Source organism: Polychytrium aggregatum, assembly GCF_025602895.1.
Source record: "Polychytrium aggregatum strain JEL109 chromosome Unknown BJ171scaffold_39, whole genome shotgun sequence".
Classification (NCBI taxonomy): Eukaryota; Fungi; Chytridiomycota; class Chytridiomycetes; order Polychytriales; genus Polychytrium; species Polychytrium aggregatum.
The window spans coordinates 1-63,260 of NW_026516241.1; the positions used below are offsets into that span (position 1 = coordinate 1).

A 63,260-nucleotide genomic window follows, 5' to 3' on the forward strand; every position below is an offset into this window, starting at 1 on the left:
ATGTGGATGTGGATGTGGATGTGGATGTGGATGTGGATGTGGATGTGGATTGGATGTGGATGTGGATGTGGATGTGGATGTGGATGTGGATGTGGATGTGGATGTGGATGTGGATGTGGATGTGGATGTGGATGTGGATGTGGATGTGGATGTGGATGTGGATGTGGATGTGGATGTGGACATTAATGATAGGTGAGTAGATGTGTACATAATATTTGATATGGTCAATTCCTTGACCACAGAAACTGCCCATGATCGTAAATATGGGGTGGTAGTGGAGTCGGCGGCATCAATCCGCTCCGGCTCAGCGCCGGTCCGCTTTCAGTTCGCCCTAGTTTTCTGCCAACCAATCGTACCTCTTAAAGTCACCTTCGACATGGAGTGAGTACTTCAGTCCAGGGAATCCGCCATCTTTGCTTCCATCGCAATAATCTTCAATACTATCACATCCACAGTATGATAAATCCTCTGAACATCCTGGGGCGACTTTCGGAATGCGGCTATACGAGCTCTGAAGCTTGTAGCCAACCGAGTAGCCTTGATCATTGTTGTAGTCTCCTCCAATAGCCAAGCGACCTTCGCAATCTGTGGATTCAAATTTGAGGTGTTTCAGTTAGATTTACAGTAAGCCAGATCGAACGAGATTCAGTCAAATGATGTCTAATTAAAAGGTACCATGCACCTCATCAAAGTAATGAGAGGAGTATTGAATAATATAGCGAAAGCACCCAGGGACTATCTATAAATGCAAAGAAGAAAAAGAAAAAGAACAAGAAGAAGAAGAGGAAGAAGAAGAGGAAGAAGAAGAAGAGGAGGAGGAAGAAGAAAAAACGACAGCACAAAAATAAAAGCGAAAAAGAATGGTGACTATGGGTAGAGTCGAGAGGCTGTATGATGCGGATACATGGTCAACCAAGAATAAGCCATGCGTTAGGACCAAGAGAAAGGTAACGGTACGAAATCTCGGCATGATACCTGATGTAGAGTCAGTATACGAATTGGATGTAATGAGGTTGTATTCTTTGAGAGGTACGACCCAAGTTGACTGAGAAATGGTCTTGCAAGTGATAATAGGGCCCCATTGAGTTCCGCAGTTTGGAGGCGAAGTTGGGGTTGGGACTGAGGCTGAAGTAGATGATGACCTAGAGGCAGTGGTAGTAGTGGTAGTGGCTGGCTTGGAGGTCGTCGTGGTGGTGGTTGATTTGGAGGAGGAGGAGGAGGTAGTGGTAGTGGTGGTAGTGGTTGATTTGGTAGAGGTGGTAGAGGTGGTAGTGGTGGTAGTAGTGGTAGTAGTAGTGGTGCTTGGCTTTGTTGTAGTAGTAGTGGTGCTTGGCTTTGTTGTAGTAGTAGTGGTGCTTGGCTTTGTTGTAGTAGTAGTGGTGCTTGGCTTTGTTGTAGTAGTAGTGGTGCTTGGCTTTGTTGTAGTAGTAGTGGTGGTGGTGGTGCTTGGCTTTGTTGTAGTGGTGGTGGTAGTAGTGGTTGATTTAGAGGTAGTGGTGGTGGTAGTGGTTGTTGTTGAGGTGACTGGAACAGTGGTTGATCTAGTTGAAACAGTGGTCGATCTAGTCGAAAGAGTGGTCGAGCTCGAAGTGGACGGAGGTGGGCCCGGGGGCGGTATGCAGCCACAGTAGGCATTCACGTTGATTTGGATCGGTCCTCGGAAACTCTTGCAGTAAACGTTTCCATCAATTCGACCCGATCCACTGGCGCCATAGGTCGTGTATGGCTCGATGTCCGCACCAGGTGCCATAATCATTCCGACGAATTGCACTCCGGTCATCTGGATGTTTGTTGCCTTGTGGAAGTTGAAGATGATCTGACATCCAATATCAAGATCAAGAGCCACACTCAGGCTAGAGATCAATGCTTGAGTATCAGGAATGTTGATCACCAGAGTCTGAGAGTTGCTGAAGCATTTCTTGTAGTTTACGAACACGAAGCTTTGAATGTTTTTGATGTCTCCGGGTTTGATGTTCAAGACATGAACAGAACTAGAGACACACAAACTAGCATCAAAGGTAATTGTGATGGTGCCATACGCGAGAGTGTAGGAGACGTGCGAGCTTTGAGAGAGCGATCCAAGGTAAACCGATGTCGATGTAATGTAATCGATTGCCGAAGGGATATCGATTGTGCAAACCGTTTCGGATTTTTCCTGTATGATCGAGTTGGCAAGAGCGTTGGCAAGAGCGTTGGCAAGAGCGTTGGCAATAATGGCCGGGATTCATCAACCAAGTTAGAAATTGCTCAAGTACTAGGGCACCACCACAAGTCACTGGATCATAATAAAGCCATTCTCTCGCTATGTGATGGAAACACGAAAGTCCGGCCGAGTTGGCCAAGTCCAATGTGATACTGCTCCAGCTATGGGGATGTGATGGCCATCACCGAGGCTTTCCGATTCTATGGACTCATGGCCCAATGATCAGATGGCCTGATAGCTTGATGATCCAATGAATCGATGGCCGATGACATCACGGGTCTTCAGGCGCACCCACAGCTCGGCATTCACGTCCTCCCCACCCCTTGTTGACACCCATGCACACAAAATGCACAGCAAAATTCGTCGTCGGATACATACAATCATGGTGCATCCCTTTCCATAGAAGGAAAGCCCACTGTTCAAGACGTTGTAGTCCGAGTCATAGTCTCCAGGGCTACTTTCACAGTTGGTCCTTCCAGAGTTGCACAGGACATGACCGCTGTAGACTGCCGCCGGAACGCTGTCGAGTGGATGATGAAGCGTAGAGGTGTGGCACAGAGAAAAACGCATGGATGTGGATGTGGATGTGGATGTGGATGTGGATGTGGATGTGGATGTGGATGTGGATGTGGATGTGGATGTGGATGTGGATGTGGATGTGGATGTGGATGTGGATGTGGATGTGGATGTGGATGTGGATGTGGATGTGGATGTGGATGTGGATGTGGATGTGGATGTGGACATTAATGATAGGTGAGTAGATGTGTACATAATATTTGATATGGTCAATTCCTTGACCACAGAAACTGCCCATGATCGTAAAATATGGGGTGGTAGTGGAGTCGGCGGCATCAATCCGCTCCGGCTCAGCGCCGGTCCGCTTTCAGTTCGCCCTAGTTTTCTGCCAACCAATCGTACCTCTTAAAGTCACCTTCGACATGGAGTGAGTACTTCAGTCCAGGGAATCCGCCATCTTTGCTTCCATCGCAATAATCTTCAATACTATCACATCCACAGTATGATAAATCCTCTGAACATCCTGGGGCGACTTTCGGAATGCGGCTATACGAGCTCTGAAGCTTGTAGCCAACCGAGTAGCCTTGATCATTGTTGTAGTCTCCTCCAATAGCCAAGCGACCTTCGCAATCTGTGGATTCAAATTTGAGGTGTTTCAGTTAGATTTACAGTAAGCCAGATCGAACGAGATTCAGTCAAATGATGTCTAATTAAAAGGTACCATGCACCTCATCAAAGTAATGAGAGGAGTATTGAATAATATAGCGAAAGCACCCAGGGACTATCTATAAATGCAAAGAAGAAAAAGAAAAAGAACAAGAAGAAGAAGAGGAAGAAGAAGAGGAAGAAGAAGAAGAGGAGGAGGAAGAAGAAAAAACGACAGCACAAAAATAAAAGCGAAAAAGAATGGTGACTATGGGTAGAGTCGAGAGGCTGTATGATGCGGATACATGGTCAACCAAGAATAAGCCATGCGTTAGGACCAAGAGAAAGGTAACGGTACGAAATCTCGGCATGATACCTGATGTAGAGTCAGTATACGAATTGGATGTAATGAGGTTGTATTCTTTGAGAGGTACGACCCAAGTTGACTGAGAAATGGTCTTGCAAGTGATAATAGGGCCCCATTGAGTTCCGCAGTTTGGAGGCGAAGTTGGGGTTGGGACTGAGGCTGAAGTAGATGATGACCTAGAGGCAGTGGTAGTAGTGGTAGTGGCTGGCTTGGAGGTCGTCGTGGTGGTGGTTGATTTGGAGGAGGAGGAGGAGGTAGTGGTAGTGGTGGTAGTGGTTGATTTGGTAGAGGTGGTAGAGGTGGTAGTGGTGGTAGTAGTGGTAGTAGTAGTGGTGCTTGGCTTTGTTGTAGTAGTAGTGGTGCTTGGCTTTGTTGTAGTAGTAGTGGTGCTTGGCTTTGTTGTAGTAGTAGTGGTGCTTGGCTTTGTTGTAGTAGTAGTGGTGCTTGGCTTTGTTGTAGTAGTAGTGGTGGTGGTGGTGCTTGGCTTTGTTGTAGTGGTGGTGGTAGTAGTGGTTGATTTAGAGGTAGTGGTGGTGGTAGTGGTTGTTGTTGAGGTGACTGGAACAGTGGTTGATCTAGTTGAAACAGTGGTCGATCTAGTCGAAAGAGTGGTCGAGCTCGAAGTGGACGGAGGTGGGCCCGGGGGCGGTATGCAGCCACAGTAGGCATTCACGTTGATTTGGATCGGTCCTCGGAAACTCTTGCAGTAAACGTTTCCATCAATTCGACCCGATCCACTGGCGCCATAGGTCGTGTATGGCTCGATGTCCGCACCAGGTGCCATAATCATTCCGACGAATTGCACTCCGGTCATCTGGATGTTTGTTGCCTTGTGGAAGTTGAAGATGATCTGACATCCAATATCAAGATCAAGAGCCACACTCAGGCTAGAGATCAATGCTTGAGTATCAGGAATGTTGATCACCAGAGTCTGAGAGTTGCTGAAGCATTTCTTGTAGTTTACGAACACGAAGCTTTGAATGTTTTTGATGTCTCCGGGTTTGATGTTCAAGACATGAACAGAACTAGAGACACACAAACTAGCATCAAAGGTAATTGTGATGGTGCCATACGCGAGAGTGTAGGAGACGTGCGAGCTTTGAGAGAGCGATCCAAGGTAAACCGATGTCGATGTAATGTAATCGATTGCCGAAGGGATATCGATTGTGCAAACCGTTTCGGATTTTTCCTGTATGATCGAGTTGGCAAGAGCGTTGGCAAGAGCGTTGGCAAGAGCGTTGGCAATAATGGCCGGGATTCATCAACCAAGTTAGAAATTGCTCAAGTACTAGGGCACCACCACAAGTCACTGGATCATAATAAAGCCATTCTCTCGCTATGTGATGGAAACACGAAAGTCCGGCCGAGTTGGCCAAGTCCAATGTGATACTGCTCCAGCTATGGGGATGTGATGGCCATCACCGAGGCTTTCCGATTCTATGGACTCATGGCCCAATGATCAGATGGCCTGATAGCTTGATGATCCAATGAATCGATGGCCGATGACATCACGGGTCTTCAGGCGCACCCACAGCTCGGCATTCACGTCCTCCCCACCCCTTGTTGACACCCATGCACACAAAATGCACAGCAAAATTCGTCGTCGGATACATACAATCATGGTGCATCCCTTTCCATAGAAGGAAAGCCCACTGTTCAAGACGTTGTAGTCCGAGTCATAGTCTCCAGGGCTACTTTCACAGTTGGTCCTTCCAGAGTTGCACAGGACATGACCGCTGTAGACTGCCGCCGGAACGCTGTCGAGTGGATGATGAAGCGTAGAGGTGTGGCACAGAGAAAAACGCATGGATGTGGATGTGGATGTGGATGTGGATGTGGATGTGGATGTGGATGTGGATGTGGATGTGGATGTGGATGTGGATGTGGATGTGGATGTGGATGTGGATGTGGATGTGGATGTGGATGTGGATGTGGATGTGGATGTGGATGTGGATGTGGATGTGGATGTGGACATTAATGATAGGTGAGTAGATGTGTACATAATATTTGATATGGTCAATTCCTTGACCACAGAAACTGCCCATGATCGTAAAATATGGGGTGGTAGTGGAGTCGGCGGCATCAATCCGCTCCGGCTCAGCGCCGGTCCGCTTTCAGTTCGCCCTAGTTTTCTGCCAACCAATCGTACCTTTGGAGGTTTCCTTCCACATGAGCGCTATACATCAAACCCGGGAAGATGTTGTTCTCCCCGTTTGTGCAGTAATCTTCAACCGCATCGCAGTCACAATAGCTCTGTCCGGATGAACACCCGGGGGCGATTTGAGGTATATTTGAATATGACGTTTGCAACCTGCCTCCGATGGAATAGCCGTTCTTATTGTTGTAGTCTCCTCCAATAGCCAAGCGACCTTCACAATCTGTACCAAAGTTGGTATTAGTTCCAAGGTCTTGCCCTCTGTTCTCCGCATCGCAGATCTTCCCCTCTCTTGTCAGGTTCACCCAAAACCTTGCTGCCCGTATGGGTTTAGATTGATTCCCTCGCTTGGGCATCTTCCGTATATCCCTCCGTTGTGGCTCTATGATCGGGTACTTACCAGATGTACTCTCGGTGTAAGAATTTCTGGCGATCATGTTGTATTCGCGCAAGGGAACAGTCCATTTTTTGCTCACGGCTGATTGCGACAGGTACGAACTCGACAAGCTCGTGCAAGTCACCGTCGGGCCCCAGTCGCCTCGACATCTCGCTGCTGCACCGCTCTGACTGTCGTAATAGGGGTTCTGTGGGATGCCTTGGCCAGCCACATTCGACACGACTCCCGAAAGGATCAAAAATGCACCCCAAATGACGTTCGCCCTCTGGCTTCCCTTTCCCCTCTCTCTTCTCACATCCATGATTGCGGTTAGTGCCCTGTGTTTCGGACCCGCTGCAGGAGTAATATATCTACCAATTGCTCTACGAGCCGGGATTTCACGTTAGCGCGTGCTCCAATGTTCTTTTTCGTCGACCTTATCGATTGTGTGTTTGTAAGAAACGCGGCTCGCTTTCTGTGGTGTTGATGTCTTTTGATGAGCGCCAGGCTTGCCAGCAACCAGCATCAATTGGCGAGAAACGATTGTCCCCGAAACTGCCAAGTAGAGTCGTCCAAGCCCCCATCTGTCCCCGTCCGTTATATTGCTCGGCTCGTTCGCTTTGTCTACCGGATGTCGTCACCCGAAAGGAACCCACTCGCATATATGTTACTCTGATTGAGCTCCTGCATATGTGCTTGCAGCGTCATCCAACAATCAAATGGGGAGCCCCACGGCATGATGCAATCGTTTCGACTTCTCTCTCCTTCCCTCACATTCTAAATACCTTCTCTTGCACATTTGCTTTGCCTGGTCAGCTCTCACACTATCGTGTACTTGATCCAACGGGGCACACCCTCATCTCCAGTGCTATTTCCAGTGGCCACCTCTGTCTTTCGCAGCTCTCTGGCCCGGCAGGATAGATACCAATTACATCCAAACGCCAGCATCCAATCCCGATAGTGAGTGCCATTCCTCTTGAACGTCAGTCACATTGTGGTCAAGGATGACGGTGATGTGTTGAGAGTTCCCTGATTGTTTTAGAGCAAACATATTGCTCTCGAGATGCTCGGATAATCGACTGAACCACCCGAAAACTACGTGTTTCTCCTTCGTATATGCCTTCCGATAGTCTGCATTTCCCACAAGACCGACTTGTATTCAACCTGTCCCTTGTCTTGGAGCGAATCCAACACGACATCATCCTTCGGCTTGCCAGGCACATTGTTCATACTTGCTTTGTCCGGTGCGGTCCGGTCCCGGACCGCCTGATACCATCTGAGACTCTGACTGTTGGTTGAGCCCCGGCAGCAGTCCATGCAAGCCATGGCGTCTCGATGGGATTCCCACTGAGTCTGAATCTGTGCCAATGCAGCTTGGACTGGGAGGCTTAATCTGTGGCAGCCAACCCGCGAGCATCATCGACGACGGCTTCCGCGCATCCCACAGTCACAGCGGTTCGCGAGGGTCAATAGGGTCGATAACTCTGTGGCCAGCTTTACGCCAGCGGAGTGGTACCTCCAGCGCGGTGTTCTCCCCTTTCATGACTTCTCGGATTCACAACTGCACCGGGCACTTGTGAAGTCACCAGATCACATATTCTGTATGGGCATTCAATGACCACCGTCCAAACAAAGCAGGGCAGTGTCCAGTTGCGTTCCTTCACATCAGCTATCAACTGTTGTTGGTTTGGGTAGCACCCTCTTGAGATGCTACATACATTTGGCTCTCTGGACAGCTCTGTGGCTTCTCGACGCCAAGATCAAGTTTCCAAGTGCTCGATGGATGCCTCCCCCTTGTATGCATCAGGAATTCCGAATGGCGAGCACAATGCTGGTTCTCTTGGGCACACTGTTTGGTCACGGTCGGTGTGTATTCACACCCAGGTAAAAGTGGCACGCAGGATTCAAAATAGGGTGTCTCGCTTCGGTTAGAGGTAGACTTCAAAATCAAGGGGATCAAATACTCAAACTTGGCCGTGGAGCTGCTCAACGACGGCAAACACTAATGGCATAGCGAGCCCACTAACGAGGACGAGAGACTGGCATCTAGACAATCTCACGCTGTCGGATCCAGACGTTCAGACCAAACTTTTCACCCCACTCTGGCGGCATGCCGCCATGGAGGGTCATGGGGTCCTCCTCGCCCTTGCCGTTCATATCGAAGAACAGAACGGCGCTGCCCTTCTTGGGGTAGACGCTGAGCTTGAGCTCGGGGAAGAAGGTGTGGCCACCGGTGCCCTTTGCAATCAGCTCAGTGATGTTGGCGCCTTCCTTCTCCTTCTCGGCGATCCACTCCTCCGGCGGGTTCGACGAGATTTCGTTCAGGTATCCGAAGATGGTGATGACCCGTTGGCCGCCGTTGGCAGTGTATTTCTTGTATGCCTCCGGGTCGCTCTTTGCAAAGTAGTCGTAATGAGGGAGATAGCCTGAAAGAGGGATTACGTGAGATTGCCATACTGCTGCCGTTGCTGCCGTTGCTGCTAGACAATGGTGACTGTGTGTGCGGTATGTCGAGGCTCCACACTATCGCCAATTCGGCCGACTGACCGACACCAACAGCGCCAGTGGGAGGGGGAGGAACTCGAACTGGCATCTTCTCCTGGGATAACTGGGGCACTTACGTTGACCCTTGGCGTAGTGGACTACTTGGAGAGACTATCGGATGTTGCAAACGTCAAACGAGAGGTTAGCGTTTGTTCTACGGTTGAATCGTATCGAGCCATCGCCGAGATCAATTCGGCTCCTTCCTTAAACCTCGTCAGGGACCAGCATCGTTGCATCCACTGGCACACCCTGCGCGACCACTTCCTTCATGCAAGAGCCATGAGATAAGGCAAACGGCCACTCATTCCAGCTGCGAAGAAGGTCAGGGCTCAACCCACCTCGATGTGATTGACGGGGAACGAGGTTAGCATCGACGCACGCTCCTCGACGCAAGCGATGACATCGTCATGCGATTTGCCAAGGAAGGCAGTTGACGAGGTGCGGGCTTCGTGGACGCTGTCGCCGTTGGAGGAGGCTACGGGAGAGCGCTGGAATCGTGGGCGAGCCAGCTCGACAATGTGGTCGGCCTCGCGATAGGACAGGAAGTTGTCGATCCTCATGACCAGCGGCTCATGGACCAGAATTTTGGCGGTATAGTGATGTTCGCACACATAAGGGCCAGTCTCGGCGTACAGAGATTTCGGGGCCGTGACTTGGGCGGCCGAGGAGCCTGTGCTTGCTCCGGAAAGAGTGACTGGACAAGACATTGGGCCAGCAGCAACGGAACAAGAGGTAGGAGACAATGGAGAAGAGAGAGGGAGGAGACGAGCTCTGGTTAGAAACAGGGCGCTGGTGTCGAAGCGGCATGAAGTCAAGGCCGCCAGTGCCCTGGAGGCACCGGCAAACAGGAAGCATGAGACTTACAAACGGAAAAGAGAACCACAAAGATGACGACGCAGGCCAAGAGCAGGAGCGACTGGTAGTTCTTGGTCAGCCGGACCCGTCCGGAGAGCGAGGTGTACTTGGTTTCGGTCATGGGCGAGCGTATGGGGGGGGGCAGTCAGAGCGAGTGACAGACACAACCAGGGTGCTTGGCGGCGGCAGCAGCAACAGACAGGGAAGGCAGCGAGCAGAAGCCGGAGGCACACCAGCACGGAGGATGGGAGGAAAGGGCGGCGGGGCCACGGGAGCCGCCAGCCGGTCAGGCGGGGGCTCGGGGCGGGGGCCAATGGGGCGCGGCCTGTTGGTTGTGCTTGGTCGAGGGCAAAGACGCTTGTACAGGGTGACATTGAGCCAAAGGCGACATTGGCCCAGGCCAACATTCGTCCAGGCCAACGTAGGTCCGGGTCGGCGCTGGGCGATTGGGCTCTGTCAGGACCGCTGCGATGATCGAGGCGGTTTCGGGAAGACCCGCTCGCCCACTCGCTTCTCTGCAGAGCAACTTTGTCTTCGAGCGAGACGAATCCTTTGGCCCAACCTTGGCCCCTTTGCATGAACATTCCAGCCAGAAGCCGTACAGAGTTGGATTCAGCGTGCTCAGGCATCTGCTTTGGCATCCGCTCTGGCTTCTGTTCCGGCTTCTGTTCCGGCTTCTGTTCCGGCTTCTGTTCCGGCTTCTGTTCGGGCTTCTGTTCTGGCATCACCCCAGACTTCTGCTCTGGCATTCGCTCCAGCTTCTGCTCCCCTCTCCCGAACCGATGCTAGCGCTGGCCATGATGTCTCTGGCAGCCGGGCAGTGTTCGTCGCCGTCCTGCTCGCACTTGCATCTGGGCTTGCATCTGGGCTTGCACCAGCGTCCTCTCCCTCGAACGGCTGGCGTCCCAAGAAATAGCAAGTCGCATCGTCAGTCATCCAGCATCGGCTGCGCCGCCCAAAAAGGAAGGCACCGCGCCGTCGCGTGTCGCGCAGGACACTGGATTGGATCCGCCAAGGCCGGCTGACCACGACGGCTGCGCTTTGCTCCGCGACCTTGCCAGTGCGAGAGTGGTGGAGATCAGATCCATCAATCACTTCATAAACAGACTGAGGGGATGTAGACTCTGCAACCCATTTGTCAGCGTAGTATGCGATGGCATGCGTCTAATTATGCCATAAGAAATAGAACAGATCACTTTGGCAGCCTCCGAGTGAACACCACCGGCCGCAGTGCAGCGATGCGGAAATCGAGGGTGCTGTGTTTGGCCATGAATGCGATGAGTGGGTGGGTGTATTCGGGTTCCAGAAAAAAACCCTGGCATGGCTCAAAACGGGGTGTCCCGTTTCATTTTGGAAACGCTGTATTGACGAGCACCGCCGGAGCGCTTCCAAAGCGCGTCCTTGCCAAGTGCCGCTGAACACGTCTAGAATGCACCTTTGACGACCTCCTCCTGCTCTTTCTTGTGGCGAGAGGAAATACCCACGGCAGGGGCGGCGCATGCCTTGCGTCCATGGTACTTGAGCTATCGAGGGTGTGCCGTGATCACCAGAAAGGGCGTTAGCAAAGCCGTGCCCCATAAACGCTGCATTTCGATACCAGTCTCTGCCTTCATCCGGTGCCGACAAGGTCACTTCATTTTGTCGCTCGTGGGATCAATCTTCCCACCCATGTTCCTTCTCTTCCTCGATTTCGTCGCGCTCCTCGGCCAGTGCAGGCCTCCATCCCACATAACGTCACTTACGATGTGGTTCGGAAGCAGTTGGGCCAGACGGGGTCCAACAAACGGAAACGCGCCCTGATTCTCGGGCTCCTCTTGGACCCACAACCACTGAGTGGCAGTGCTGCGGTACTTGTCCACGATGCGTTTCAAATGCGCCGTTGGGAAAGGATTGAGCTCCTCGAGACGGACCAGACTGACGTTCTTATCGAGTCCACGGCTCGCCCGCTCCTTGACAAGATCGTAGTAAAGCTTGCCCGAGACAAACACAACCTTGTTCACCTCGCCGTGCTGGCCATCCGGGAGCGTGGGGTCATCGAGAACCGGCTGGAAGGTCGTTCCGGGCTCCATCTCATGGAGCTTGGAGACAGCAGCCGGGTGCCGCAGTAGAATCTTGGGGGCGGCCACGATCAGTGGCTTGCGGAAGTTGCGAGCCATCTACAAGCAATTCAGTTTAGCGAGTCATCCGTCAGCGACCAGGTTAAGACCATCGGCGCCAGCTCGTTGCCCTACCCGGAGCTACTCTGACCGCTCAGTCGCATCCATTCAATTCGGCACCTATCCAGTAGGCGCCTTTGGGGCCGGGAAGCAGCACTTGTGCATGTAGACCCATCCAAATCCTATCAACACTCATCAAGGAGCAGCCGCTTGACGATCATGTCTGGCTTTCGGGCATCAGCGTACCTGTCTGCGGAGGACGTGGAAATACTGTGCTGGAGTGGTCACATTGACGACATGCATGTTGGGATTGTCAGGCGTGCTGTCATCCAACACATTGTACTTGTGGTCGCAGAGCTGTTCAGATATGGATGGCACAGCGTCAGTGCCGGTCCCAAAGCACCCTCGGTAAGACCGGTATGCTCCAACAGTCGCCAGCTACGACACAATAATATGAAGCAGGAAACGGAGGGGAGGCCTTGATAGTCAAAGTCCCCATCCAACTGTCACCAAGCCACTCAATGCTTAGTGTCTCACATGCTACTTCTTGCCCATGCCCACTCGTCTGCAGCCCTTGGTTGACCAAAGTCGCCTGCTCGTTCGTCTCACAGCAGGGTCTACATACCTGCAGGAATCGCTCGATTCGGCAGCTCGAATGCTCGGGACCTGCTCCATCGTACCCGTGAGGAAGGAGCATCACAAGGCCACTTTGACGCAGCCACTTGGTTTCGCCGCTGGCAAGGCAGGTATCAATCACGATCTGGGCGCCGTTGAAAAAGTCGCCAAACTGGGCCTCCCAGATGCACAGGCGGTCGGGGGTCTCCCACGAAACGCCGTATTCAAAGCCTAGCACGGCGTACTCGGAGAGCGACGAGTTTGCAATTTCGATGTGCCCTTGGCTGTCGGAGAGCTTGTTGAGGGGAATGGCGGTTCGCTCCGTCTCTTGGTCCACCATCATGACGTGGCGCTGCGAGAAGGTTCCTCGGCCAACGTCTTGACCCGAGATACGCACGTGCTTGCCTTCCATCAGGAGACTACCAAAGGCAAGAGCCTCGGCCGTGGCCCAGTCCAGGCCCTGGCTCTGTTCAATGTTCTTGATTCTCGGGTCGATGTGGAACTTTTTGAGTCTTGAATGGGGGACCTTCAGTCGTGGAAATTCACACTTCTTAGTCTGCGACGTCACATTCACTGCCACTGGGATTTCGGCTCCGCTCTCCCGCCGATACTACCGGCAATAGAGAGACTCTTCCATCATCCAGAGGATGAACGATGACTCGTGCGGCAGAATTGCGTTGCTGCTCCTCATCCGAAGCCCACTCCTGCCGAATTAACCCAGCAGCACAGTGGAATGCGAGGCGTGAGTCAACTCACAAAGCCATCAGGCAGAGTCACTGAGCGTGTACCAATGTACTTGAGAGTATCGTGATCGACACCTGCAAAGAGGAGAGCCCGGGGGAGTTAGTCGTAGGGCCCATACGATCTTGGTGCTCGACGACTTCACGAATGATAGGAACACTATATGAGCGTATGCTTGCGGACCAACTGAACACTTATATGCCACATCAACGTCAAAGTACCGTGGCGGGGACTTGTGTGCGTCATAGCTGCCTGCCCCGCTCTGGCGATCAAATGCGGGGTGTATCATACACGGCACACACGAGAAAAGGGTACGTTATACGCTACCAGTGTCGATTTGCACAACGGCTTCCGTGGGCATGATCATACTGCTCCACTTTCCCTCTAGGGTATCAGCCTGGGTAAGTACGAAGGGCAACATCAATCAGTCGGTTATCCAAGACTTGGCCTATTCTTCAGAAGAGAGCGTCTGCAAGGCCGCTCGTGGCTACATTGGCCAAAGGCCGCCTACCTTTGGCTGGAAGTTATAGCTCTGGTTCAAATCGGCATCGAGCTCGTCAAAATATCTCTGTCGGAACTCATCCACCTCTGCACGGCTGCCAATGACGCCTTTGTCCTGTCATAGATACAGTTTGAGTCAGTATGCAACCCAGGAGATATCGGAGGAACGGCAAAGCAAAATAATAACGGCAGTCAGGGGCAAAACGAAATGCAGGCCCGACGAGAGTCGAGAACTCACAATCAGGCGCTCCTCATAGAGAATCGGCACGCTCTTTCTGGCGCGGATGTTCTTGTACATTATTGGCTGGGTAAACGCAGGCTCGTCAAGTTCGTTGTGGCCCATGCGTCGGTAGGCAATCAAGTCAATGATCACGTCCTTTTTGAACTTGTTTCTGTAGTCAAGTGCAATCGAGGTGGCATAGGCAACTTCCTGTTTGGTAGTGATGACGATGACGATGACGATGACGATGATGATGACGATGACGATGACGATGACGATGACGATGACGATGACGATGACGATGACGATGACGATGACGATGACGATGACGATGACGATGACGATGACGATGACGATGACGATGACGATGACGATGACGATGACGATGACGATGACGATGACGATGATGATGATGATGATGATGATGATGGTGGTGGTGGTGGTGGTGGTGGTGGTGGTGGTGGTGTCGAATCGAAAATTGGCAAATGATAAACTTAAAGGTCAGTCCGAGCCCGCTGTAGATACAGCTCATCTGTCTATTCAATACAGCCAAGCTTCCACGCTTCACCCACGCGGACTGCATCATCTCTATCTCACGTCCAGGGAATCTATCACGCACCTCGGGGAAGTCTGCATTGACATGGATGATGGGGCAGTTGATCATTTTGCCAATGTCGGACGTGTAGATGGTACTGCGGGCGTTCATGGCTGGGGTGGTGTATCCGATCTGGTTGTTGACAATCAGATGCACCGAGCCGCCAGCAGTAAAGTGAGGTAGATTCGATAGTCCCAGGGTCTCGGTGACGACACCCTGGCCCGTGAAAGCGCTGTCGCCGTGAAGTTGGACGCACAAGACTCGGTCGCCGATAGAGCACGTCTGTCCTTCGGTTCCAGAATCGTAGAGATGCATTTGGCGTGCTCGAGCCTTGCCAAGAGCAATAGGATTGGCGGTCTTGTTTGGAAAATACGAGCAGTGGTAGCCCATGCGGTGACCATGTGTTATTCAAGGGAATCAAAACCACAAGTAGATAGTGGGGGAGGGAGGAGGAGATTCAGCGACGAGGTCATTGGCTCAAAAGCAAAGAGACTGAGAGATCCTGGAATCCCCTCATGATGCGACGATCAACTAGTAGTATTTGTGTCAAGCCCAGCCAGAGCGCCAATAAGTGTTTGTGCTCTTACCTCAAGATGCGACGGGTTATGGACCAAGGAAACGTGGATAGGGTCTTCGCCCTGATAGTCCAGATCGACCGAGGTTCCTGCGGTGGTGCGGATTGATGACGTTTCGCCACGAGAATACAAAGCGAGTTTCATTGAATTCAGCGGCGATCCCACATTCGGCGATCCACAGACACAAGCGTCCCTGAGCTGGTGGAGCGAGGTACCTACCAATATGGGAAAGAACATCACCAATGGCGGGGAGGTTGTCAGGGATCTCAGAGTTGCCCTTGACCTTGTGGAACAGGGCCGCAGGAGGGAACCGGAGGATGTCGGTCAGCAGATTCAGACGACCGCGGTGGGGCATACAAATGATTGCATCCACGATGCCGGCTATAGAAATTTGGACAAAACAGAGCGGGTGCCGACGATATCGGCATTAGCAGCAGCATCGGCATAGTCATTCGGCGGTGCAATACATGAGCACACAGAGTAGCGAGCATGAGATGGCCTCGAATCGGCATGAAAACGAGGTAGCATAGAAATGCAGCAGTGAAGTAGTGTGGACGTAGCTTGTTCGCCTCGCTGCTGCCGAGTCTGCAGAGCCATGGAGCGCAGCACAAGGATGGACATACCCTTGGATGCGTCGCTCAGGAGTGTATCGAGAACAATCATCATGCTCTCTGCACCTTCCAGCCCGTAGCGCTTGACGTTGGGGAACTTTTTGGCCATGAACCGGTCAAACACCTGGCAGCCCATGAGAGCGTTGAAAGAGTGATTGGTTACCACTGTGCTGAGATTGAGTTGTGGGAAACCGGATCAATCAAGGCAGCTAGAGCATCTGCCGCCGGGCAGATATAGGAAGCGCACCTCTGATTTCGTGAGGAGTTGGTAGATGCGGAGCCTTTCTTGATCAGAGAACTGCTTTTTTTGGTACGATTCAATGTACTGGGCAAACCATCTCTGCTCGCTTGGGCACTGCGAGGATGAGTGAGAGGGGTATGGAGAGCAGAGTGAATATAGCGCATGCACCCAACAGCCACAGGCGCATGCACCCAACAGCCACAGGCGCATGCACCCAACAGCCACAGGCGCATGCACCCAACAGCCACAGGCGCATGTACCCAACAGCCACAGAGCGTCCATGAGGGCAGCGAGAGTCTGAGCAGATTGATGGCCTATAATAGCCAGCAAAGGCAGAACGTGGTTGTCACATATCTGCTGTTCAGGACACTTACTGGAATGTGGCAAAACTCAAAGCCGATGCGGCTGCTGTACGAGGCCTTCAGGTGAGCCAAGATACGCTCGATGCTTGCACTCTCGCGCGAGATATTGGGGTCGTTCGACTGCCCGACATGGAGGATGCCGTCGAGACAGAATCGGGTCCCCGTTTCGGGGATGCCGTAGCGAGCTGGATCGAGCTCGGGCACCGACCTGTCAACGAAGTGGGGGAGGGAATTGGCATCATTGCGAAACAAAGAGATCCAACAAAAAGCGGGTTCGCGACCACTTCGAGAGTGCCGTCGGCTCGCGCCCTGGCACTGCCGCTCTCCTTGCTGATCGAGGAGAGTACTCGGTGGTGAAATGTGCTTCGTGAGATGTCAAAGACAGCGCCTCAGCAATGAAGGTAGCAAGACAAATCAGGCGATCGCGGTGTCTTGCAGCGACGGCACATACTCTTCCGACAAGAGCCCCAGCGGATCGAGGTGCGCCTTGCGGTGACCATATTCTCGGAAAGCCTGAACGAGCTGCAGCAAATTTGCATTCTGGACACGATTGGCAAGCTCCGAGGGCGAGTCTGCGGGATGACGGACGAAAGGCAGTGCAAACGGTATCGGGAGGGCGTTAGTACTCTGAAATGGATCGGGTTGCTGTTGGCCATGCATGGCGCTTGGAGTGAGACCGCACAGATCTTGGACAGGCACGATCGCAGACAAAGTCGGGAGGCAATCTCGGAATCTCCGGTTGCGGAAGAGTCAACGAGAGGCCAGAGGAGGCACTTACAATCCGGAAGCGCAAACGGACGAGGGGTTCGATACCCGTAGACATCCTTATCGTAGTGATAGAGGCGCATACGCATCGTCACCGGCCGGGCCACCGAGCGAAGGCGGTTGGCTAGGCCCCGCGACGGGAAAGCCATCTTGGCGAGCTGAGAAAGCATGGGAGTTGTCAGAGACGAGAGAAAGAGCGTTTGCGGAGAGGGATGGAAGCGCGACGGTCCGGCGAGGCAACGGGAGGAGCTCGAGGGCTCGGCGACTGAGGATCGGGAGTGGGAATGGGCGGCTGGTCAGGGCCCGAGGCACTCTGGTGCTGCAGCGGGTCGGCGATCGGAGAGGCAGAGAGGGCAGGTATGCAGTCTCGGCTTTGGCGAGACCAGACGGGGCATCGGCGAGGCAAGATATACCCGCGGCGAGAGGGGGCGCACCGGCCGACGGGCGCCCACCCCCATCCCCGTCCCCGAGACGAACCACCCCCAAGCGAGCCCTCCCCCGGCGAACCACCCCCGGCCCGCTCCGCCCCACACGGACGCAGCCGCGGCACGCCACCGGGCACAAAGGCCGGCAGCCGCCCGGCATGCTGGCCGGCAACAAGGCGCTCTCCTGGCCGGATGCGCCCAGAAGACAGCCCCGCGGCCGTGGGAAGGCTCTCCAGCACTCCCAGCGGCGCCGCGTCCAGACCATGGGCGATCACAGGAGCGGGCGTTCCGGCCGTGCCGCGCCGGGGCTTCCGACTCCGACCGCTGCGCATCCCGTGTGCGCAGCACAGACACGTGTGTGTGCGTGCGCCACGCCAGCCCTGTCCTCCATGGCGCCGCGTCTCCATCCGCCAGCCAGAACCCGCTGCCATCCAGGTTTCGCTTCGCCAGCCACGCTTGCCCTGTCCAGCCATGCCCATCTCGGCAAGAGCCCTCCGGGCCGTCAACACGCCCAACCTGCTGGTCGCTGCCTTCGAGCGGGTCTCGCGCAACCCATTCCATGTCGAGCACAACCGCGGCGGTATCATCAACCTCGGCACCGCTGAGAACGAGGTCATGCACCCGACCCTGGTCAGCGAGGTACATCTTTTAGCATGCGCTGCGTCCCGGACATGCATCCCGTCCTCCTGCGCTGCACATCTGCTCGCCCCTCGCGCAGCTAATATTCATCCGGACCACCCATGTCTTCCATGAAAGCTCAACTCGCCACAGATCCAGGCTGGAGGCATCAACGCATCGCATCTCACCTGTGAGTCTCAGGGCCCATTTATCCGTGATCAGCTGCGCTGGGCGCATGTTCGCTTGGTCCGACTTTCCCGAGCTTGCTTTGGTCCCAATGCGCCCCCACCCATCTTCCAGCTCAACCCATTCTCAATTCATGCATCCTCACCCTCCGCGGCTGTACAGATGGGTCCTCGTTCAACGGATCCCGAGCCCTTCGGTCGGAAATCAGTCACCTGCTCAACCGCAAGCTCAATCTCCACCACAAGCTCAACGACAGCAACATGAAAATTGTAAACGGCGCCACGACCGCCATCAGCGTCTTCAGTATGATCCTCTGCGATGCCGGTGAAGGCGTGATGATCCCATGTAAGTCGGTGCAATGGCGGCTGTCCAGATTCTGCCTCGGTTCCCGCGGCGAGTGCTTGGCGAGGCGGCATTGCAACATCACCAGACAGACTGACTTCCAGCCCAACCCACCCGCTGTCTCCCCAGCACCGTACTACGGAGGGTTCCACCCCGACTGCAGTGTTGGGACAGACTCAGTCCCGATTCGCGTCCCCGCATACGCATCCAACGGCTTCCAGATCACCACCGCCGATCTCGAGCGAAGCTACGCCGAGTCCAAGGGCCGCGGCATCGTGCCCAAGGTCTTGCTGATCTGCAACCCAAACAACCCCCTCGGCCAAACCTATTCCCGAACGCAGCTGATGGAGATGCTTCTGTTTGCTCAGAGCCACGACATGGAGGTGATCTCGGATGAGGTCTACGCGCTCACCATCCGCGAAGGAGACGACAATCTTCCGCCCTTCACGAGCGTCTACGCGATGTCGGATCTGCCTGATCCCCAGCGCACGCATCTCATTTGGTCCATGTCGAAGGACTTTGGGGTCAGTGGCATGCGTCTGGCCACAGTCATGTAGGTTTCCGTGTGTCGTGCTGTGCCAAGAACGACCCGATCACTTCGTTTTGACCGTCTCAAACTCCTCGCTCGCGGATATGATCCACAAACATTTCTATGTCGAGCCAATCCATCCCCTATCCGTTGGCCAGCCACTGCCGAGTGCAATCACTCAATTCCCTCTATGCTCATGCTCACTCATTAAACCCGCCAAACCTTCGATGCAGCTCCTTGAATCCAGATGTCATTGCGGCCGCCGGCTGCTTTGGTACGTTTGCTTCGACGCCCAACTACATCCAGCACCTGTGGACCAATTTCCTTCGCGATCGTCCCCGGGTCGATCAATTCCTGGACGAAAGCAACTTGCGCATCAAGGACTCGTACGACAAAGTGGCCGGGTTTCTGCAGTCCCACCATATCCCATTCCTGCCCGCCAACGCTGGGTTCTTTGTATGGGTCAACCTCTCCAAGTGGCTCGGTCCGGAGTCCAGCGAGGCTGGGGCTGGCTCGAGGGTGGCGTGGACGCCGTCGAGTCCATTTGCTCGGTATGAGCCAAGCCCGCGAGAAACCCAGCTTTGGATGGAGCTGCTTGATGAGGGTGTCTATATCGCCTACGGTGCTGCCTTCTTTGCGGACGAGGAAGGATGGTTCCGGATCCTGTTCGCCAAGGACTGGAGCATCATGCAGTTGGCGCTGGAACGCATTGGGCGCGTTCTTTCTCGGCGCGAAGCTCAACATCAGTGAGCGGGGCTCCAGCTCGATGGCAGAGCAGCGTCGGGCCACCAAAGACCCCCACCGAGAGCACTGGACCCGCACGACCTGATTGTATCGAGCCCTGATTCTCACCGTCCCCCAGAATACGCTGCTATCGATCTCGACAATACACCACCATCGTGATTGATCCTCGTTCCAAAGGCCTCTCCAAATGCCACTACTTGCAGGGAGTGTGGTTTCTTTGATTCTCTTGGTGACTCGCACATCGACATAGCTCTCAGCATAAATAGCAGCGCCTCGCTGAACGACTGAGAATGTCTCCGTGAAGGACGGCCCAAGGAAAACATGTTTGCTTTGTACAAAATATGAGTGCCGAATCAAAAAAATAGAATGGCCATGCGACCCAGAATGGCGACGGGATTCCCCGCTCCTTTCGTCATGAAGCGGGCATTATCGGCGCGGGCTTGGATCGATCGTATCGCTGCTGGTCTCACTCGGCACGTCGTTTGCTGAAAGGCACAAGCCAAACATCGCCGTGTGGAGCGTCAGTATCGTTTGCCACTGACCCAGAGATTGCAGCCGCACACACGGACATGCACTGATATTGACTCTACTCCATCTGCCCTCGCAGTTTCCATCAGCCGTGCAATCCGCGGCTCACAGTCTGTGCGGGCTTACCCCAGCATTTTCTCGGATACCACCGGCGGACCCTCGAATTCTTCGACGAGGTCAAACTCCTCGGCAATCACCCGCTGGTCGCGCGTGTTCGGCGATGAACTGCTCCCCAAGCCGCTTGGGGTGCCCGTGGCCTGTTCCTTCGTGACCGAGACGTACGATGAGTCGAAAGGGCTGATCTGGCTGGAAGCCGAGCTACCGACAGCGTTTTCGCTTGCACTCGAAAAGCCGAGCGAGCCAGCCCCAAAGTCGATGCCGAGGCTTCCTAGACCCGAGCTTCCAACTCCTTGGCTGCCTTGGGCAGCGCTAGCATCTGGCGCGCAAGAATGACCCGCAGAATATACCGCAAATTAGCGCAGTGATATAGGCAAGTATCGAGTGCATGTCTGGCACAACGGCAAAATCAACGACACCATAAAATAGGCCCATCGCCCATCGTTGCAGGGTGAGCGACGGGCCAAAACGGGGAATGGCCGTTGCTGACACGGATGTGGTGTCCATTCACTCACCGAGCGCAAAGACTTGTTCCAGCTCTCTGCACATCAGAACAAGGTCCGAGCTCGTTAGCGGCAGTAACTGCAGTTCCAAACAAACGCACGCACGAGCAACAGGACAGCCGGCCGTCTGACTTACCGCATCTCATTCTGCTTCTGAATCGCCTGCCATTTGGACCACCCCCATACACAGCAGAGTTAGCACAGTTAGCACAGTATGGAGCACGTGTGTGCTCTTATCAAAGTCACTTGTCTGTTCAGCAGAGCCAACCGGCGGAAGCGTGCAACTGACAAAGGCAAGCAAGAGCCCACCTCGGCCTCGTATTCCCGCTCCGAGATCTTCTTCATTTTTTCCACGTTGCGCTGGTCCAGAGCATTCTGATACCGGTTGATGGCACCAGCGATCGCCTCATTGGCGCCGATAAGCTTGGCTTGATCAGTCAGGACCACCCCCCAAGTGTCGGGTATAGACAGATTTGTCAGTATTGAGTTGCCGGGTTGTCAACGAGGGCTGCCGACCCTGATTGCCATGCAGAGGGTCTCAACAGCGGCCCGTCGCCTGCATTTACTAACCGACAATCGTGTCATCCATGATTCTCGGAATCACGTTCGCAATATCATCGCGGGACTTGACCAATTGCGCGTAGAACTCCTGGTGTTGATTGTTTTGGAGAGGTTTGGGGCAGGCTAAATGAGCGCGCGCTGGCATGATGCAAAGCCAATCTGGGGAAATGGAGCATCCTCGTTCACCACAGATTGCACATCAACACCAGCGCCGGCGCCAGCACCAGTATCGGCAATGGGATCGTACACCGGGTTCATCAACAAACTGACCTGTATAACCTCGTTGGTTGAGAGATCTTGGTCGGGATCCGCAAAGTTGAGGGCCTCGTCAAAAACCTGGATTTGGCTCATGGTCGTTTCGACATCGTGGTCGACACGAGCCGGATCGACTTGGATCTATAGCGCGACAGGCCGCCCTGTCAGTTCCCTTTGTACATCTTTGGGCTGCCAAGTTAGGAACCCATGGAGCCAGTATCTTCGGCCCCGACACACCTGGGGAGATGGACAAGCGCACGCTGTCGACTTACAGAACTAGATCGATCGGGGATGTTGCTAGTGCCCTCGGTGACAAACACCGTCTCCTGATGAATCGTGCACGAAGTAAGCAGAAGAGCCACACAGTCATTACTGCTGACTGGAGCCACTGTCGCAAAAAAAAAAAAGGAAGCCCGCATCATTTCGAAAGCAGTTTGCCGACAAGACCCTTACCTGGGCCGATCTTGGGATGCGAATTCCTGGTGGTGCAGCAGTCAACGCAATCCACAATGCGAGCGAATAAGCCACAACCCGATTCAATGTGAGCGAAAAACGCGATCGATGCGGTGGCCTCTGTTGTTAACCGTTCCAGACCACAGGCGAAGGAGGCACCTCGGCAGCATGGTACAACCCACCTTTGCTCGCAAGGCTGCTGCAGTACTGGCCAAGCTCCTCGGACATCAAGGGATCCTCGAGCTTGTCGAGCCAAGAGCCGATGTAGAAGAGCAGCTTGAAGATATTTTCTCTGTTGGAGGCCTGTTCCGCAGCAGGATCGGCCGAAACAAGGTATGGATGCATGAGGACCGTTGGCTCGCATCCCGCATAACATCCCGCATAGACACCAAGGCGCTTACCTGTCGGTCGATGAATCGGCTGTAATTCTTCTGAAAGTCGGGCTTGATATACTCAAGCTTGAGCTGCTGTGGCCCGTTTGTCATGAACATGTTGAGGACATCGATGGTGTTGCTTGCCACCACTGTAGAAAGAAGAAAGCCACCGTAAGCAAGACAGCTCATTCAGCAACGAGCCAGCTTCGCCCTTGCGCTTCAGAGAGCAGCAAGATGGCGCAGAATGACAGCGAGAGACATACCTGGGTCCGACGAGAACAAGAGGAAGCGGATGGCTTTGGCAGCCAAGCTGGGTCTATATCCAGCCCATACCCAACACGATATGTATGAGCAAATCAAGGACAGCCGTCCAAAGAGCGACCGGGCGAAAGAGCCGAGGTTTGCGGCGGCGTCAAGACTGCATGCGATGGAGGGGGGGGGGTGGTCAGGCCAGCCATACCCTTCAGGACTCTCTTGAACTTGCTCGAGCACCGCGTAGGCCGGGACCCAGTCGACTTCAGCATTGCGAGAGTCGGTGGCCGTAGCTGCGAAGAGCGACAGGGCGATTGCCGGTGCATCGATATACAGACATGCCCCCAACCGTTAGAAACCAAGTCGATGCTGGCGATGGAATGCGAGGACAATACAGACGAAGCCAGCCCGATTGGCGCCAGCGCGATATAGATGCCATCGGCGTAGAGGCAAGAGCCGCAGCTTCATTCGCTGTAGGGTGGCAAGGACGACCAGGGCACAATCGGGAGTGGATTCGATGGAGACGGGGACTGGCTGTGGAGACAGATGCGGGGCTAAACTTACCGAGCAAGTCATAAATCGGGCCAGAGGGCTTGGTTTCGAACCACCTAAACATGGTGCTAGTGCTGGTGCCGGTGCCGTTAGAGTTAAGATGGGTGCGAGCAGGATGAGGGACGCAAGACGGGGACGCAAGACGGGGGTGCAAGACGGACGTGGCAGAGCCGCCTGACCCCAGTTTGCCAAGAACATGCGACACGGGCGAGAACGCATCCACCGAGGAGCTTCTCGCTGGTGCATCCGCCAGCGTGGTGGTTCGGGTCCGCCTTGCATTGCGGGCGAGGCTGCATGTATCCACGGCCCATCACAGCATCCTACGGCACGGGTGTCGTATTGCGGCTTCGGTATGCCCATGGCTGTGTGCAGCCGGCGCCCATGCAGAGCGCATGGCAGAGCATGACCAGAGCCAGCCCAGCTCCGAAAGCACATGTCTGTGGGATGGTGGCCCGTGTCTGCTCTTCCCCTCCTTCCTTCCTTCCTTCCTGTGCCGAGCACCCAAGGCCTGGTCCAACTCAACCTGCATCTCGTATCCGGCAGAGCCTCCGCCGATCCATCCCGATCCCTGCTCATCCATCGTCGCTTCTCTGCAATCCTGCCGGGAGACCGAAGGCTCATCCAATGACTCTCAAGCCTGTGCTGCCTCCAATGTCGGTGCTGGCTCTGCCCATCGTCCCGATCCAGAATGGGGGCGTTCTCCTGCCTGGCATCTCGCTTGTCCTGACAGTTGTGCTGCCGGACGATCAGCCGCTGCTGGGGTCGCTTCTGACCCAGCCGCCGAGTTCGCCCAGTCGCAGCCGCAGCCGCAGCCGCATCTCCAGCCCAGACTCAGCGATTGATTATCCGCAAGAGAGATGGGTTGGGCTTGTACCCCTCAAGACGAGCTCGTCGACAAACAACGATCTCAAAATCGTCCTGGATGGCTCGATACAGGTTGATCCCTCCGCTCTCTTTGACTGGGGTGTCGCCGGCCGAGTTGTCTCGCACATCAAGCGTTCGGCACCTCTTCTGGACCGCAAGCCAGTCACCGTGCATCGTCTGGAAGTGGATCGTATGTCTCGATATCGCCGGCGCTGTAGCTATCACTGATCTTGTAGAAAGAGGAGCGGGCACGGATGCCGTTATTGGCTCTGAAGTTCTACGAGTGCCGAGGCGGGAGCTCCATACTCTCTTGTCGCTGCCGCCACTAACCTCATTGTCGGTACCATCACCCATATCGTCATCGGCACCCGCGACTGCTGGCGGCCGGGGTGTGCTTCGATCGTGCTGAACGCGTCGTGGCTAAAAGTCGCTGTGAGGATCAAGATCGAAAAGTTCACTCGGACCAAACCGCATCTGGAAGCGTCGGCAGTGTTGTTTCGCGACCGTGAGTATCATCAGCGGGGCTGGGCTGGGCTGGGCTGGGCTGGGGCGTGGGTCCCATCGTATTCTAATATCCAAGAGCATGTGTCTTCCTCTTTGGACCGTCCGGCTCTGCTGCTGGCCTGGAACAGATATCCCCAAACCCGGAGACCGGCTCTATGGCGACTTTCAGAAACTGAGCACTGAGATCTCTGTCACCGCAAAGCGTGAGTACTCGCTAATCTTGTTGACATTCATGGGCGGCAATCGAGGTGATCTAACTGTCGCCGTTGCTTTGGCTGCCTGAGGGGGCAGCCGAGGCATCATCGCGGATCTCGATATCCGCGAGCATTTGGACTCCGTCTTGACCCTCCGTTGTCACTGGTTTCACAACAGAGCTCCTCGAACGACTTTCTCAGCCCCAGGGTGCCCTGAAGCCCGAGCGACTCATCGATCCTGACCTGGAAGACTCGCCTGGAACCCTCGCTGATATATTCGCAAATGCTCTGCCGCTGTCGCATGCCGAGAAGCTCGAGGTGCTGCAGACCACCAATGTCCTGGAACGCATGAAGCTCGTGCTCGGACACATGGTCCGCCACATCCAGAAGACCACGATATCGCAGAAGGTTCGGTCTGAGATCGAGCAGACCCTTGGCAAGCAGCAGCGCGAGTTCCTGTTGCGTCAGCAGGTAAGTCTCGCAGTATCACCGAGGCTGTGAGGGTCCATGTTAGATCAGGCTGCGCAGGGTTTGCATGTGTTTGATCTGTGGTATCCGCCAAGCGCACGAACTCGACTTCTAACGCGACTTCTGGCGATCTCATGCGGCGACATGATCTCTATACCGTCGTCACTGGCACTTTGAATGACGCAACCACTGTCTCCAGCTTGTGGCAATCAAGAAGGAGCTCGGCGAAGACGACGGCAGTGGCCCACAAGACCTACAGGACCTTGTCAAGCGGATCGAGGCGGCGCAATTGCCCTCCGAGGCCGAAAAGGTGTCCAGGCGCGAGCTCGCTCGCCTGAGAAAGATGAGCCCTTCGATGGCCGAGTACCAGGTGTGCTGGTCGTACCTCGAGTGGCTGGCCGACCTCCCGTGGGCCCACTCGACACCGGATCAGCTCAGCATCGAGCGTGCACAGTCGATCCTGGACCATGACCACCACGGCCTCGTGCCGATCAAGAAACGCATCGTGGAGTATCTTGCGGTCCGGCAGCTCAAAAATAGCCTCAAGGGCCCGATACTCTGCTTTGTTGGTCCCCCTGGCGTCGGCAAGACGAGTCTCGGCAAGTCCATCGCAGATGCCCTGGGCCGCAAGTTTTATCGCCTGTCGCTTGGAGGCATTCGCGACGAAGCCGAGATCCGCGGACACCGCCGAACGTACGTGGGCGCCATGCCCGGCAAGATTATTCAGGGGATGAAGCGATGCGGGGTCAATAACCCAGTCATCTTGCTTGGTAGGGTGGTGTGGTTTCGGCCGAGCTTCGATGCTCCCCCCCCCCAGTCCACACGAACCAGCACAGAGCGCCCGCCCCAGACTCTCGCACTTTCGCTTGCCATCGTCACTCGGGGCTTCATCCGGCCGTGTGCATCTGCCATTCAACCATATCCTTATTGACCGCCTCCTTCTGAACAGATGAAGTCGACAAGCTCTGCAAGAGCTTTATGGGCGACCCATCATCAGCCCTGCTCGAGGTGCTTGATCCCGAACAAAACCACACGTTCACCGACCACTACCTCAACATGCCCTTCGACCTGTCGAATGTGATGTTCATAGCCACGGCCAACGAATTCGAGAGTATTCCAGGGCCGTTGGCGGATCGCATGGTACGCCGAGCGCATGGCCTGGATAGCTGTACTCTCAACCACGACCACTGGTAGCGCCTCGCTCGCAGCTACTGACATCCACATCCTCCGGTGTACCCTCCCGCTTCTGACAACAGGAGGTCATTCGACTCTCAGGGTACACTTTCGAAGAAAAAGTTTCAATCGCCAAACATCATCTCGTCCCAAAGCAGCTCGCGGCCCATGGACTCGTCCCCGAGCACGTAGTCTTTACCGACCCGGCCCTCTTCAAGATCGCCACAGGCTACACGCGCGAATCCGGAGTACGCGGTCTCGACCGACAGATTGCCAGTGTCTGTCGAGCGTTGGCACTGGAGTGCGCTCGGTCTGCAGGCGCAACGACAACGCAATCACAGACGGGCCCAGGACTGCATAGAATCGACCCCGATCGCGTGCTTGCTATTCTGGGAGTGAGTTTCGAACTGTGCGTGTGAGAACAGCAGTTCTTTGGGAAAGTTCGTTATCCCTGTCCATATCAGTGAAGTGGTACTGATGAATGTTTGGAGAGCTCGCTGCCATGTGGGTCGCGCTCGGTCGCCTTGTGCTCTTGAATCCCCAAAGTAACGCTGTTCTTCTTTTGCCGTCACGAACAATGCCGGAATGTGCTTGGGCAGTCTGAGATCTTTGTTGAAGAAGTCGCGGAGCGCAAGTCGATCCCCGGTGTCGCGACCGGGCTGGCATGGACATCAGATGGTGCCGGCAGCCTGTTGTTTGTGGAAGCAACAAAGATGAGAGGCAAGGGCAACCTGATCCTGACAGGTACATGGATGTGCACACAATGACGATTTTGCGTTCTTTCTCCCATACCCTCGCCTGAATTCGTTTGATAGAAGAGCTCGCATTTTGTGCAGTGCCTACGATCCGCACGATGGTCGACTGCGTTATTGTTCGGTTTGGAAACGCGACAGAGCACCATCATCGACAAGTCGCAACGGATTAACTTACCCAGTGCAACGTATTTCTTGCCTATTCACAGGCATGCTCGGCGATGTTATCAAGGAATCGGCGACACTTGCACTGACGTGGGTGCGTGCGAATGCACCTCGGCTTGGGGTTGACTCAAGCATCCAGTTCGATCAGCTCGACGTGCATATTCACTTTCCAGCCGGCGCCACTCCAAAGGACGGCCCAAGGTGAGCGACAACGTGCACCTCGCGGCTAAAGCGTTGTGCTGGCGGCGATCCCGACAGTGCTTGGGCATGCGCGCATCATTTGTGTCGAGCGAAAACGCCGGAGGTAGCTTTCAGCCAGACATAAGTGAGCGGGTCTGCATGCGTCCAACCTCTGGTGGTGTCCCGACAGGCGATTCACTTTGCTCCTTCGTTTCCTTGCTCGCGCTCACGGCATGACGGTACGTTCACAGTGCTGGCATTGCAATCGTCACGGCGCTGGTGTCTCTGCTCACAGGGTCGCTCGCGTCGGAGCGCTCGGCCATGACGGGCGAGATCACAGCTCGCGGCCAGGTCCTGCCGGTGGGCGGAGTCAAGGAGAAAGTACTGGCCGCACATCGCGGCGGCATCCGCAAAATCGTGCTGCCTGAGCGCAACCGCCGCGATCTCGAAGAAATCCCAGCGCACGTCAAGAAGGAGATCGACTTTGTCTTTGCGGACCGTATCTGGCAGGTTCTCGAGAGCGTGCTCTCGATCCCTGGCGCTGGCTCTGTCATGTCGGATGTGACACGCTCCCCTGCGCTGACGGGACCGTCGACTGAACCCACGGACTCGGTTGAAGGCGCGATGACTGACGCTAAACCGCGGTCGGAGCAAGTCACGTTTGCATCTAAGCTATAGGGAACCCTCCCCCCAGGAGCCACGAGGGGCTATCAGGCCCATCGACATGCACATCCGGATGTAAAATTTGCTTCGGGCCGTGGCGATCCAGCTTTGAATGCAGCCGCGTTACCCTTGACGCTGCCCGTGCTTGCCTTGATGACCTGATTCCGTGCTTGAATGGTTTCCGACTTTGCCGGCAACTCGAGCATATCCTCTAACAACATCCACTGTCCAGGCCGTGTGTCGCTGTCTCGTCCCTCCCCTGTTTCTCTCCCTTTGTATAATATCGATGTGCTTTCTGTCGAATAATCCGCGTCATGGGCTCGACGAGCGACACAACCAATATTGCTGGCCATCGGTCTATTCGGATCATTGGGATCATTGGAATCGTTGGGATCATTGGGGTCATTAGAATCGCCGGGATCTGCCTGTGAAAGCGCGTCGGTTTGGCCCAGAACAGGGTGCCCTGACGGCCATCCCAGCAATGAAGGGTGACGTATGTGGGTGTGTATTCAGGATCCAGAGAAGAAGAAAAAAGAACAAGAAAATAAAAGAAAAAATAAAATAACAGTCGGTCTCAAAAAAAAAAAAAGATATCAAAGTGTCCCGTTTCGATCTGTGAGCATTGTATCTCATGATCAACACGCTCATTTGATCCCCTTCCTAATGAATCATTCGGTGAGTTCAGCCAAAATCCTGGGCTGGGTCTGTGAAGGCTGCGAAAGACTAAGAAAAAAGAAGAGAGGGATGGAAACACAAATAGAACGCAAATCTCAAGCTGCTCAAATAGGAAGGGGGAGGGAGGCGTGGGCGGTTTGAGGCGGGGGGGGGAGGAGGAGGAGGAGGAGGAGGTTACTTCTCTCTGTCTTCTTTGGTGACCGATTCGTTACTATCTTGTTTGGTGAAGGGGGCAGGAAACTCTGTTCCTTTACAACTGCCTCGATTGCTGCCAATTCCTTCGCTGCTTCCTTGACTCTTGCTTCACTGTTGCATCTTCTCGACTGTTCATACACATGGTGGATATTGTCTTGTTCAGACACCAATGGCATGGGCTTTAGCCGTGGTTGTGAATGCGTCTGCAGATATGGTCGGGCAGATACACCTTCTGGCCAGGAATGGCCCGCTTGATCTCGTTCTGGAACTCGGTTGGCCATCGGGTGTCAATGTCGAGAAAGACGAGGGGCGGAAGGCGTGCGTGGTGGCCCACGCCGTTGGAGGAGGCTGCGAGCCTGGCATGGCTTCTCAAACGTGACCGTCCGACTTGGATGCGGCGGACAAAGATCTCGATCTCCTCGCGTTTGATGAGTTCGCAGCTGCGGAGGTCGAGCTCCTCGAGCTGCGGGCAGTGCTTCAAAATTTCCTGCAGAGTTGCATTGGAGACGACCTTGACCTTGCGCAAACCCAGGGCCTTGAGCTGCTTACCGCGGATGAGGATGAACTGGGTGATGGTGTCTTCGCTCGCAATCAAGGCTTTGGCGATGGAGAGGGTCTTGAGGGCAGTGCATTGGTTGGTGATGGCGTGCATAGAGCTGTCGGTGATGGGAGAGCTGTCGAGCCAGAGGGTTTGCAGATGGTGGCCAATGAGCCGGGTCATGTCGATCACGCCGATATCACGCAGCTTGGAGCAGCCCATGAGCGACAGGAACTGGAGCTTTGGGCAGTTGGCGGCGATGAAGGGCAGGGCCTGCTCGCCTGTGAGGCCGCGATTCAGCTGCAGCCACAGCTTTTCCAGCGAATGGGCGTTTCTGAGGGCGCCGCTGATGGCTTCGTCGGAGCCATCCTCGACATCGGTGAGGTTGAACTGCTTGAGGTTGGGGCCGATGTAGGAGCCGACCTTGCGGAAGAAGGCATGATCCTTCTGGTGGTCTATCTTGGTGCGCATTCCCCAAAAGTCCAGCTTTTTCAGACGGGCCAGGCCGGCAAAGAAGGCCTCGTCGGTAGGGTGGATATCGTAGATGGAGGTCAGCGAGGTCGGGTCGACGTTGGGGGCAGTGAATTCGACGACGGTGCGGCGGCAGATGAAGGATTCGAGGTTGCTGCAGGTGTCGAAGATGTAGGAGAGGGTGGTGGATTGCAGCGGCGTGGGCGAGGCGAGCTTGAGGCACTTGAGGTTCTTTGTGCTTTGGGCAAGGAGCCGCAGCACGGCCGAGTCCTGGGGCTCCTGGAGTTCGATCTTGGAGAGGTCCAGGACTCGGATGTGTTGAGTCAGAGAGTAGACCTTGCTGGCGGGGGAGGAGCCGGGGGCATAGAGAAGCGAGGGCTGGCGACGGTTGGTGAAGCTGGAGAAGAGGAGACGAGAGAGGGTCGATTCGTTGGCGATTTCCGGGAACCGCCAGAGAGCAGGCGATGCGGCGGCGTTCCAGCCGTGGCTGACGAGGCAGCAGTTGTAGAGGGTCTGGGTGGCATCGGTGCCGACGACATGGATGAAGATGCGGTCGAGAACATCGAAGGGAATGGCAATGGCCTTGCGTTGCTTCCTGACGAGTCGTGTCTCTGCCACGGGCAGCATGGCCTGGTCGATTCCGGGAGCCGGAAGGTGCACCGGGCCAAGCGGAGACAGCTGCGACAGCTGCGACAGGACACGGGGGTCGAGCGGCGGGTCATGCAGCTGATGGGGCGGGGTCAAGGGAGATGGGTTCGGGAAAGGCTGGGTGGCAGCCAAAGCTCCAGCGGAGGGGTGATGCGGTAGCGGCAGGGCCAGCTCGCCTTCGTCCGAGTGATGGTTGTGGTTGTGGTTGTGGTTGTTGTGGGCGAGTGGGTTGGACGGATGCGCATCCCGAGCTGCTTGGGTCCACGGAGGCGGCAGCAGCGAGATGCCGATGGAGCAGACATCGATGGCGTTTTCAATGTCGTTGAGCAACGCCGAGAGCGACGAGGGCAGGGCCGGCTGGATGTGGGAGAATCCCAGCGGATTCTCTCGGTCGTCCTCATCGATGGCGTCGGGCGAGTGGAGGCTGCTCGAGTGGGAGGAGCCGCAGTTGAAGTCGCCAAGGCTGGAGTCGGCTAAGGTCTGGGACGAGGCCATGGAGGCCGAGGGCTGAGCAGCGGCCGACCGGGATTGCGAGGCCAAGATGTGCTGCTTGGTTTGGGAGAGGACTTGTCGACAGAAGCCGAATGCCCGGTAAGCGAACTCGTCGCTGGTCTTGGGGGGACGCAGGTCCGACATGGGCAAAGGGAGGGAGAGAGCGAGGGCGAGAGAGAGAAGGGAGAGAGGTGGTGGAAGGGTTGTATAGAGAAAAGCAGGAAGCAGCGAGGGTTACGAAGCAGAGGACTCGGACAGAGATATCCAGCGGAGCAGCGATCAAGGACAGTGGGTGCGGATGGCGGATGGAGGATGGATGGAGGGTGGATGGAGGGGAGAGATAGAGCGGGGTGGATGGACGGACGGAGTGGAGGTAAAAACGAGGAGGACGGGAAAGCGCAAGAGTGGCTTGACCGACGAACGGCCAGAGCGCAGAGGAGACGAAGGTCGGCGACGGAGCGAAAGGGATGGCCGGAGAAGCCAACGCTGGAAGACGGGACGGCGAGCGGCACGGACAGAGATTTAAGACTGGCGGCCGGCGCGGAACAGCAGGGCTGTGCAGAGGGTGTTGGGTTTGGTGCTGCGTTTGGTGCTGCGTTTGGTGTTGGTGCTGTTAGTGTCGCTACGGGGGAAACGATAGCCGATGCGATTGATACTGCCGATGCGGTTGATACGACCGATGCAGTTGATACGACCGATGCGGTTGATACGACCGATGCAGTTGATACGACCGATGCAGTTGATACGACCGATGCAGTTGAGGAAACGAAAGCCCTCCGAAAAATGTCCCCACACCGGCCATGTCCGGCCAGGACGTTGTTGTGTGTTGCACCGCAGTGCTGCCCCCGGCACATGCTGTCTATGTGGACTCGCTGTGCTGGCCGCCGACGCGTGCCGCACACACTGTGTGACCTGTGACGCGCTGCGTTGGCACAGCACTTTGCGGCTGTGTCTATTCCCGCTGCGGGATTTGTCTGTTCCTGAGTCCTGTGCGCGTCTGTGTCTAGCCTTGTGCCCCTTGTGTCCCCGCCGCGTTATTCACGGCGCACCAACACCGGCCTGGGACGCTGTTTCAGTGCTCCCCCACTGCTGCGGCACATGGCGCACATCGGTCGCACAGGAAGAAAACGGCACGGGAGCTGCGCGTCACTGCATGTGCAACGTAGGTTTCGGGCTGGCCTCTCTTTGGCCGGCTTGTTTGTGGCTGGCGTGCATGTGCCACTGGCCGCGGCCACGTGTGCTGGAGATCCCTCCCGGCTCCCACCGCTTTTGTGTCCTTGCCTGGCGCTGTCTCGCCCTTCATCGCCTGCTTGCACCCCATCAAGATCACAGCCAACCTCAACACCAACCAACCTCAAGATCAGGCAACCTCAACACCAGCCAACCTCAAGATCAGGCCTCAACATCAGTCAAGTTCGAGCTCAGAGTCATCGGTCAATACCCACTCCCCGATCAACCCCGAGACCAATCCCAAGATCCAGCATCGCCATCGCCATCGCACTCCAGGCACATCCCCCCACCCCAGCTGACCGCCCTCTCAGTCGGTCTCGATCGCTCACAGGTCCAAATATCAAGCCGGCAATGTCTCAGCATGTCTCACAGCACAAACCGTCCCGTCAGCCGCCTGCATCCCGCCTGCCACCGCCATCGTGATCTGTTCGCCCTGCCCAACGAGATTCTGCTTGCCATTCTCTCGATCCCGTCCCTCGCGCCTACCGATCTTCTCCGGCTGTCGGCAACCTGTCGCTTCGGCTACACCTTCGTCATCCTGCACAATTCCTCGCATGGGCTTCTTAACCTCGCCATCCTGCGCAACCAGCGGGCCCTCCGCGCTCGCCACCACCAAAAGCACAACAGAAAGGCATGCCGATCACGCAACTGCATCTGCCTCTACGCCACCCCGCTGGAGTGGGCTGCCAGCGCCGGCTTCATCTCCATCCTGCGTCTCTTCCGGGACTGGGTCTTTGTGCCCTCGCTCGTCGCCGCACCGGGCTCCCAATCTCCCTTCCATTTCGCCAACCCCATCACCGAGTGCCTTCCGTCTGGATTCCGTCCCAGCATTGCCCTTGTGGACCCGACACACTCGCCACTGGCTCTGGAAACCTCTCCGTGCTCCCACAACGAGCTGGTCGAATTCAATCGATCGACCTGGCGCAAGTCGCTCTTTGCTGCCTGCCGCCACGACCAGCTCGATGCCGCCCGCTTCATCTTCGAGACCCCTTTCTTTTTCTACTCCATCCAAGACGACTCCAGCGACCGCCAGCGCCTCTTCTTTCGCTGCGCTCGCTATGCCCTCGCCAGCCTCAACCACCAACTCCTGGAGTATCTCGCACAGCAGGCCCGCTCGCCCTCGTTTTTGTTCTGGAACCGCAACGAACTGCTTCGGATAGCGTGCTACAACAAGTCCATCGAGGCCGCCTCGATCCTGCTCCGCCATGGCGCCGACCCCCATGACATGAACGGCGCTCCCTTCACCATCTCTCTGGACTGCTATCCGCTCCTCAAGCTCCTGCTGGACTCGCGCACCGACCGCCTCGACCACGACTACAACATGATGGAGGCCGCCGTCCGCGCCAATCTGGTTTCTGTCGTCGATCTGCTCCTGTGTTATTTTGTGTATTCATCTGCCGCCATCGCCCACCTGGTCACTGTTGCTCTCAAGAACGGATACGATCACTTGGCGCTCTCGCTGGCCGAACGGCTCGGGAGCTCCGTCAGCGAGGGCACCGAGCTGAATTGGTGGCAGCTCTGCTACCAGCGAGGCTCGGCCCAGTTTGCGTCGCTGCTCATCCGCTTGGGCCTCGTCGATCCGGCTCACGACCACCCCAAGCCGCTCCTGCATGCCTGTGACCGCGGACACGCCGGCATTGTCCAGCTCCTGCTCGTCCACGGCGCAGACGTGGCTGCCCACGATCACTTGGCCCTGCGCTCATCGTCCCTGAATGGCCATGGCGAAGTCGTGGCCCTCCTACTGCAGCACGGCGCCGATCCTCACGTCTATGACAACCTTCCACTGCGGCTTGCGTGTGAAAACGGACACTTCAAGGCCGCCAAGCATCTGGTTGCCCGCGGGGCCGATGTCGCCGTCCATAACCACGTTTGTCTGATCTCGGCCGCGCAAGCAGGCCACGCAGCGGTTGTCGGACTGCTTCTCTCCTGTGGCAGCAACGTCCATGCAAACAACGACGAAGCCCTCCGGAAGGCAACCGAAAACGGCCACCAGGAAGTCGTGCGGGTTTTGCTGAACTATGGCGCTGATATTCGAGCGATTCAAGCGTGAGCCAGTCGCTGCCCAACACTACGCCAAAGTACATCCATGACCCAACCCTTTCGCCGTCGGTACCTGGGCTTGTCGTCCGCCGGTGTTGGTGCACCAGTTTGATTGAGAAGTGCGTCTGCGTCTGCGCTGCCGGGGGCCATCGAAGCGGCTGGATTCTAATTTATCACAGGAGTCCGCCTGCCCAGCGAAGCCTGCCGCCGAGGCCCTCTATATTCGCTTCTCGAACCAGATCCGAGGCCTCTCATCCACCGCCTGACTTTCCTCGACTCCCCACTCTCTCATCCACCTTCCTCTGTAAATGTAGCATTAGATGTATGTGATTGACTCCATCGTCTTGATCTCCCCTCTCCCTTATTTTTGGACGATTCTGCCTCTCCGAAGGCCCCTTCCGAACCTGCGACTGTGGCTCGCTCATGTCTTGCCGTTGTCTCTGGCCGATTTTTCTTGCAACCTGCTTACCATGCCTCTGGCCACGACCTGTACTCGTCATCTAAGCCGTCGAACACTACGGCTGTGTGCGGGATCGGCGCCGTCGCCAGGCCAAGAAATAGACGCCATCTTGCGACCAATGATGCTCCATGCGATTGGACCGCTTCCAGTCGTCGATGTGGCGCGTGCTGTGGGCATGACAACTGCAACGATGTGCCGTGTCGAGGCCGCTCACTGGTTGGCCTTTGTTTCGTCTCAGAGACAAAGGATCTCCTTCCAGCAACTCCTGAACAACTGCATCATCCCCTCCCCCCAAATCAAGCACGACAGAACGCAGCCCGGCAGGCCGAGGGAGTGGGCAAATCAGATAAATAGCGGGGCAACGCCGATGGCACCCAGCACAGCACCCAACACAGCACCCAACACAGTATCCAGCACAGTACCCAACACAGCACATCCGTACCTGCACCAAACCCCTCCCCCAAGGCTCTGACCGATTGAATCAACCGAACCAATGGCATCGTTGCAGGCATGTATTGCTGTCTTTCCTCGACTGTCTCCCCCGTCGTGGCCGTGGATGCCATGACGGTTTTCTCTGGCGGAGCACGCCTCTCTATTCTTCTCTGGTTGCCATGGACTCACGCTCAACCTTTGAATCAACATCTGCTTGCCTCATAGTTTGATATCATCATCGTTGGTGCCGGTGTCGTCGGGGCGGCTGCAGCCGCGGCGCTCGGACGAGCAGGATACAGAATCCTGGTGATAGGTAAAGTTCAAGTGCAAACAAAGCCTCGGTGTCCTTGCTCTCCGTGGCAACACACATGTCCATCTCGAGAGAGCTGACTTGACTCGAATGTCATCCCAACGACAACAACAACCAGAGCGAGATCTAAGCACCCCGGAAAGAATCGTTGGCGAGCTTCTGCAACCCGGAGGTGTATATGCTCTGCGGGACCTTGGCCTGGAAGGTATGTACCCGCTTGTCATGCTGCCCTCCAAGAGACATGACTTTGCCCTTGCTCTGCATGGCATTGTCGTTCCTTTCCATTCCAGCAGCGAGACTGCAGGCATGCGATCTTGACGATGCCCACTCAACCACCGACTGCCCGCTCAATGGCAGACTGCATCGAAGGCATCGACGGCGTTGACGTACAAGGATACGTTGTGGTGGACGGCAAGCGCCAGATCCGGATCAACTACCCCGCATCGGAGGGAAGATTGGCCAGCGGCAAGAGCTTCCACCACGGCAAGTTCGTGGCCAAACTTCGCGATGCAGCCCGGAGCAGCCCAAAGTAAGGATAGCTCTGGAGAGGATGGCAGATCATTGGCGGGTCATTGGCGGGTCATTGGCGAGTCATTGGCGGGTCATTGGTGTGTCATTGGTGTGTCGCTGACGGGCCATTGGTGGGTCATGCTCACTATGTGCTTCTGCCACTGCAACCAGTGTCACCATGGTCGAGGCAACGGCCCAGGAACTTCTCTGGGATCATGCAGGGACAGCTGTCACCGGTGTGGCTTTCACCCCTCGAACCAGCACAGGATCAAAGGTATAGCCGACATGTCAGCCAGCCAGGCGGGTGCCTCGTTGCAAGACAAGTGCTAATCCCCATCCTCATTCCCATCTTTCGTCGCTACCTCCATTTGCAGCAGCAGCCCGAGCAGGCCGTGGCAACTCTGACGCTGGTGGCCGACGGCTGCTTCTCGAGCCTTCGCAAGCACATCCACCCACGCTGCGCCCGCCCCCAGCCCGCTATCGCAACGCCATCGTACTTTTACGGTCTGGTCATGCGGGACTGCGAGCTGCTGCATCCTGGATACGGACACGTTGTCCTTGCCGAGCCCTCAACGGTGCTGATGTACCAGATTGCGACTGGGGAGGTGCGCGTGCTGGTCGATGTGCCCGTTGGTGTGCGTCGATTCAAGAGTCAAGCCGAGATCAAGGTTCGTTAGCGACAGATATTGCTTGGAACCCCGTTTGTCTCTCCGCATCGGCCCCCCCTCTAATCCCACACCCACTCTATCCACCCCACTCACCCCTGACTACTACTCTGCATATAATTGTAGGAGTATATGCGACAGTCGATTCTCCCGCAACTGCCACTGTCGATCCAACCCTCGTTTGCAACGGCAGTCGATGCCCAGACGATTCGATCCATGCCAAACCAACAGCTCTCGTCGTCGCCGCTGCGTCAGCAAGGGGTCGTGATGCTCGGAGACGCAGCCAACATGAGGCACCCGCTGACCGGGGGTATGGGAGTATGCGCGCGGAGGTCTTCGAGCAACACTCTCTTGTCCGCGACGGATATACTTGGTGTTGCCTCCTGCAGCGCATAGTCGGCTCATCCGGGAATGTAGCTTGCTCATCTCTCTTACTCATCTCTCTTGCTCATCCCTCTTGCTCACTTGCTGGCTCAGGTGGTATGACGGTCGGTCTCAGGGATGTCGTTGAGCTCTGTCGGTTGCTGTCTCCTGCTACCGGCCCGCGTCTCGGTCAGAGAATCTTGGAGCTTGGTAGACTACAGTCTCGGCGGAAGCGACATGCTGCACCCATCAATCTCCTTGCCCAGTCGCTCTACGTCGTCCTGGCTGCGCCGAGGAACAACAGGAGCATGCGCATCATTCGCGAGGGAATTCTATGCTACCTCGGCTCGTGCTCGACCGGGGTGCAGCTCTCGATCGGTCTGATCAGCGGGTAAGCTTCGGTGGCTCCTCTTAGCCATAGTTGACAGAGCCGATCTTCCCACTCCCCCTTGCGTCCCTCGAGAGATGGTGTCAGTATGATCCAGAGGTGACTGTAGCGGAATCCGAGAGAGGGCCTTCGCATTGGTCACAATGGAACTCTGGCCTTGGAACGGGGGGCCAGCCGCCTCTGGGTGACAGAGTATCCAGCTGACAACCGATGTACATGCCGCTGGTATCTCACTCCGTCCACCCCACTCCCATACACACCCACAGAATCACTCGGTCGCCGTTGGCATTTCTGCTCAACTCTATTGCCGTGATCGCCTATGCGGTCCTGGTGCATGTGTACTCACAGTCCCTGTGGTGCCTGCCCGTAACTCTGCACGAAGCTCTCTCGGCAGCGGTTGAGTTGCTCACAACACTGGGGCCGATGGTTGTCGGGGAGTTGTTTGATTGATGAACTTCAGGGGGTGTTTGTTTTTTCTTGGCTCGCCACTTGCTACGGTTGTTGATATAAGGCCGGCATGAATCCTCATCCTCCTTCTCCGCCCACACACAGTCCTCCTGCTACTTCAGCCGATGTGCGAGGCGAATGAGGCGATGCACGAGTGAGGCTATGGACCAACCCGACCATGCCTGTTGAAACAGGGCCGGGCGAGACCAGAGGGCTACTCACAACGCTGCAGCAGCAGACAGAAACTGCGAACAGAAACTGCTGGCAAGAGCTGCTCACAGCCACCCAGGGCCGAGTCAGAGCCAGACTGGGGCAGCGTTCGGCCAGGCAGGCTTATTACAAATCGAGGAGTCAAGGGATGTGGGCAGTGTTGGCATGCAAGTCGACCACCACGAGCAGAGCAGCGGCCGTGGGAAACGGCTTGGGGAGGGAGTGAGTTTGGGTTGTCGGTGTGAGGCCCCGTACTGTTCAACTGGCGGGGAACTTGGATCCCCAACACCGCAGCCGAGGTGTTCGTGTGCAGACTCCAGGGCTTGCCATCGTGGATGGGTCTGTTTGCCAGCCCGTGCGTGCGGACAGCTGGGCTGTTGACGATGAGCAAGGGTTCTCGCAACGTCGGTGTTGGGGGCACAGCATCGTCGGCAGGCAGTTGTTTGCGGCTCCGACAAGCCATCGTCCTTCTCAAGGCAGACTTGCCGAGCTGCTCGGGAGCGCCAACGAGGGGCGAGACAACGGAGCTACAACGCAGGTATAGCAGTCAAACCCAGGCAGAACCCGATGATGCTCGTTGGTCGTCCGGCGTCTCATAAATTTCCCGCAGGTCTCCGTATTCTTGCTGGCGGCAGGCCCTTTGGCAGAAGGTTGTTTGTTGATGCTCTGGAATGAGCACTGGGCACCCCCAGCAGACGTCGAGCGCCGACAACCAAAGCAAGTATAAATATCCTCGGCTGGACCAGTGCCAGGCTCGCAACTCTCATCTCGTCAGAATCACTCACCCCCCCGGCTCTGGGCCCGCTGCCCTTACACCTCCACTCTTCTTCAGCCCGTGGGCACAGCCGTTGATCCGCCCCGTCAGCCATCATCGCTTCCGACCAATCAGTAACTCGCGCCGACACTCGGAATCCCGTTCTTGCCACTCCATCGACCCCCAAACTCACAGCACTAGCTGGCCGACTAGCACATGGGTGCCCATCCCGAGTTCACCGTCCAGCCTATTCCCAGTCCTGGCGACCGGCTCAGCCGCTCCTCCGTCAGTCTCTTGCGTCAGTCCTCGCCGGCGTGCTCAAGCGCCGAAGACCTCCAGCACACGGACGCGGGCGAACCCAGGCTCGCTCGCTTCCAGGCCAAGCGGGTCACCTTTGCCGACGAGGGCTCCTTCACGAGGGGCTGCCGCCGCCTGAGTATCGTCCTGCAAGGCACACTGATCCGGTCCTGCAGCGGCAGCAGGATCGATCTGAGCAAACGAGACAGCCTGTCGCTCTCGCCGCCGATTTCGTCTCCACTTTCGTCGTCGCCGTCCCTGCGGCTGCCGCACAGCAACGACTGCTGGCGGCCGTACTCGTGCAATCAAGGCTCACCCCGAGAGCCGCTGTGGTTCGTCACGGCGATGCATGAGGGCGATCAACCGTGAGCCGCCACTTTTCGAGCACTGGTGCTTGGTCCATCAGCGTGCCCGTGCTTGGTCCATCTGTTTGCCTGTGCTTGACCCATCCTCCCGTTCCTGCAATCGCACCGGCCGGTCTCGGCTGGCATATCCATCTGACTTGTCGGACGCTCCGGTCAAGCATCCATACCCACATTGCTGTACTTGCCTAGTGCCCTGTACCGATCCTGCATCTTTCCGTGAATCTGCGACAGTGCAAATAAAAAGAAAGGGAGGCGAGACATCCCTCTATTTGTATCGCACATTGCATACTGCTGCTGAGGAGCCTCCATCCAGATTGCTGTGTCCAGCCATCCAGTCCATGCCGTCGTTGCAGATGTGTCTCCAAATGGTTGATGGTCGTGGGGGAACACATTGCCGATTGAGCGGTCACGAGTCCATAATCCAAGGCGCTGCGTGTGGTCGCTGTGCGTGATGAATGAACGACTATGTATTCCGTTTCACTTGGAGGTGGCGTGGTGGCGACGGCCGAAGGCCCCCAAAACAAAGTGCTGCTGCATATAGCTCGAGAGATCCGATGATGGCTGAAGGTCCGATCGGTGGGGTTGGGGAATCGTTGAGCGAGGTTACTTTCGCAAAACCAGGTTATCGTCGTACCCGTGGCGCTTCAGGTCTTTCCAGGTCTGAGGGAGAGAGAGAAGTCAGGGCATGGTCGTTGTCAGAGCAATACATCTCGGACGAGCCAGAACGACCGGTCGACAGCGGTGCTGGCGAGACGGTTCCGGAACCCGTGCACAGGGCTTGGATCCAAGTACAGGAGCATGCCTACCTCCTCTGGCTCCGAGAGGGTCTGCATCTGGTACATCTCGAAGAAGCCGATGAGGGTTAGAGCTCCGTCGTCGGTGCAGTTGAAATACTCTTGGATCTCGTCGATGCTCTCCTGGTCGAACTGGAGGGTGGCCGGCGTTGACAGACACCGACAGCAGACAGAGCGGACAAGAAGATCGTAAAGGCGGACAAGAAGATCGTGAGTGACAGATTGTCCCGGACACGGACACGGGAAGAGCGAGAGAGAGCGAGAGAGAGCGAGCGAGAGCTAGAGACGACGGGAGATGGTTGGGGAGGCAGGGCCGGGGCGATGAGTCTGGAACATACGGGTTTGCCGTTGGTTGCGGTCGCAAAGGCGTTGAGCTCTTGCAGGTTCAGCGCACCGTCCTGGTCGACATCGAAGCGTGCAAAGATCTCAGTGAGGGCCTTGGCAGCAGCGGGGATCAGGGCGTCTTCGTCGTCCAGAAGCTCGATGGACATGGCTACTTGCGGATTGATTGCGACGGTGATGCGGCAGAGGGCGGAAACGCAGCATTGTCGAATCAGAGGCGCTCAAGAACCAAGGCGGGGTCACGGGAGCACGGCTGCGCTCTCTGCGCTGTCGGCGAGGACAGAGGAGCGAGCGAGAAGGGCTGTCCGAGGTGTACACAGTCAGCACAGTGGAGACAGCTGGCACAGTGCAGACAGTCAGCACAATGAATGCAGCTGTGTTGCAGCAAGCACGAGGGACAAGCGGACGAGCACACCGTGCGCAGCACATCGATCCACAGTGTCCACAGTGGCCCGCAGAGAGCATACAGCGCGCCACAGATACACCGCTGCGCAGGATGCGCCGCGCGCTGATTGGCGGAGACGCGTGTGTCGCGCGTGCGTGGACCCCGCACGACCTTGTCCTGATGCTGTGGCGCAGGCCTCACCGCGCGTCACCCCGCCCCATGCATTCCGTGCGCATGTACAGCACCAGCCCGCCTTGGCTCCGCCTTGGTTCTGCACGTCCTGCCACCGGCGGCCTTGCTGCCTCTTCTGTCACCGCCGCCAAGTCCCGTAAAGTTATATATGAGAGCCCCGCCTCTGCCCGCTTTTCGATCTGTTCTTCTCCCGCATCCGAACCGAGCCGAGCCGAGTCTGCCCCCTCCCTGCTTTCCCCCTCAGCACCATGAAGCTAACTTGGGCATCTGCGCTCGGCGCCCTGGTCTCGCTCGAGGCCGTGCTGTCTGCCGGCATTCCATCCGAGGTCGGCAACTGTCTGACCAAGCGCCATTATTTCAACGAAACCAACCGCATTGCTGCCCCTGCCTCCAGCGGCCAGGACCGCCACAGCGTCCCGATCTATCTCGACTACACCAAGTACGACTGGACCATCGACTATGCCAAAGAGCACGTCACCGTGAGTATCCGCTCCCTGTCGATCGACTCGTGTGTTCAGTTTGTGTACCGAGGCAGACTCTGCTGTGGTAGATTCCGGGTGGCTTGCGGGCGCTGGCCCCACCAGGTCCATCAGCCAGAGAACGGCCCCTTGAGTCAGCCGACCTCGTCACAGCACACCACGGCCCAGCTCAGCAGGGCCAAGGCCAGGCATCTGGATTCGCGACTGTGTGTGTCTCTCGGCATGTCTCTCCTGATGGGTGTTTCCCGGTGCCAACACCAGCATTTCTAACTCGTGCACGATCCTGTCCTTGAATCCCGTCTGCGCTCCTGTTGCTACAACGGTCAGTTCGGCGCCAATGGCGGCGTCATGCTGAGTCTCATGCCTCCGGATAAGTCCAAGGGTATCTTGCAAGGAGGTGGGTGTCGCTGCTGATATGCAGTCCATCGGCAAGGAACGCACTGTGAGCCATTTGGGGTCCGACATCCGATGCCAGCCACAATGTCCTGATGTTGCCTGGCTCTGTCCCAACGCTCCGCGGGTCTTGCTGACAGCCGGCTCAAAGCTCTCGAGCACACGATACATGCGATATGGCAAGGTCACGGCCAGACTCAAGTCCATTTCGACAACCCCTGGTGTCGTTACCACATTCATCACCATGTCCGATATCGGCGATGAGCTCGATTTTGAAATTCTGGGACTCCGACCCACCGCCCCGGAGACCAACGTCTTCTACCATCAGTTCGAGCATCTGCCGCCCTGGAATCTACCCCTGGTCAACCAGCCCAGTGGCGTCCGCAGTGTGCCCATCTCGATCAGCGGAGATGGCGGCGATTACCACATCTATAGCATTGAGATCAAGGACACGGAGATTGAGTAAGTTGTACTAGGCGAGGCTTGACCCGTTTTGCCACGCAGATCAATCCAGGAGCCGCCTGCCGAAAGGAGCCCTGCATTCCCGCCACTGACCCATGCCGTCGCGGACGATTTGTCTCTGCAGCTTCTATGTCGACCAGCAACTGCGCCGCTCGTATGCGAAGAAGGACCAGGCCGATCCCACGGCCCCGGGTGGATTCTGGTTCCCGGACACCCCGGCCCTGGTCCAGGTCTCGGTCTGGGATGCCACCCAGGTCAGCCAGGGCGTTGCCGAGTGGGCCGGCAGCTCGATCAACTGGGGAATTGCCGATCCCCAGCACGGCTTCTACGCAATCTATGAATACATTGACATCCAGGTAAGCGCGCAATGTTCTGTGGTGCAGAACCAGGGATGCATCGAGCGTTCGACCGGGCCAGTATTGAGTCCACAACTGACAGTCGAGTTTGCACATCGTTTCGCGTCGCCCTTCTGTGTATGGTGATCGCTTCCCATCAGTGCTATGACGACAAGATGCAGCCCGTGGCCAAGTGGCCGCTCGACACACTCGACAATGATCCCCAGGGCGGACTTGGCGTCGACGTCCCCATGGATTCGGATGGGCAGGTGCAGGGCGTGCCCAGCAACATCGGAGTGGCCAACGCCAACATGACGGGCGACACCACGGTCAAGAAGTCCTTGGATTCGCCGTTCAAGGATCCGTCCAGGATCAACCGCGTGGCCTCGCCGGCTGGCCTTTCCATGACGTCGGTCTACGGGCCGCTGCTCGCGGTTGTCGCCGCGGCCGTCAGCAGCATTTTGCTCCAGCGGATCTGATCGGGCTTTGGGCAACTCGCCCGAGCGTCTCGCTTGGTCTCTGTAGCTGAAGCTGCAGCCGTAGCCGCAACCAGAGACACCGCAGCAACTCACATTCAAAGTCTCTCTGTCAAAGCACCACCCGCCATATCCCATCGTCCAGGGTCCCATCATCCGTGATCGTGTCCACCACGGCCCCCCCCCAATCCCTCGTGGTCTCGGCTGCCATGGTTTAATCTTCCATGATTCCGTCTGCCATGGCCATGCGCCATCCTTCTATATCCTCGAATGAGCGCCCAGTAACGAGGCACATCCCGCTAATAGAGCTGAACTTGATTCACACCACACGCAGCCATCCATCCCGAGACAGAGCGAGTGCTCATAACGGCCAGCAGCGGGGCTCTGTGATTCGCTACCGGCGGGTGGAACCTGTACCCAGGCAGTGGTCACTATCAATATTGATATCGGCCCCTGAAAACGGGAAAGCCGCAATTGACAGCGTAGTATGTGATGTGCTTGCGCCAAGCAAAGCCATACGAAATACATCAAATCACTTTGGCCGCCTCCGAGTGAACACCACCAGTCGTTCTCCGGTCTCCACAATCGACCTGCACACTGTGATCATGTTGCGCGCCGCATTGACGTCGCGATTCCACACTGTCCGGCAGCTGGGATTCTTGCAGCTCCTGACAAAGTGGGAATTCGCAACACTGGGCGCATCGAGTCCTTCCAACCGAACTGGCTCCAGGCACTTGGAGCACACTTGCGAGGTGTTGAACTCGTTCGTCGAGGCCACCTTGACGCTTCCATGATGGTGAGTGGGACGGCGTCGGTGGTGCTCGAATTGCTCAAAGTACCGAGCAAACCGCTGCCTCCGAGGGCTGGATGCATAGCCCTTGCCTTGTCGCCATGACGCATTGCCAAAGGCGATCACCACATCGGTCCGTATCGGGACGTGCTTCAGGACGGCCTTGCACATCCTGTCGACGGCCACTTGGCGCCTCTTGTGGCCTGTGAATCGATGGTGACGGGCCTTCTTGCCAAGGTGGAAGTCGAGCTGCACTCGCAGCTCCGGTCGCAGGACATGGGTGAGATGGACCTTGAAAGCCTCCGAGGACGACACCTTGGGCGAGGGAGTGGTCGACATCCAGGTCTCGATGCTGAGTCGATACTTCATGGTGTTGTGCCACTTGGTGTTGGACGTATGGCCACACATTTGCTGGTAGTGACCATTGGAGAATGAGACCACCTCGTCTTGGTGGCCCGGTGCTTGGATGACCGCCGTGAAGATGGAGCCGACTCCAGGATCGATGCCAATCCAAGTGGTGCGATCGGGGTCTGGGTTGCCGATGTGGGCCTGGATGCGCTGCTCGGCAGTCGGAGGAGGCTCGGAGGCCTCGGTGCGATCGGTTCGACGCACAAACTTGACGAGGCCGATGGTGCATCCAATGCCATCGGTGCTGATCTCGTAGTTGAACAGCTTCTTGTCCCTGACCCGCTCTTGGAAGTGGGAACTACGCAGCTTGAAGCAACTGCGCCAGAGACGATCCTGGTTGTTGACACCGTCCGTCAACCGACCGCGGATTCATTCCAACTTTTGCTGCACCTTTGGTCTACAGCGTGTATTCATATTCGAGATGAGCAGCCGCGAGTGGCCTGAAGAGTTGATAGTGGAGTGCTTGTGCGCGGAGCCCGTCCCCGATTCGGCGACACACTGGCGGACAGAGCATTTCTGTGCGTGTTCTGGCTCGGGACTGCTCTGGTGGCGCGGCTGTGCCGTGACGCGGTTCAATGCATGTCGCGCAATTGATGCGCGTCACAGACACAGTGGCCTCATGGGCCGCACAACACGGGGCTCTGGCGGCTCAGCTCACAAAAACGACAGCGGCGGGTCGCTTCGGGGATTGTTGCAACTGGGGCTGTCGTTGATGAAGTCGTTGTCGTTAATGAGGCAACAGCGCCGATGGTCATTACAGCATTCAAAGTTGTCGCAACCGAGTTATCGCAACCGAGTTATCACAACCGAGCTATCACAGCCGAGTTATCACAACCGAGTTACCATAGCCCACAGCAGCATATCCCAACCCGCGGCCACCGCCTGTTCCACAACGGCCAATCCGCCCAGGCACTTCTGCAACCGCACCCCGCCCGGTCCTGGATTTATTCGCATCCGCCGTCGCCGTCCTTCGGGTTTGTCTTCTCCCTGTCCGCCCCGTCTGCCCTGTCGATATACCCTGCTTCTCGCCTCCGTCGGGGCCAGTCTCCGCCAGCCGTCTGCAAGCACCACCGCTCCGACTCGCCTCGTCCATCGAAACCATCCTCGTCTCTATCGTCCGCATCCGCTTCTCCATCGCCCTCCATGGACCATTTCCACAGCCACTGGCTCGGAGTCGTCGGCTCCAGCGACCAGAGAGCCCCGTCCGCCTCGTTCCAGGACTTTATCTCGTCCATCGATGTTGTCCTGCGAAGCGACCCCAATGCCCGCCTTTACTGCCACTTCCCAGCACTCCCGCCCTATAGCCCGCTGCCGCCCGACTATGACCAAGCCATCCAGTCGGCTCCCGTATACGGCTTCCTGCCACCCGAACCTCCAACCGCCGAGAGCCTGCCCAAAATCACCTGGGATCCGACGATCGACTCGGCTCCAAGCTCCTCCGAGACAACCCCGAGCTCCGGCCAGCCGGGGAGCTCCCTCGCCGTCGCTGCCGCCACCGCCATGGCCATCCCAACACCCAACACCCGGCCCGACATCCCGCCGTCAGTGGTCTCGGCGTCGCCAACTGCCCGGACGCTGAGATCGATCCGGTCCAAAATCTCTGCCCTGAGCCTCTCGAGCCTCCTGTCCATCGGTAGCGAGTCTCGACTGGCCAGCCAGTCCGAACCATCGCTCCTGTCGTCGTCGCTCCGAAGCCAGGCCTCCCGCCCCAACCTCACAGCTCTGGCGCGGCCAGAATCGCCCGAGGGTTCCTCCAGGCCTGCCGCCGGCAGCTCGGCCATTGCATTGACACAAGCCCGCACGCTGCGGCATCGAATCTCGGACGATCTGCATCTGCTCTTCCGTGGCACGGTCTCGCCCATGATCCGCCGCCAGCGCTCGTCTCCAGCCATGTCCGAGGCCGAGAACAGCTACATGTCCCTGACAACCGCCATCACCACCCTCAAGCCCAGCCGGCTGATCCTTTCCAAGAAACACCATATACGCCACGTCTTTGATGCGGATGGCAACGTGATCTGTCGAGTGCAGCAGGGGCGCGAGGTCGGTCTCTACGAGTTGGTCGACAACAAGAAAGCCAAGCTGGCTCAGCTGGAATACAAGGTGAGCCTGCGATGGACAATGACCTTTCCGGCGCAAGTCCTCGCTGCAAGCCCAAATACAACGCACTGGCGGTCGCACGCCACTGAGAATGCCAGACAGCTGCTGATTCTCATTTCTTTCTGTTGGTTGTCCATGCAGATCACGCCCGAGAGCACCACCTATCTTGGAAAGGTCATCATCAGCTCGCTGGTCCGAGATTGCTGGATCGAGAAGGGCACCATTACGATCCAGAAGCGCATATCGTCTCCAGAGCTCAAGGGTGCCCGGTATATGTTGAGCCACGTCGATAGTCTGGAGCCATTTTTCATCACCAGTAAGCAACCGCCCGTGCACGACTCCCGCGCCAAACAAATGTTGCCTCTGTTGCCTCTGTTGCCTCTGTTGCCCATGCCGCTTCCGCTGCACGCATACACCGCATATCGCATCGCTCCCCCCATCTCTCCCCCTTGTCTGTGCTGTCACTCCTTCGATCACTTTGCTGTGGATAAGCCAACTGGACTGGTTCTAAATGCGCCCACTCTCGATCGCCCCGGGTCTGTCGCTATGACCAGTCGCCGAGTACAAGGTCAGCCGAAATCGATACATGATGCTCCGCCAGGTCGGCACGGCCACGATCATTGGTGCCTTCAAGCTGCCGTTTGGCCAGAACACGTGCGAGATGATGGTCGACGTCGACACCTGCCACCGCGGAAGTTACCCGACCGCCGAGATGATGATTGCCCTGATGATGCTCACAGACCTGTTCATGATCCAGAGAACTTCGGCCCTCACCGCGACCACGTTTATGTAGCCATTTTTGAAACGGGACACCCTGTTTTGTCCAGGACTGTCGGTTTGTTTGTTTTTTCTGGTCCTGAATACACACTCGCCCATTGCCCGTCATGACCAAATAGCGTGCCCGCGGTGTCTGGAAGGCCAAGGACTTGAGAAGGTCCTGACATCGAGCAGTCACAGCGGTGTTGATATGGTCGAGTGAATGCACCACACCCCCACATCAAGACATCAATGTCAGTCGGTCGTCGCCGCATGAGATCGACCGGGCGTATTCAAGGCGATACTCCCGAAACCAACGAAACGAAGCGATTGCCAACCAGGATGGAGAAAGTCGCACATCGCTCAGCCCACCGGGGCTAACGGAAGTTCGGCAGGCTTCAGGCCTCTGATGTCAGCGAAACGTAGGGACTATCCCGTCGTTTTCTGGCATGACTGTCACCGCAAAATGGAATGCAATGGGCCGCTCCCAGTCGCTCGCTTCCGCCCGCCCGGATGTTGATGTGTACCGGTGTATCATGCGCGGTTTCACGGGCGAGCAGTCCCACTGCGATTGTCCTGCGGTTGTGCGATTGCGGTGGTGTCCGCACGAACGGAAAGACACTCCACGACAGCCGGCCGCATGCGCATGCCGGAGGTGGCCGGCGTGCTGTTGAACGATCCCCACGTCGAGCGACATGCATCCCACCAGCCGCACCGCCGGCCGCACCACAAGAGCAATCCAACACACCACCCACCGCCGGAGCACGCCAAGTACATCGCAGGACAGGCGCTTGTTTGTCACGCAGCGCCGCCGGGCGAGCGACATTTCCGCCCAAACGATGCTCGTCGGCTGCAGGCATCGATCCCACCCAACCCGATGCGCCTGCCTGCCTGCCCGCATCGTCTCTGCGCTTGCGATCCTCTGTCGTCAGCGCTTTTCTTCCCCATCCATCAACAGTGCCTGGGCTGTTGTTCGCAGCCGCACGGCCCTGTGGCAGTGGTGCGGCCCGCCACGTGGCGGCGCAAATGTCGCGCAGCGGGTCATACCACGGGATGCTGCGCACAGGGCACGCGTACATGTCCTTGTTCCGTCCGCGCTGCCCAGCGCCCCGTTCGGCCGCCCAGGCCGCTGCTGGACCCGGCACCACCGCAGAGCGTCGCGGACAGGACGCACGGCCGAACGACGCAAGACAAAGACGCTGGACCGAAGGTGCAATAGACGGCAGTAGACCGGGGGGGGCGAATGCCGATCCGGTGTGTGTCGATTGCTGATATCGATGCCGGTGTGTGTCGATTGCTGATATCGATGCCGGTGTGTTCTGTCGATTGCCAATGCCGATGCCGGTGTCTGTCGATTGCCAATGTCGATGCCGCCAACACACCGCCTCGGTGAAACGCAGGTGTACAAGACGGCAGCACAGCAGGACAGAGGCCAGGACAAGGGCAGCGCAGGACAGAGGGACAGAGGGAGGGACAGAGGGACAGGGACGGCAACCGTCGTCCGTGCCATTCCTCCACCCTGCGTCTCCTCCTTTGCGCTCTGCCCATCCATCGGACCTGTTCGTCTCGCTCCATCGCTGCCCTCCTTCCCTCGCCGCAATGTCGACCGTCGTCCAGGCGACATACTCGCTGCGGCCCAGCGAGTATGCCCCCTCCAACAACAGCCAATCCTCCATGCAGTTTGTTGGTCAGAGCATCACCTTCCGCGAGTTCATCCAGTCTCTCGACACCTTCATCACCCGCCTCGATGTCGACCACATCAACTTCTGCCAGCCTCCGGTGCTGCCCCGATACAGTCCGTGTCCGCCGTCCTACGACGAGGCTATTGTCGATGCCCCTGTCTACTCCACCTACGAACGTCCCGCTGCCCCGCTGCCGCTGCCGACCCTGCCCTCGGACGCTACGGCCACCAACTCGGATCCAGAGCCGGCCGATGGAGCCAACTCTGGTGCCAAGGGCCTGGGCTTGGGCTTGCGCAAGTCGCTTCGCAATATCCGGGATCGTCTCAACCCCGTCGGCAGCCGGGCCCGGTCACGATCTCTTGGTGCTCGAGCGCCTCTGTCGCCGTCCTTTGCCTCGATAACCCTTCCCGACATTGACGAGTCGGCCCTGCCGCCTGCCTCCCCGCCCCTCCCGTCTCGGCTCCTCACCTCAACCCGACTGCAGCGCACCCGCTCGGTGCCCCTAGGGCCTCTCACCCAAGGCCCGCCATCCGCTGTGCCTGCCGTCCCCGCTGTCCCCGCTGTTCCCATCGCTTCGGACATGACGCCGATCGATGCTGTTGTTGGCTGGAAGGAGCATCGCCTTCTGATGACCCAAAACGGACACCGCGGCACCACCGTGCTGTTCTCCAACCTCGACGATGACATCCAGCTCAAGGCACAAAGAGTGTCGCTCAAGTCGGGGCACGACTTTGTCTATGAAATCCTCAACACCCACCGACAGAAAGTATCGCGGTTCACATACGTGGTAGGAGCTGAATCGCGGCTGCATTCGGTCGTGTGGAGAGGGAGGCCTCGCGGCTGTATCTTGGCCAGCCGGGTTGGCGTGGACCAGGGACGCCTCCGTCACCGGCGTCCCGTTAACGCTGTTCCACTCGCCATCAGGTGCCCACACACAACGGTACAGTCCAGTCCGTGCTGATCCAGACCTTCTTCAATGGAAGTGTGTTTCTCCGAGGGAACATCACGATCCAGCAAAAGTTCACCGTCAACGGAGCCCACGGCGCGCGATACATCATGACGCACCAGGATCTGGAGGACCCGATATTCATCACCGGTAGGTTGAGTCCCACCAGTGCGGTCAGCTTGGGTGCGAGCAACGTCGCTGTTATTCACGCTCCCGGACGCGTGTTGATGCCGATGCCGATGCCGATGCCGATGCCGATGCTGATGCCGATGCCGATGCCGATGCCGATGCCGATGCTGATGCCGATGCCGATGCCGATGCTGATGCCTATCCATCCACAGTCATCAAAGACAAGTCGGCGGGCATGCGCAACTTGGTGGTGCGTAAGTGTGGCAGCGGCTATCTGCTCGCGGGCCACTACTATCTGGACGCATACGTCATGAGCGAGCTGTACATCAACTATGCTGCATGCGAAAGGTATGTCGGAACGCTCATCAGTCCCACAAGCACTGGTCACTGTCTGTGTTTGCACCCACTGCGCCCGCACTTGGTTTCTGATACTGACCAACTTCTGGATTATATCACTCTGCTCTCCATTCGCCCTCGCCATTGTCTCTTCGCGTCCTGCGCTTGACACCGGGGGGGGGGACCATAGGCGCTCAGAACCGACCATGGAAATTGCTATGTGCATCATGCTGCTGACGAGCCTCTTCATGCCCTGAAAAGCACACTTGTATAAAGCCTCATTGCATTCCACTTCTATGAATACTGTTTCTCAACGCATGGTTTCCCTCGCTTGCTCCTGTCTTTGCACTTTCTTCGGCTGGCTATGTCCTTTCCCTTCCCTTTACTGCTGTTGCTGACCTTATGATAGAATATAAAACGGTGCCGCTTCCTGAGCCTTGATGCTAGCTCCAGTTGGAGGTGGGAGGTTTTCAGAGTGTCCTGACCACCATTCGCGCCTTCTCAGCTGCCGCCAGGAGCGATTGCGCCTTCACAGTTGCGAAAATGGACCTGGCCGAGCCTGAGATCGGGTCTACGCAGCCAGGGGAAACCCTCGCTTTGGCGCCAACCACACTTTACGCATGGGCAAACGGGACACCCTCACGATCCCATAGGTCAGCGTGGTATGTGATGAACTTGCGTCAAGCTAAGCCATGCGATGTGGGTGGCGACGATGCTGCTTGAGCTGCTCAAAGTACCGAGCAAACCGCCACCGCCGAGGGCTGGATGCATAGCCCTTGCCTTGACGCTGCACTGGTCTCGAAGTTCCAGCGGTGAGTGGTGCTCTAGGACACACTGGTGAACGGTCATGGCCAGCGCGCGACGGTATCGAGGCAACAAAATATTCGGCCAACGACCAAATAACCAGGGCGCCCCGTTTCCCTCTGGATTGACTCAAAGATGGCCCGCCTCGCGGATCGTCAGCCTATGCAACAGTACTTGGCCCACGCAGTGCCGCTTGGAAACTCGACCGAGTACCGGCAGTACAGCACCCGCGCGCTCGCTGGGAGGTGTGCGCAATCATGAGACGCCTTGCCGCCAAATCCTCAGTGCCCGCCATGGATTAAAAGACTAGAGCGAGGCCGGCACACCCTCCCCCCCATTCTCTTCACGTCTTGTCTGCTTCGTCGGCATCGTAAAGGTACGTAGACTTTGCGCCGTGGCACTTGCAATGCAGATGCTCGTCCGTTGCTCTCAGCGGCTCGGGCTGGACATCGTTGTGTCTGTGTCCTTCGCACTTGTCAGCGAGGCAGGTTTCCCGGGTGGGTGCTAGGCGCGGTTGGTTCTGGGTTCAGCATCGACGGGGCTCATCGCTGGTCCCGGTGCGTGGGGATCTCCACAACGTGCGCGACCCCTTGACGCCCGGATATACGCCCCGAATGAACTGTGCAAAGCTATTGAACTTTTGTTGCCCTCTCAGTGCTGGCTGGACCAACGTCGGTTCACCATCGCCATTCGCCAGCTCCGCTTTGAGAGGGGTTTCCCACGGAACTGACTCGATCCCTTGATGTTCTGCTCACTTGCAGCTCACTTGCAGCTCACTGCCTCACTGCCTCACCCCAGAGCCGATTCAACATCTCCCCTCCCCTCGGAACAACCATGCTCCCGTTGTTGCTGCGTGTCCCTGCTGTGGCAGGTCTTTGGATATGTCTGGCCATTGGTGGGTTGTCGCGAACCAGAGCTATCCTCGGTCATGTCTGCTGTGGATAAGCCGGCCCTTGGAGTCGCCCAGGGTGCCGTCCTGACTGAAACTGTCCCAAACACACATACCCCGGTCAACAGCCAATCTTGCTTCTGCATATCAATGCTCTGGTCCGAGCGTGTAAGCTGCTCTCTTGCACATGGTCGTTTTGGCTTGGCCACCATATGGCCGTATTCGTCCATTCGCTTGCATTTCCGACACGCCGTAGGGGAGGGGTAACAGCACGCTCACGACCGTCCACGACGCCATCACTTCATTTCTCACCCATTAGAGGCGATGACTTTCTTGTCAAAGGGCCTAGGGGACTGGTCGTCTTGACCGGAACCGTGATCTATGTGGTAAGTGCATGGCTTTCTCTTTTTTTTTGCTACTGCTGCTGCTGCTGCTGCTGCACCCGTTGTGCGGGAGTCACCAGCACGACGGCCAGATATTGTTGAAGCGAGGCGCTCATCCATCCTGTGTGTTGCTGACGGACTGTTCCCAGACGCCATATTGCACGGCTGTGGAATTCAAAAACAAGCCAAACCGTAGGTTCTGCACTGCTCGTTGCTGGAGGTGTGTGTGTGAAATGCAACGTCCGGCATTACATGGCCGCGATCCAGGTCGCAAGGCTGCCAGCGGAGAGCGTACTGGGTGGCATCCGGTCTTGGCCTGTGGAAACCTGTGACGAGGTTTTCTTACCACTCACGCACATGCGCCGTTCATTTCCATTCCATTCCGATCGATCGGGCTAGGCCTGGCTTGGTTCCTTGATGCCGAAACTCAGTACTTTTGCAACCAGAAAGACACCGGCGTCTCGGTGTCGGTCATCTCGGACTATGTCTTGACCAGCCCTGACTCGGTTCCGGGCGACATTCACTGCAGCGACAAATTGCCAGAAGTTCTCATGATCCAGCGAGAGAAGCGTGTCGACCCGTCCACCGATGCCTCCACGGTGGCTGCGCCACCAAGACAGTCGTCTGCAACTCCGGCGCAGATCTCGGTGCTCGCGAGGGTATCCAAGAGTCGATCGACCCAGTTGCCGGGTATGGTTCTCGTTTCGTGTCCGCTTGGCAATCGAGACTCGATACGCAGCGGGTGACGAGCGCCAATGGCGACAGCAACTCTGGCATGGCCTTGATTTGGGTGTCTCACAGAGCGACTGCCCTGGCGGCATTTCGTCACCGACAGAAACCACAGCAACGGCTAAACCACCAAAGTCAATGACGTCGCATTCAACCAGATCCTCACGCACCCACACAGTTTCCTTTGCGTCTGGCTCTGTGATTCGCTCATCCACGTCTGTTCATCCAGCGCCATCATCCACACCTGTTCATCCAGTGCCATCATCCTCGCTCTCTGGCACCCCTATTCGTTCGTCCGCTTCCGTGTTCCAGAATGCCGCCGGCACCCATGCCATCTCTGGCTCACCTACCTCCCGCTCGCATGCCATCTCCGGCACGCCTACCTCCAGCAAGACCACCGCCACGGAGAGGAAGCCAGTCACCACGACGACGACCATTTACGTCACGGTCGTTGCGCCCCCTCCTCCTCCTCCTCCTCCGCATCCTAAACCCACCGCAGCGCCTCACTCGACGCAGTCCCACGCAACGAGGTTAGTGCGAGATGGTAGTGACGCCGAATATGCAGAGCGATGCGAGCCCTACTGCTTGAGCACTTTGATTGCTCACATGGTGTTTCTCACTTCCAGCCCCACCAGCTTGCCCCAGCCGACAATCGGCCAGAATCTCACCGTCGCAAACGGAAACTGGTCCCAAACGGTCTCGATTGCATCACTGGTATGGCAACTTTGACGGTCGCATTCGATATCGGTGCTTGCATTCGGCATAGTTGTGCGGAGTGTACATAAATGGCGATGATTTGTAGCTTCACTGTATGAATGGACGTCGTCACTCACAGCCGATCCATCTCCCTGTTTCCAACTCACGGATACTGTTTCAGGACTATGCGTGCTTCGGCGTCAACTTTACGGTATCAAGTGAGTGTGCACTCGCTCGTTCGACCACGGCCACACAAGTTCGCCGCTATGGGTTGAGCCCGTCGAAAAAGCCCGCTCTAGATTGACCCGGGAGCAGCGATTCATTATTCCGTCGCTGCTGTCTCGATGCCGCTCCGAGAATGATGCTCCCATCGCCATGATCGCCGGCTGCGCGACTCACTAGCCATTTGTCCATATCACATTCAGACCATACCGAGCCCCTTTGGTTCAACAAAACTGCACTTCTCTCCAACGGTGCCTCTAGATCCACTCTCCGCCTCGACGACGCTCTCTCCTTTGGCCAATCTCCAGATCAGTGCCACGCATCCCGAAACCAGAGTAGCCCCCGATGCACCGGGAAATCAACCGCGCTGCACAAGGGCGATTCCGTTGGAGTCTTGTTCAGCAACACTCGGCTCACAGCTAACTTGACCCGGCCGATCCCGTGGCTCACTCAGATTGTAGCTGTCGAGGGGACCTGTGTCGGAGCCAAGATCGACTCGAGTGAGTATGACCTTTATCGCTCGTGCTCTGAGCGTGAGGTGATCACGGCCACAGCAGCGGAGGCAAACGGCCCTGCTCTGGGAATACTGCGCGCGATAGCCGTCTGCTGCCTCCGTCAGTGATTTCAGCCATCGCTGCTCCTTCATTTGTGGGAGGGATATCTCTGCTAACCCTTTGTCTGTTTTCACTCGCGCTTTGGTCCCGGATATTCCGCGCCGACTCTGGGAAATCTGCACTTTTACATTGTAGCCATCTTGTGGCTCCACAGCCCCAACGCCACCTGCCTCAACGGAGTTGGCGTGGTGAATGCATCGCTGGAGTCCGATTCCGTCAATGTCTGGAACCATGTGGCACCGCTTTCTTGCATCATCAAAGCTTGAGGCTCGGTGTGTGCGCTCACTCACTCACTCACTCACTCACTCACTCACTCACTCACTCACTCACTCACTCACTCACTCACTCGCCATCCTCCTTTGAGAGGATGAAGAGGAGATCAGCCGGAGCCCGGCTCTGGACATTGAGCCTCCTTTTAGCGGCCTGTGCTTGATCGCTGGCTTTGCTCGGATTCCAGGGATCGAGTTATGTTTGTCAAATGAAAGCATGGTGCCTCGTTTTGAAGCAAAGGGTCCCCTTTCCCACTTTTGTTTCTTTTTTTTTCTTCTTCTCGGGGATCCTGAATATACACATGCCCCTTCATCATGTGGATGAAGAGCGCCTTGGGAGCAGGACAGGGAGGGAATATGCATTGAGTTCGCATCAGCTCCATGTCCCCCCTTGATCTAGAGCATCACAGATTAGATTCTCGGACCTGAGACGATGGGAAGCACGGCCGCCGGGCGCCGGCTATGCTGCGGATCTGAATTGCAGCACATGAGCGGTCATTTCTTTCTCGGTAGGATGGGTGACCCCTATTTTGATCCGAAGAAAGGGCAAACGAGACACCATCTGCAGCTGATATACGAACGCGACGACGGTTTCATGATGTTCATATATTCGATCTACTGGCGGCATTGGTGTATCGAAGGGGGTCGGTAGCCCAATTCTCCCTTCCCTCCTTCGCACTTGCCCATCCAAAGGCCAGCTATCGATCTTCATTATCATCATCGCCAACATCGGCGGATATCGCACAGCGCATTCGCCACCGACCGTCGGCTACAGCTTGATTTGGTCAATCTTGAAGTTGTCGCCGCCATGCTTGGCCACCACTTGAGCCAGAAGCTTCTTTTTTCGGTCCAGACTCAGATCCATCAGATCATACAGAGTCGCCAGATTGAAGACAAGGGGCTCGCAGATGCCTGCCTTTTGCGGCATGGCAACGGCGCAACTCTCCAGGAACGAGACGGCCTGTCCGACGTTGCCGCCGTAGAGCTGGCAGATGGCCAGGTTGTTGACGGCGGTGGCGTTGGTAGGATCGAGGGTGATCAGGCTCGTGAAGGTCGCGATGGCGTCTTGGATCTGGCTCTGCGCCATCTGGCAGAGTCCCCAGTTCATCAACCGGACGGCGGCAAGGTCCACCGAGCCCGGCTCCTGTGTGGCACCGGTGTCGCTGGCAACGGCAGCAATATCCTGATCGACTTGCTCAAAGGTGGCACGCGCAAGCGGGACGTTGCCGTAGAGCAGATAGATGCGTCCCAGAGCCGATTTGAGCTCGGCCGTGTTGTGGACAGAGAGGATGGACTTGAGGTTGGCGACAGCGAGCGTATAGTCCTTGAGGGCGAGCAGTGAGTTTGTAATGAGCAAGTGCAGACGACCTTCCCGCGCGAGCGCAACAACCCGCGCGGCCGACGGATCCTGGCCGGAGGGAGCCTCGGACGACTCGGGCACACTCTGCCTACGCAGGCGACAAATGAGCTGGTAGTACTTGGCCAGGGCCTCGGAGTGGTTGCCCTTGAGGGCAGAGAGCCGAGCCTGGAGAACCAGGATGTCAAAGTGCACCATCGGCCCCAGGCGTCCGGGGAAGAACTCGGGGTACTTTTCGAACTGAAGACTGGGCGAGTTGAGGTCGCCGAGCTTGTCGAGCTCGGCCGAGGCCAGTTCAAAGAGGCTCAGCTTCGTGAGAGCGACCAGCCGTGCGAACCAGAGCGCCATGACGTCGTCCACATGCAAGGGGTGGGTCTGGACGAGTCGCTGGCGCGCCAGCTGGGCCACGGCTCGCCAGCTGTTGGCCCGAATCAAGGCTGCAAAGGGGTTTGGCTCATTGATGACGTCCGAGGCTTTGAGGCAGCGTCGCTGTATCCGGGTGGCCTCGACAGGAGTCATGTTCTTTGCGATGGCATCGGAAATGGGGTCGATCGCGGGGATGTCGTAGAAGATATTGGGATCGATAAAGTAGCGCGTCGGCAGGATATTGTATCTCGGATCGGCGATGGATCGCAGTGTCGAGTTGGTGAAGGGCTGCAGGAGCGGGCTTGTGACGGGCTTGGTGATTCGGGGAGAGTTTGTCGACGACGCCAGCGGATCGAAGACGACCGGGGGTTTGCGCTGGCCGCTGGTGGTTGCATTCTCGAGCGAGACGATCGACAGGCCTGGTGAGGACGTGCCTGTGGTGTTGGAAGAGGGAGTGGGCACATGGGTTGAGTGCGGCGTGGCCGAGCTGCTCGGCGTCAGGACCGTTGGGATCGCTGGCTGGATCGCTGGCTGGATGCTGAGAGCAGCCGGCGGCCCAGGAGGGGGAGGGAATGGAGGATAGGCAGCAGGAGGTTGGGTGAACTCTGTGCTGGCGCTGCCCTGCTCGACTTCTGGACGGCGGCCGGGTTCCTGAGCGAGCAGCTGTGCATCGGGGGCAGGCCCATCAGCAACACCGCCAAAGACGGCGGATGATGTGCTGGCGACGGGCGGGGCCGTGGTAACCAGAGAGGCGATATCGGCCAAGGAGCCAATATCGGCCAAGGAGGCGATATTGGCGAGCGAGCCGAGCAACGTCTTTGGAGGCAGCTCCGGGGCTGGTTCGGCTGCAGGCTCGACCGGGTCGACGACCGGACTGGCATGGTCCACAGGAACAGGAGCCTTCCCAACGTCGAGGTTGACCATTTCCTCAGAGTCAATCCGCATATGGGCGATGCGGGGCTCGCCGCCGTCGAGGGCGGCTTCTTGCGATGGTCGACTGTGCTGGCGCGGTTGGGATTGGTTTGGGCTGAGAGGGTTGTCATGGAGGAGCTCCTCGACGCCGAGCTGGTGATGGGTATCGGCGAGGAGCTCGGTGGTGGACGGTTCGGTCTCCATGGCGAGTGCAGTGAGGATGGTGGCTTTTGGATGTCGATGGTTGGCGTTGGATGTTGATGATCGGCGTTGGATGCGCAAGGGTCTCGCGCGGACCAGATGAGGAGAAAGCCGCGGATGCGAATCAGAGGGGCGACCGCAAACTTTACAGTGTATCCAATAAAAACCGGGACACCCGTGTTTTTGACCATTCATCGAATATATTGTTCCCCAATGCTATCGCGCGCTGGCCATGACCATTCGCCAGACGGTGTGGAATAGCGACGTCAATGCGGCGCGCAACATGATGACAGTGGGCAAGTCGATTGTGGAGACCGGAGAGCGACCGGCGGTGTTCACTCGGAGGCTGCCAAAGTGATTTGATTTGCTTTTTATGGCATAGCTAGACGCATGCCATCGCATACTACGCTGACATATGGGATAGGGAGTGTGTCCCATTTGCCATGTGTAAAGTGTATGGACAAAAGGCCGCTCTGCCGTCCGCCCGCCAGCACCCGCCCGCATTCCCTCACTGACGAATTCCCAACAGCAGGCGGTTGCTCGGAGATGTATCTCTGTGCACTTGGATGATTCTCTGCCCATGGAACCTCAACTCTCTGCCTTGGCTGCACTCAGAGCGAGCAAGCGAAAGGACTGCAGGGCGGTGGTGGCAAGCTCGCCAAGGCTCTCCAAGAGCAAAAGCCAGTTTCACCCTACAATTTGCCGTCGAGCCGTGAGGAAGGCAGTTTGGCCAACGAGGTAAGCCACGAACCCGAACCGGAGTTGCTCTGGCTGGGCCATCGCCGTCACTTGCTGATATCCATCGCCTCCATCCAAAATAGTGGCGCACAAGCGACTGAGGGATGCCCAGTCCGGTCCTAAATTGAAAGGCCGCAGCATCTCAGCATCATCGAAAGAACGATCAGCGACTGCCGGAAATATCATTTGGCTATTCATTTGAAATAAGATCAGACCAGGGAAAAAAGGGGGATACGCAAGGTGGGGATTGCTGGTGGGTCAAAGTCAAGCTTGGGCGTCTTGGCAGGGCCATGTCGGTAGACCAGAGGATCCAGCAACACAACAGCACGGCAGCAGCCAAGCCCTGGACGACACAGCATCGATGGGCTTAGAGAAGCATGGCAGCGAAGACGGCAGCAGCAAAGGCCAGAATACCGGTGCCGCGAGCAGCAGCATCACCAGTCTTGGTCGTTGTGGGGAGAGTGGTGGTCGAGCTGGCGGCGGTCGAGCTGGCCTGGGTGGACGAGGCGTTGGCAGCCACAGTCGAGGCAGGGGCAGCAGCACTGGTCGAGATGGTGGGCAGGCCGTCGCAGTCAATCAGCTGGACGTTTCTGAAGCTAAAGGTGCCAGAGCCGGGCTGGAACCAGACGGCAAAGACGTGGATACCACCGGTGACGGCGTTGAAGGCAGGGAAGTCCTTGACGGGAATCCAGACAGTCTGGAACTGGCCGTTGAAGGTCACGTAAGGGGCGCTGTTGATCTGGGCGTGGGGCAGGAGCTCGACGTTGCTGCAGGCCTCGGTCGAGTTGGCAAACTCGATGTAAAAGTCGACGGACTGGCCGACGGGGCCGTTGATGTCGAGCTTGATGTGGCTGTAGCCCTGGAGCTGGCTGTAGTGCGGGTTGTTCTCGTCCATGGTCGAGACGGTGGTGTTGGGGGCGATGGGGTGGGTGGTCAGGCAGTGCCAAGTGAACTCCATGTACCAGTTGGAGATGTTGGTGGGGTTGGCAACGACAGTGAGCTGGTTGTTAGCAACGGTGAACTGGCCGCCGGGGGTGATGCCATTCTGCTGGAAGAGCTCGCCGACGGTGTTGGAGCCAGAGTCGGAGGAAAAGTCCTGGATGGTCAGGGAGTTGGAGGGCAAGGTGGCGTTGCACTGGGCCAGGACCGAGGCAATGGGGGCGACGGCAGCAGCAAGGAGGAAGCGAATGGGGTTGACCATGTTGGAGCAGGGCTCTATCGGAGACAGGGAGCAAAGGAGGGGGGGGAGTTCTATGGGCCGAGGGGCAGAAGGAATCGGGTGGGAGAAAGATGGAAGGAAGGCGACGGCGAGCGGCGAGGGGCGAAGGGACGAAAGGGGCGGGCGACACAGGAGGGGGCCAATTGCGGACGCGCGGCACACATGGCAACGTGTTGCCACGCGCACAGGACGTGTTTCACGCGCCTGATTGGCTGGCCGAGCGCGTGGGACCGTCGACGAGAGCGCGGAAGTGTGTTGGGAGTGTGCGCTGCAAACAGAGTCGGGCGCAACGGCATGCCATTCGATGCCATGCCATTCTATGGTGGACGATGCCATGCCATGCCATTCTATGGTGGACGATGCCATGTCATGCCATTCTATGCAATGCCATTCTATGCCATGCCATTCTATGCAATGCCATTCTATGCCATGCCATTCTATGCAGCGGGACTCACCACATGGCACTGCAGCGCATTTGCACAGCACAGCCCCACAGCACAAAAGCGCACTTGCACTGCATCGCCTCCGCGCCACCCAACGCGCCCAGCTCTCTGGCTCGGGCGTCACGTTGCCCTGTGCATCCCACTTGACATTCCCTTTCCCACGCGTACTTTTCGCTGATCTTGGGCATCGGGCTCGATGCCTCGAGACGCTTGCGGTCGTGGCATGTCCTTGCCAGCGCCGCCATCTGTCCTTGCCAGCGGCGTCGTCGCTCGATGAGGTCTCTCGGCAATCGACGTCACTCCATAGTCCTGGCTGCGTCAGTCCTCCAGCGCCAATGACCGAAGCCAGCCGCAGCACTCTCGTGCCCTCGACGGACCTCCTCGTCTGGTCCGAGTGCACCCAGTCCCGATCCACCCTGCCCATATCGCACCAGATCCAACAGACAAGAGGGCCTATCCACCACCCATCTCGCACCAGCAGCCGAGGCAGCAATCTTCCCTGGGCGATCCGATTCCATCCTGCATTCCCACAACACAAGCGCCCCCTGAGGCTCAGCGGCGATGGCGGGTATCTTCCTCTCCCAGCTCTCGACCTCCAACGATGAGATCTCAACAGTGCAGCGCCAGCCCTCGCCGTTCTCCAGACACATCAGTCGCATCTCCAGGCAGCCCAGCAGCATCCTCGACGGCTTTGGATCGAGTCCGCAGCTCGATGGCGCTGGCTTGCAGCGCGATGCTCCTCAACAACCCGCCCTGAAGCACGGGCATTCAGAAGATATCGAGCATCGCCCAACCGAATCGAGCAAGCCTGCTGGTCAAAAGCTCAAGCACTCTGCGTCCGAAACCCTCCCGCGCCTCATTCATTCCAACTTCCCCAAGGTGGACTCGGCCATTATCCGACCGGCTCGGCGCTCCTTCCAGGCCCTCATCCAGTCCCTGAACGAGCTCAACGAGGAAGTCGAAGTCTCCAAGCGCCGATATTCATCCCAAATATCCGACATCGATGCTGTCCCAGCATCCATCTTCTCCGGAACCGGGGCCACAAGCCCCGTTCGCCCACCAGCCCAAAGAGAATCCACCTTCATCCCTATCGAGCCGCCCGACGGCCCTGACGTATATTTTTACAAGCCGCGCGTTGCCCGCTCCGACGGCGCAATTTCGTTCTTTCCCGAGGACCTCCATTTCGTCAAGCTTGTTGAGACCACCGGGGCTGTTGACCGTCAGTCCCATGATAGTCACTCCACTACAAGTGCGGACGGTTCCCAAGCCCATGCAAGGCCAATGCGGGATCGATTCAAGAGCAAACGCCCCCCTTCCGCCAGTGTGCATATCAGTGACAAGCCGGCACAGTCATTGGATAGCTTGAAGGAGCACCGTGCGAGAGCGAAATCATCCAAGGGAGCAAAGAGCGTCCACGGGCGGCCCGAGCTGTTCAGGTCTCTGATGAACGAAAGGGTCGTCGGCGATACGGCTCCGGCCGCCGATGCTGATTCCGCCGCAGTAAGCCACCGACGCAGAAAGCAGGAAAGCCATTCTGCTCTGACCTCCCGGTCAAGGTGAGTCACTGGCCGCTCTCCGAGACGAATCAGCACCCGGGTTTGTACCGAATCTATGGCTATGGCAAGTGACCTATGCGCAAGTCGCCTCACACTGGCCGGAGCCTGCAGTATCGCCGGTGGATGCACATGGGTCCGTCACTAACACTATCTATCATCGGACACTGACCTGATCCCATCCGATTGACTGCACTGTTGGCCTCACAGCAAGACCGCACCACATTCAACCTTGTTCAAATCAGCGTCGCTTCACCCAGAGGAATCTGCCCCACCCAAACCCATGCCTGTAAGGCGAGCCATCTCCCATTCTGCCCCGCCTCACCGTGTCACTTCTAGCTTTCAGCTCGAAGGTGGCATTCGAAAGCGGGCCAGCTTGCTGCAAGAACGCAATGCGACCACAACAGATACCAAGCTCAAAGTCAAATCAAAAGTCGACACTCGCTGGAAGTCTACACCAGATGGCGGGTTGGTGGTGAGCGGCTCCCATCGCCATGTTCAGCCTCCGGCCTCGCCAGGAAAGACCGAAATCTGCACGAGCCCGACACCGTGGTTGTTCGAGCCACAGTTCTCCGAGGTCGATCGCAGCGACTCGCCAACCGACACTACATCGAAAAGTAGTCTGCACATCCCCATCGTTCGCTGTCCGTCTGTCAAGTACCTGCAAAAGTCCGAGGAGACAGCGCCCCCGCCGCTTGTCGGCCAGAACATGGCAGGCCCCGGCCTCAGAACACCTATTGGCGAGACAGGAACAAAGTTGCTAGTGTCTCTTCTTACGCAATCCAACTTTGAATACCGAGCGCTCATGCCACTGGTGTCAAGCGGCCGACGCACAAGCACAAACGGCCGTCCCAACAGCACCGGGCATCAAAACAAGCTTCCGGGGTTGTTTGAGAGACCGCGACAGAAGCTCAACTCCACGGTCGTG

General features: G+C 57.0%; 16 protein-coding genes across 16 annotated transcripts in view; 9 read left to right on the forward strand and 7 right to left on the reverse strand.

Annotated features, from left to right (window-relative positions):
• Window positions 1-8,080: 8,080 nt before the first annotated feature.
• Window positions 8,081-9,868, reverse strand: BJ171DRAFT_517823 (uncharacterized protein). The gene is made up of 4 exons (XM_053112179.1): window positions 9,671-9,868; window positions 9,145-9,500; window positions 8,884-8,917; window positions 8,081-8,688 (listed from the first exon to the last, which is right to left on the reverse strand). Exons 1-4 carry the CDS (start codon window positions 9,780-9,782, stop codon window positions 8,309-8,311), a joined length of 882 nt encoding a protein of 293 aa, XP_052963506.1. The 5' UTR covers window positions 9,783-9,868; the 3' UTR covers window positions 8,081-8,308.
• Window positions 9,869-11,085: 1,217 nt separating this feature from the next.
• On the reverse strand, window positions 11,086-17,126 carry BJ171DRAFT_427566 (thiamine diphosphate-binding protein; the record flags this gene model as incomplete). The annotated part of the gene is made up of 16 exons (XM_053107812.1): window positions 11,086-11,184; window positions 11,404-11,817; window positions 12,064-12,174; window positions 12,443-12,958; window positions 13,189-13,250; window positions 13,501-13,549; window positions 13,685-13,789; window positions 13,913-14,104; window positions 14,514-14,846; window positions 15,077-15,153; window positions 15,284-15,445; window positions 15,688-15,799; window positions 15,923-16,030; window positions 16,291-16,486; window positions 16,730-16,850; window positions 17,057-17,126. The coding sequence occupies 16 exons, from the start codon at window positions 17,124-17,126 to the stop codon at window positions 11,086-11,088; spliced, it is 2,727 nt and encodes a 908-aa protein (XP_052963507.1).
• A 772-nt stretch (window positions 17,127-17,898) lies between these two features.
• On the forward strand, window positions 17,899-20,060 carry BJ171DRAFT_517827 (pyridoxal phosphate-dependent transferase). Its single transcript, XM_053112180.1, has 5 exons — window positions 17,899-18,107; window positions 18,225-18,276; window positions 18,435-18,617; window positions 18,744-19,167; window positions 19,377-20,060. The coding sequence occupies exons 1-5, from the start codon at window positions 17,940-17,942 to the stop codon at window positions 19,891-19,893; spliced, it is 1,344 nt and encodes a 447-aa protein (XP_052963508.1). The 5' UTR covers window positions 17,899-17,939; the 3' UTR covers window positions 19,894-20,060.
• Window positions 20,061-23,672, reverse strand: BJ171DRAFT_517828 (uncharacterized protein). The gene is made up of 14 exons (XM_053112181.1): window positions 23,495-23,672; window positions 23,139-23,223; window positions 22,942-22,994; window positions 22,706-22,827; window positions 22,487-22,607; window positions 22,305-22,330; window positions 22,124-22,177; window positions 21,867-21,992; window positions 21,606-21,684; window positions 21,345-21,463; window positions 21,172-21,197; window positions 21,048-21,073; window positions 20,542-20,851; window positions 20,061-20,372 (listed from the first exon to the last, which is right to left on the reverse strand). The coding sequence occupies exons 1-14, from the start codon at window positions 23,544-23,546 to the stop codon at window positions 20,354-20,356; spliced, it is 1,218 nt and encodes a 405-aa protein (XP_052963509.1). The 5' UTR covers window positions 23,547-23,672; the 3' UTR covers window positions 20,061-20,353.
• A 553-nt stretch (window positions 23,673-24,225) lies between these two features.
• Window positions 24,226-28,700, forward strand: BJ171DRAFT_203777 (Lon protease C-terminal proteolytic domain-containing protein). The gene is made up of 10 exons (XM_053106286.1): window positions 24,226-24,418; window positions 24,774-24,851; window positions 24,979-25,053; window positions 25,223-25,515; window positions 25,712-26,282; window positions 26,462-26,652; window positions 26,769-27,080; window positions 27,285-27,429; window positions 27,647-27,803; window positions 28,034-28,700. The coding sequence occupies exons 1-10, from the start codon at window positions 24,340-24,342 to the stop codon at window positions 28,458-28,460; spliced, it is 2,328 nt and encodes a 775-aa protein (XP_052963510.1). The 5' UTR covers window positions 24,226-24,339; the 3' UTR covers window positions 28,461-28,700.
• A 595-nt stretch (window positions 28,701-29,295) lies between these two features.
• On the reverse strand, window positions 29,296-31,945 carry BJ171DRAFT_203760 (uncharacterized protein). The gene has a single exon (XM_053106285.1). The coding sequence runs from the start codon at window positions 31,606-31,608 to the stop codon at window positions 29,497-29,499; it is 2,112 nt and encodes a 703-aa protein (XP_052963511.1). The 5' UTR covers window positions 31,609-31,945; the 3' UTR covers window positions 29,296-29,496.
• Window positions 31,946-33,055: 1,110 nt separating this feature from the next.
• On the forward strand, window positions 33,056-34,744 carry BJ171DRAFT_477419 (ankyrin repeat-containing domain protein; the record flags this gene model as incomplete). Its single annotated transcript, XM_053108874.1, has 1 exon — window positions 33,056-34,744. The coding sequence occupies one exon, from the start codon at window positions 33,056-33,058 to the stop codon at window positions 34,742-34,744; it is 1,689 nt and encodes a 562-aa protein (XP_052963512.1).
• A 694-nt stretch (window positions 34,745-35,438) lies between these two features.
• On the forward strand, window positions 35,439-38,590 carry BJ171DRAFT_203797 (squalene epoxidase-domain-containing protein). The gene is made up of 9 exons (XM_053106287.1): window positions 35,439-35,702; window positions 35,852-35,939; window positions 36,055-36,141; window positions 36,294-36,465; window positions 36,618-36,720; window positions 36,824-37,114; window positions 37,238-37,421; window positions 37,589-37,865; window positions 38,129-38,590. Exons 1-9 carry the CDS (start codon window positions 35,688-35,690, stop codon window positions 38,310-38,312), a joined length of 1,401 nt encoding a protein of 466 aa, XP_052963513.1. The 5' UTR covers window positions 35,439-35,687; the 3' UTR covers window positions 38,313-38,590.
• Window positions 38,591-40,172: 1,582 nt separating this feature from the next.
• On the reverse strand, window positions 40,173-41,255 carry BJ171DRAFT_517844 (uncharacterized protein). The gene is made up of 3 exons (XM_053112182.1): window positions 41,068-41,255; window positions 40,742-40,861; window positions 40,173-40,595 (listed from the first exon to the last, which is right to left on the reverse strand). The coding sequence occupies exons 1-3, from the start codon at window positions 41,218-41,220 to the stop codon at window positions 40,539-40,541; spliced, it is 330 nt and encodes a 109-aa protein (XP_052963514.1). The 5' UTR covers window positions 41,221-41,255; the 3' UTR covers window positions 40,173-40,538.
• Window positions 41,256-41,839: 584 nt separating this feature from the next.
• BJ171DRAFT_203838 (concanavalin A-like lectin/glucanase domain-containing protein) lies at window positions 41,840-44,061 on the forward strand. The gene is made up of 5 exons (XM_053106288.1): window positions 41,840-42,127; window positions 42,455-42,524; window positions 42,661-42,982; window positions 43,107-43,338; window positions 43,479-44,061. Exons 1-5 carry the CDS (start codon window positions 41,897-41,899, stop codon window positions 43,794-43,796), a joined length of 1,173 nt encoding a protein of 390 aa, XP_052963515.1. The 5' UTR covers window positions 41,840-41,896; the 3' UTR covers window positions 43,797-44,061.
• A 1,635-nt stretch (window positions 44,062-45,696) lies between these two features.
• BJ171DRAFT_517863 (uncharacterized protein) lies at window positions 45,697-47,959 on the forward strand. Its single transcript, XM_053112183.1, has 3 exons — window positions 45,697-47,091; window positions 47,230-47,404; window positions 47,643-47,959. The coding sequence occupies exons 1-3, from the start codon at window positions 45,739-45,741 to the stop codon at window positions 47,879-47,881; spliced, it is 1,767 nt and encodes a 588-aa protein (XP_052963516.1). The 5' UTR covers window positions 45,697-45,738; the 3' UTR covers window positions 47,882-47,959.
• A 1,412-nt stretch (window positions 47,960-49,371) lies between these two features.
• On the forward strand, window positions 49,372-51,358 carry BJ171DRAFT_517864 (uncharacterized protein). The gene is made up of 4 exons (XM_053112184.1): window positions 49,372-50,313; window positions 50,451-50,622; window positions 50,814-50,949; window positions 51,128-51,358. Exons 1-4 carry the CDS (start codon window positions 49,444-49,446, stop codon window positions 51,192-51,194), a joined length of 1,245 nt encoding a protein of 414 aa, XP_052963517.1. The 5' UTR covers window positions 49,372-49,443; the 3' UTR covers window positions 51,195-51,358.
• Window positions 51,359-52,575: 1,217 nt separating this feature from the next.
• On the forward strand, window positions 52,576-55,622 carry BJ171DRAFT_570337 (uncharacterized protein; the record flags this gene model as incomplete). The annotated part of the gene is made up of 9 exons (XM_053113629.1): window positions 52,576-52,636; window positions 52,759-52,798; window positions 52,980-53,016; window positions 53,210-53,233; window positions 53,460-53,703; window positions 53,999-54,456; window positions 54,578-54,656; window positions 54,969-55,160; window positions 55,410-55,622. The coding sequence occupies 9 exons, from the start codon at window positions 52,576-52,578 to the stop codon at window positions 55,538-55,540; spliced, it is 1,266 nt and encodes a 421-aa protein (XP_052963518.1). The 3' UTR covers window positions 55,541-55,622.
• Window positions 55,623-56,130: 508 nt separating this feature from the next.
• BJ171DRAFT_517865 (uncharacterized protein) lies at window positions 56,131-58,484 on the reverse strand. The gene has a single exon (XM_053112185.1). The coding sequence runs from the start codon at window positions 58,380-58,382 to the stop codon at window positions 56,313-56,315; it is 2,070 nt and encodes a 689-aa protein (XP_052963519.1). The 5' UTR covers window positions 58,383-58,484; the 3' UTR covers window positions 56,131-56,312.
• Window positions 58,485-59,323: 839 nt separating this feature from the next.
• Window positions 59,324-60,432, reverse strand: BJ171DRAFT_517868 (uncharacterized protein). The gene has a single exon (XM_053112186.1). It carries the CDS (start codon window positions 60,316-60,318, stop codon window positions 59,485-59,487), a length of 834 nt encoding a protein of 277 aa, XP_052963520.1. The 5' UTR covers window positions 60,319-60,432; the 3' UTR covers window positions 59,324-59,484.
• Window positions 60,433-63,058: 2,626 nt separating this feature from the next.
• BJ171DRAFT_203882 (uncharacterized protein) overlaps window positions 63,059-63,260 on the forward strand; it is a 3,964-nt gene continuing 3,762 nt past the window's right edge. Inside the window, exon 1 of the mRNA XM_053106289.1 lies at window positions 63,059-63,260. This exon is cut by the window's right edge and continues 1,110 nt beyond it. Coding sequence (XP_052963521.1) covers window positions 63,138-63,260 — 123 coding nt within the window. The 5' untranslated portion in view covers window positions 63,059-63,137.

Coding starts and splice junctions, on each gene's coding strand:
- BJ171DRAFT_517823 (XM_053112179.1), bottom strand. CDS start 9,782: ATGACCGAAACCAAGTACACCTCGCTCTCCGGACGGGTCCGGCTGACC. Junction 9,501..9,670: donor TGTGGTTCTCTTTTCCGTTT/GTAAGTCTCATG, acceptor TGTCTTGTCCAG/TCACTCTTTCCGGAGCAAGC. Junction 8,689..8,883: donor CCACTACGCCAAGGGTCAAC/GTAAGTGCCCCA, acceptor TCCCTCTTTCAG/GCTATCTCCCTCATTACGAC.
- BJ171DRAFT_517827 (XM_053112180.1), top strand. CDS start 17,940: ATGCCCATCTCGGCAAGAGCCCTCCGGGCCGTCAACACGCCCAACCTG. Junction 18,277..18,434: donor CAACGCATCGCATCTCACCT/GTGAGTCTCAGG, acceptor GCGGCTGTACAG/ATGGGTCCTCGTTCAACGGA. Junction 18,618..18,743: donor TGAAGGCGTGATGATCCCAT/GTAAGTCGGTGC, acceptor CTGTCTCCCCAG/CACCGTACTACGGAGGGTTC.
- BJ171DRAFT_517828 (XM_053112181.1), bottom strand. CDS start 23,546: ATGTTTAGGTGGTTCGAAACCAAGCCCTCTGGCCCGATTTATGACTTG. Junction 21,993..22,123: donor TCCCCGATCGATCTAGTTCT/GTAAGTCGACAG, acceptor GTCGCGCTATAG/ATCCAAGTCGATCCGGCTCG. Junction 21,685..21,866: donor CAACCAACGAGGTTATACAG/GTCAGTTTGTTG, acceptor AATCAACACCAG/GAGTTCTACGCGCAATTGGT.
- BJ171DRAFT_203777 (XM_053106286.1), top strand. CDS start 24,340: ATGGGTTGGGCTTGTACCCCTCAAGACGAGCTCGTCGACAAACAACGA. Junction 25,516..25,711: donor AGTTCCTGTTGCGTCAGCAG/GTAAGTCTCGCA, acceptor CACTGTCTCCAG/CTTGTGGCAATCAAGAAGGA. Junction 27,804..28,033: donor ACTCCAAAGGACGGCCCAAG/GTGAGCGACAAC, acceptor GTACGTTCACAG/TGCTGGCATTGCAATCGTCA.
- BJ171DRAFT_203760 (XM_053106285.1), bottom strand. CDS start 31,608: ATGTCGGACCTGCGTCCCCCCAAGACCAGCGACGAGTTCGCTTACCGG.
- BJ171DRAFT_203797 (XM_053106287.1), top strand. Junction 36,721..36,823: donor GAACCAGCACAGGATCAAAG/GTATAGCCGACA, acceptor CATTTGCAGCAG/CAGCCCGAGCAGGCCGTGGC. Junction 37,422..37,588: donor GAGGCACCCGCTGACCGGGG/GTATGGGAGTAT, acceptor TTGCTGGCTCAG/GTGGTATGACGGTCGGTCTC.
- BJ171DRAFT_517844 (XM_053112182.1), bottom strand. CDS start 41,220: ATGTCCATCGAGCTTCTGGACGACGAAGACGCCCTGATCCCCGCTGCT. Junction 40,862..41,067: donor CCGCAACCAACGGCAAACCC/GTATGTTCCAGA, acceptor GCCACCCTCCAG/TTCGACCAGGAGAGCATCGA. Junction 40,596..40,741: donor CCCTCTCGGAGCCAGAGGAG/GTAGGCATGCTC, acceptor TCTCTCCCTCAG/ACCTGGAAAGACCTGAAGCG.
- BJ171DRAFT_203838 (XM_053106288.1), top strand. CDS start 41,897: ATGAAGCTAACTTGGGCATCTGCGCTCGGCGCCCTGGTCTCGCTCGAG. Junction 42,128..42,454: donor ATGCCAAAGAGCACGTCACC/GTGAGTATCCGC, acceptor TACAACGGTCAG/TTCGGCGCCAATGGCGGCGT. Junction 42,525..42,660: donor CAAGGGTATCTTGCAAGGAG/GTGGGTGTCGCT, acceptor TCTTGCTGACAG/CCGGCTCAAAGCTCTCGAGC.
- BJ171DRAFT_517863 (XM_053112183.1), top strand. CDS start 45,739: ATGGTCATTACAGCATTCAAAGTTGTCGCAACCGAGTTATCGCAACCG. Junction 47,092..47,229: donor TGGCTCAGCTGGAATACAAG/GTGAGCCTGCGA, acceptor TTGTCCATGCAG/ATCACGCCCGAGAGCACCAC. Junction 47,405..47,642: donor GGAGCCATTTTTCATCACCA/GTAAGCAACCGC, acceptor CGCTATGACCAG/TCGCCGAGTACAAGGTCAGC.
- BJ171DRAFT_517864 (XM_053112184.1), top strand. CDS start 49,444: ATGTCGACCGTCGTCCAGGCGACATACTCGCTGCGGCCCAGCGAGTAT. Junction 50,623..50,813: donor GGACCCGATATTCATCACCG/GTAGGTTGAGTC, acceptor ATCCATCCACAG/TCATCAAAGACAAGTCGGCG. Junction 50,950..51,127: donor AACTATGCTGCATGCGAAAG/GTATGTCGGAAC, acceptor GGGGGACCATAG/GCGCTCAGAACCGACCATGG.
- BJ171DRAFT_517865 (XM_053112185.1), bottom strand. CDS start 58,382: ATGGAGACCGAACCGTCCACCACCGAGCTCCTCGCCGATACCCATCAC.
- BJ171DRAFT_517868 (XM_053112186.1), bottom strand. CDS start 60,318: ATGGTCAACCCCATTCGCTTCCTCCTTGCTGCTGCCGTCGCCCCCATT.